The following is a 51,495-nucleotide window of genomic DNA, read 5'->3' as shown; positions in this document are numbered from 1 at the left end:
ATATGAAAAGCATGAATTGATGTATGATGCATATATATATGTGAATTGGTGCTGTGGACGCACAGGTAGGTATCAGGTGAGTTTTATATTATTCATGTGCATTGTTGATGTGTATATTGTGGATAGCTCATAACCTGCAATCATGGTGTTAGTGCTTATATTATTCACCACACCGCACGCTCGTCTTGGATCCAAGTAGGTGGATGTCGTACAGACCAAGTGAGGGTTCCGACATGCTAGTCGTATAGATTACTAGATGTGATTCCGACTAGTGGGTGACCTTAGATTATGTGCACAGATGATTGATGAGAGAAGCACTAGAGCGTATTATTACATCATCCATGTCGTACAGACTACTTCAGGTAGTTCCGACTTATCTGCAGTGTAGTGCCGTACAGGTCATCGAGGTGACTCCGGTTGGATTGGATGTTGAGCTATGGAATTAACCGTACAGGACCAACTGCAGGGTCTCCGGTTAATTCAACTTTTCACCTGTTACATTGATGCATCATTTATTTTGTTTTCGAAATTAAAACATGGCATACTTTCGGGTTTTAACGAAAAATTGATGATTCGGGATTTATGAAAAGTATTATGTTATTATACTATTTTCTGGGAAAAGTATACAGGTTTTACAGTGAGGGGTTAGAATTATTTTTGGCGAAATGTTTTTGAAAAGCTTGGTTTTACTGACCCACTCAATTTTGTTTTTCGCCCCTCCAGGTTCTTGATAGCAGAGTTTTGGTGGCCACGAGGAATCCAACGGTATTCTGACAGAATTCACAAAAGTAGGACTCACCCTCGAGGGTTTCCATTTTAATAATTGTATTTTAAAAGCTTCCGAACTGTGTAAATGGTTACGTCACTCTCATGTGACGGCCAGCATGCCCTCCTTCGGGACGGGGTGTGTCATAAAGTACGTCAAAAATGGTTGAGAAATGAATAAGAATAGTGAGTTTGAAATTTTTCCAGAAATCCGGAAAAAAATCGAAGAATCGGAGAAGGAGACAGAATATTCCGTCAGAGTCGATGGAATATTTCTGATGGTGTCAAGTAACGTCGTTAACTTCTGTTAGCTTTTAACGGAATATTCCTGACGGCGTTAGGCTAACTGACGGCACTGGCCTAAGTGTGGGGGCGTGTGAGATGTCCAAAAATTATTTTAAAATTTTGGGGATGTTCGTGACGTCGAGTAGATCATGATGGTATATTTAAACCCTAGGTTTAAGCAAACTATGGGGGTTTTATTTAGGTTTCCATATATGTGCTTTAATTAATTCTGTTTTAGTTATTTGACATATAGGGGAAACGTATCCCGAGGACGTTCGAGGCCAAGCTAGGCTCGAGGGTTACGACCTAGCGACGAACTTGTGAGTGGACAGTTTATTTTTTTTTATCTATACGTATTTATAGTTTCCAAAATTGCATAAATACATCACTTTGCATATATATTGCCAAATAATTGATAACTGCGATATAATTGTAATAAATGCTGCTATATGGTTGAGATATTACTGTCATGGCATTCATACATATTTGTACATGCTCATCTTGCTGCACCTGGTGTTAGTACTCGCCCCAGGGCCAAGGCCAATCCTGTCGGGTAGATTGCATTAGGTAATCCGACTTATATGTGACATGCTTCTGCACCAGCCTTCACATGATCGTAGTACTAGAGCATATTGATTTCACCCAGTCCTGTTCGTGTCAGAAATTATCTGTTCAAACTCGTGTGTCAGCTTAAATGGATGAGCACTTAGCTATACTTGATTATCACTTGATTATATTATTGTGGCATTTGATACATCATGACTTGGCATATTTTTTATTTTTATACTATTAATGTTGTTGATTTATTGTTTACATACTTACGTAGTATGTTTTAAGAAAACTATACTTGTTTTACGGCGAGGGGTTAGTATATTCGAAAATAAAGGATTTTGTATAAGCATTGTTCTGCTGACCCACTCAACTTTATTTTTCATCCGTCCAGGACCTAGATAGCTGTACTCTTTGTGGCACTCGAGGAATCTCGGCAATTCTGACATTCTCTTCTGTTAGACGTGCGAACTTATCACTGTTATGTAATAAGTGTACTTAGCTGCTTTGACAACTCTTTTGTAGTCTCACTGTCTATTACGCTCTGAATAATTGTAGTGGGTTCTTCCCACGATCGCGCACTCTTTCACTATTTAGTATAATTAGTTCTAATTAGTTTTTAAATTTACTCACTTTTTACATCACTTACCTTTATGGTTACCTCACCTCACGGTGATGCCCAGTATGCTTCAACCTTCCCAGGTGGTGTGTCATGGTAACTACATTATTGATTTTTTTTTTTTTTTTTTACATTTGGATGACTCAACTGTTTCCTAATCGAATGATTTTTTGAAGGGATAATCTTCGAATGAAGATTAAGAGACTAATGGCACGTTTACGTACCTGTAATCGGAATCAATTTACATAATTGGATTTCGATTACGGGATACACCTTTGTTTACGTAATCTTAGGGAATCAAAATACATGTGGGGTCCACACACATTAAGGAATCCAACTCCTAATTTTGGAGGAATTGGACTCCCTACATAAGGGAGGTATTTCAATTCCTTGTGACTTGAGGAATCTGGAATGGAGTTTATTTACCAATTATGCCCTCACTTGTTTCTTATTATCCCAACATTACCCTTCATTTGACACTCATTATGCCATCTTTTAATAAATAAATAAAACCTATTTATATATTTTTATATAGATGAATTTTATTATATAAATTTAATTCAATTAATTAGTATGAAAATAATTTATTTATGTAAGGGCAATTTAGTAATCAACCTAGTTTTTATTCCGATTGAAATGAATTAGTAAACAACTTATATAAATTCAACATCATTCCTACCATCTTTTAATAAATAAATAAAACTTATTTATATATTTTTATATAGATGAATTTTATTATATAAATTTAATTAAATTAATTAGTATGGAAATAATTTATTTATGTAAGGGCAATATAGTAATCAACCGAGTTTTCATTCCGATTGAAGTGAATTAGTAAACAACTTATATGGATTCAACATCATTCCTACTCCAATTGCAAACAGTTTTAGTAAACAACTTCAACATGAATCTGATTCTGATTCCACCTCATTTCAATTCCTCCTCAATCCAATTCCTCTCAATTTGATTACGGATTAATAAACGTGCCCTAAGTGGTTCTAATTGTTAAAAATTTACAAGGAAGATACGTTATTTGAATGTTGGGGAATGAGCTCATCCTAAAGGAAATGCAAGTATTACCCTTATTATAATAAAAAGAATGTTTGAAGAGTGGATAGCAAGTATCACCCTTATTATAATTCAAATGTCCTAAATTTGATGAGTTGAGTTTTAACATACCCCAGTAAAATCTCTTTCTACAAATGACCCCCATGCGGGCCCATGAGCATAACCTTCTTCACATATTCAACCACCATATATGGACCCCTAGGCCCCCATTTGGGCCCCTAAGCAATACATACATAAGTAAAACGTTCCAAGGTGATTCCCTATATCATTTACAAAATATTTTAAAAGACGCAACTTGTGTTTTTACGTCAAAACACTTTAATGTACATCATTTATGTAAATTACTCGAAAAATATGCGTGTTTTACATTACCATTCTATGAACTCACATGCAGTAGCATCCACATAACATTTCATATGTATATTTTATTTCTTTTACGTTCCTACTCAAATCGGCGCGAGCTAACACTAGGTTTAGAAAAATAATAAATTTTCGAGAGAGAATTTTGGGGGAATGATTAAATTGATGAAAGAACAGAAAAAAGATGATGTACTCTCGAATTTGATCATGGCTCATACCATTTGACTACAAGGAAATTTGAATTCACCAAGTGAAACCTAAAGAAAAAAGGAGAAAGAAGGATGGTAAATTCTGTCTCCTCCTCCCCTCTTAACGACTTTGTCTTGAGATCTCTTTTTTTGCAACATACCTAAAGATAAACAATTAAACAAATAAATAAATAATTCAGCCTCTGAAGACATGACGCGTGTATCAATGAGTTTTGAGATGGATTTGCCCCCACCTTATGCCAAAGTTTGAAAAGACACTAAGCGTTAGTGGGCAGCAGGCTAAAGCCTAGCACCTAGGCAGGAGCCAGGCGGATTTAAGTAAATTTATGATATACCATATAACTAAGTGCCTTTTTATACATAAAAAATACAAAATTGTATTTAGATAGATAAATTACAAAATAAAATGACATACAGATAATAAAGTATTAGAACATATTGAAAACATGGGAAACAAGCATATAATGAATTTCATCCAAGTATTCAACAAATCTCTTACATTTTATTAAAAAAAATGCAAAAATGGTAATCAATTTTTCTGTCCAATTGAGAATCGCGACCTAGGTAGGTGCCTAGGCGGGTCTAGACGGGCTAAATGGATGCCTAAGCAAGTCTAGGCGCCCTTTATTAATCTTCAAATGCCTAAGAATTAATCGGAACGGTAACCAACATCCTACACGGCGCTAGGCAGAGATTTTTTAGAACAGTCCCTTATACCCAAACGAAGTGTTAAGATTCGCTTAAATAAACTAACTAGTTTTTTGTCAAATGATATGTCTTTTCAATTTTAAAACAATTCTACGTTTGAATCTCCCTTACCCCACTAATAAAACAATATTAGAAAAAATCTAAATGTGAGATGAGCATAACAACCAATTGGTTTTGCCGACTACAACCATGTACATGAAGGCCCCAATCTAGCAAGGGTTGGTCCTTTACTCACAACATAACAAGGCACAAATTCTTAAAATAGCATAATAAAGGCCCAATCTAGCATTTGACAATCAAGATAGTTCTGGCGGAAAATACATCAATCGATGAAAAAACCTTAACAGCTTCAAAAGCTTTTATTCTGTTGAATGAAAACCTCAAACTTACTACTACAAGGCAGGGCCGTTACTTACACAAACATATTCTTTACGAACCAGCGAGCAGAGTCCAACTACTAACCTGAGAGCGGCCAAAAGTTTTCCCTTTGAAGTGATATAAATAAGCAATAAAAGAATATTAGACCGCACGGTCACTTCTTAGTCTGCTCTGGATTGGCCTGATCGAGAAGACAAGATGATGCCAACAATGAGGCCGTAAAGGGCCAGTGCTTCAGCAAAAATGAGAATGAGGATCATCCCAACAAAGAGTTTTGGCTGCTGTGCATTAGCTCTACAAAACAAGCTCAGTTAATCCAGAGGTGCACAACTTAATTAAAATTAGGTTGAGACTACTACGTAGAGACTATAGAGGATAATAAATCTCAAATAAAAAAGAGCATTTAAAGTAAGGAATATCGATCAAGCGCTACAACCAAATATCTTTCAATAACCAATTAAAACTCTAGTTGTTCTGCTCTTTTGCTCTCAAGTGACAAAAAGTAGCTTCACAGATCCATGAAAACTTAAGGGCTAAGGGCCATCGTTTCATCTTTACTCCTTTTGACCCACACTGCCAAATTATAGTAAAACGCTATACCATTTGTCTACCAAATTATACTAGTTATAAACTTCAAATTTAACCACTGTTGGTACTTTCTGAGTATTGTGATTTGTGACGCATACATATGAGAATTAGAATCATATTCAGGGCCATACAGATTACAATTACACCAAAAGTCCATATTACTTGTAAAGAGAACTTTAATATTAATTCTCAAGTAATTCCAAGCCCTAAATTAGAACCACTCCAATAGTTGTTCTTGAGAATGATATTTTCGTCTTACGTGTCAAACATACATTGACATTTGGATCATATTCTGCGAGACACGTTTTACTACAGTTCAGATACTACTCTGGCCTTGGACTTCTTTACACATTGCCAGGAACAGTTAAGATACTTATACTTTTGGGAATAGGAGTGATATGGGCTAATGGGGGGAATTATACCTTTAAATTTTTAGGTATGGGATAAACATCCCCTGACAATGATACCTAGTTAAATTGGGAATAGAGCAATATCATCAAAATGTGGCCCACTTATTTATTCATTCCTTGTGTTAGTAAACGGTGGATTTTCCAGAAATGGAAATGATACCCAACCTTGCATTCTCATTCCTTGTAAGTAAACATGACATCAATTTATTAGCCCTAGCATAGTTTACAATGTTTTCACTATCCATTTCCATACCACGATTTATCATTAATTTTAGTTCTAGTCTGTCGTGGCTTTAAGTTACTAACTTACTATCCTTGTCTTGGACTCCAACTTCCCATATTAAAATGAACTCAGGGGTTTAATATCCTTCCTTGGATATTCCAATTTACAATGACTATACTAATCCGCTATCAGGCCAATCTCTTTATCTTTAAATCTAGTCTTGGAAAAAAAATTTGCTTTGCATATCAATTCTGAAATTAAACAAGAGGCTAAGTAATTTGGTTCATTGTGACAGTCGGTAACAAAAAGCTCACCAACAAACTCTACTACTCGGAAATTTCTGTAAGAGACAAATAAAAGAAAGGAAAACAAGAAAGACCAGTATTGCTATTTGTGAAGTTAGTTCTACTCTGTTCACTGCTCAAAAAGCATGTTTAAGGACAAATATGGCTACCGTAATTATTCTCTGCCTAATACTCGAAAAGAAAAAGAACGGGGTACTGATTTGAACAGCATCTACTTCAATGAAATTTATTTTTATCATAGACATTAAAACATATAAAACAAACCAGAAAACAACAAGAACCAATTATGGAAACGCATATGCACTTAGATCAGAACTTATACCTTACACCAGCGTCGCCAACAATACCAATTGCCATTCCAGCAGAGAGCCCAGCGAGACCGCAAGCAAGACCAGATGAGAGATGTGCATAACCATCAAAGAGGTAATATGACTTGGCCTTAGGGTTAATCCCGGTACTGATGATAACAGCAATAATAAGGCCATAAATACCCAGAACTCCAGCCATAACAACCGGAACAATGGATTTCATCACCAGCTCAGGCCTCATCACTCCCATAGATGCCACACCAACACCACTCTTTGCTGTGCCATAGGCAGCTCCCATACCTAAAATACAAATCCCCTACGAGGTCGCCGTCATATCAAGTACACTAAACCTCCATTCGGGGTTCTAAAATTTTGGGTAATAAATGCAAGTATGTAGTATAAACCAAGCCAAACAGATCAATCAGTCTCTTTTGAGTGATGGGGTTTGAGATCCATGTTAACAAACTCCAACAACATATCATCAGACCATAAGTGAATAATAATAGTCAAATTTAGCTCCTTTCAAGCAAAAGTTTTGTACTTTCAGGGTCCCAAATGATAATTAACCAAAAATTAACCATCAAAACTGTAACTTCACCTAATTACCTAATTGCTTGTTATTAGAGCAACCAATTTCAATTGACAACCGAATGGAACAGATGATCAAATCCAAAGTAGATCTAAACTTTCTCGGGAACCAAACACATTGCAAAAAGAAAAACGCAGAGAAAAAGCGAGATTGGAGTTAAGAGTTTGGATACATGAGAAAACGAGGGCAGCAGCAGCGCCGAGGAAGCCGAAGAACGGCGCCGTTTCATCGCCACTGAATGTTGAAGACATTGCGAAGCGTGGATTTGGGATCTCTGATCTCTCTCTCCCTCGCTCAGTGATTGGTGTGTCTGCTGCTGAACCAAGCGAAAGTCGTCGACGGGAATCGCTAAACTGCTATCATTTGTAATCTCCCTCATTAGTTGCAAGCTGGATGGGCCGGGTATTGCCCGAATCCGACTTGTTTGTAAGTTTCCCAAGGACCCAACCCAATTTCTTTTGGACTTTTTAGGACCCAAGGACATGGACGAAACGTAGTTCTGGGTACCAAGACTGAAATCAAACGATTACAAATCAAACTAGTTGAATCGTGTACGGTACGAGCGGGTCACATTGTAATACGAAGAGTGACATCTAACTACGTGGACGATGACATAACAAGTGAATATCAATACAGTATTAACAACATTATATTGACATATTTGTACTAAATATGGACGTGTTGATCCTAAAAACTACCACGCCTACATGACATGCAGACCGAGTAATTAATAAGCTAATTACGTCATTCGGTTGTGTGCAGGGCGTGCCAACTCGTTGGCCAAGCTCGGCTGGGAGTGAAATGTGTTGATGTTGCGTTGAGCGCGTTGCTGACTTCTTGATCTTGCGACTGCGGTCGAGGAAGGAACACGTCTCAGCCCTTAGGTTCTAGAGTCTGAGGACAAGGTTGCTAGTTTTGCGAAGTTCAATATCATATTCGACTTTTAATGTGCCGAATGTAGTAACCTGTAATACCTCACTTCGTCGAGAAGGCTAATGAGATGACTTCTGCCAATAAGGATTCGAAAATCCTTCTCGACCGAGACTTGGATAGATAACCAGTCAGTCTTGACGCAGTATTGTTTATCCAAACTGAAGGTGCTCCGCGATCGGCTAATTCTACGGCAACAGTTTATCCAAATTGAAGATGTCACCGGTTGCCTTCACAGTGTTGTTTATCCAAACTGAAGATGTGTTGGCGGAAAAAGAAAATAAAAATCTGAAGGTTGTTGAGAAGTTTCGCGTAGAGCGAGAGTTTGCGCAGAGCAGTTTGTGTGTTAAATTGGAGGAGGCCTTTATGTTGCCACTACCTCTGTACTTATAGTTCATCAGTAGCCTTGCCGTCGTAAATTCCAAGATAATATGAACATTATCTTTCAAGTACGTATATTCCTGCTTGGCACGACTTGATGATTTTGTAGAGTCCAATCGGGATTCTATTACTTCCCGAGTCTGATAAAGGTATGATAGAATTATAGTTGCACTAAAAGTTGTCAACTATCCCATTGACTCACACTTTGTACATTGCCTGCATGGAATCCCATACTGATTCATCAAATGCAATATCCGATCTGCCATGTGCTAAAAATGGGATTGCATGGATAGAATTGCATGGAATTATCCAAATACCAAGACCTCATCAGCTTGAATCATTGGCTAAAGATAAAGCCCAGGTAAAAAAAAAATCCAAATGTTGCTAGTAAACGAATTGCTGCTTGCAACCTCATTTTTTTAGCGTATGAAAGTGGCAAGGTAATTTAGAAAGTTATTAAGAGATAATTATTATGATTAAAAATTATCTTAACATCTCACATACCCAACGGTCTAGTAATCTGCTTACGCAACAGGCTCAACTCCTCGGACCGATAGTGTAAAATTAGGTCTAAACAGGACGCCAATCAACAGTCTGCCAAATATTGATGACATATCAACAAATACTTAGTTGGTATAGATAACAAAAAGTCATAATTGTGTTGATTTGATAAAGCTTGCATGATGCAAAAGTTGTTGAGTCTCCCAGAAACCCTAGATCAGTAAACCCACAGCCGCTAGCCTCTTGCTTCGGCTTGGGGTCAACAGCGATCCAATTGTCGACCTCGTCCCCTCCAACACATTGTGCCAACACCTCTGTATGTTCCCTACCCTGGGCCCTGCATTCCTTCCCAACCCCCACCCCCCTAGCGCTTCTTTTTTCTCCATTTCCCCATTTCCCTTACCACACTCTGCTTCAACCCTACCCCGTGTCCTTTTGCCTCTTTTCTCCTAGCCTCGTCTATCTTCGCTCTCCCTTTCCCCTAGCCCCCATGTCTTGCCTCGTCTTTCTCCCACTCCCTTTCTTTTACATGCATCTCTTCCTCCTCTTCACCGTCCCATTTCCTACCTTTTTTTGTAGGCAATCCACAACCACTATTTGATGAAGCCTGTTTTTTTTCTTTTATCTCTCTCCATCTTTATGGAGTGTGGCCCTCCCAAATCCTCTCTCTCGAAGTGGAAGCAGACGGTGGTGAGTCCCAATCCCCGAATTTCGGTGGTGGTGGGCCTGAGCTCGGTCTCAGATTAAGTGCTTCGTCCCAATCCTTTTGATTTTTTGCTCACCTCTTGGAGAATTTCAGCTCGTTGCACCATATTTAAATTAGTCCTAGGTTTATCTCTAATCCCTAACCCAAACAACTACTTAGATCTCATTCATTTTGCATCACACGAAAGCTCTCATTTACCCTCCCACTCCTCTGCCTTCAAATCCTTCAATTTCCTACTAAACGCTTGCTTTCGATTGAGAAGCCTCTATTGGCCACTATTTTTGCTACCCACCTCGAGAGTGAGTCGTCGCTCACTCAAATGAAGGTGTTCAAAACGATTTGCAGTTGGTTGGGTCTCCGGGCCGTCTTCTTTTACAGTTCTATTGGTGTTCTGTCTTCTTGCTTTGTTGGCATCAAAAGTCTTCCCTTGCTGGTCTTCGAGTGGTGGATATGGTTGTTGGTTGTGTCTGCTTATATCTTTTGCTGAGCTTTATATAGAGGCAAATTTATGTATTATTTGTAAATCTTTGTTGTTGTTAAGTTAGAGATTAAATTTGTTCATTTGGGACTGATTTCATATGTGGTCTTGTTTTATGGCCTTAGTGTTTTGTTTATGTTGACCGCGTATTCGCTAAACCCAACGACGAATTGGTAAGATACATGGTGATTGTTGCACTAACTACTTGCGTCAACAATCAAGTCTTGGATCATCATATACTTTGCTTAGGATGTTTTGTCCACTTGGGCTACTAGCAGCATTTCTTTAGTTCATCGATTGTAACATTTTCTTCTATGAATGAAGCTTATTTTGACAAGAAAAAACTAAATATGGATGACATTAACCACATCTGTGTATGATCGCTATCTTTGTGATAATAACTACCACATAACCAATCATCACAACCCTATCAGATTTGCAGTGCACCATTTCCACTGTCATGTTGATAACCATTGAAACCATTGTCGTCCTAATTTTTAGTTCTTAGAGTAGTAATATTGCTTGTAATAATAAAATAAATAATAAATAAATTACAATAACTACTCATTCAAATTGGCCATAATTACCTACTAACAAGCCTAGGATATCTAATTTACCTACTATAACAATCCTAGTATATGTATAATTTAGAGTAATTATAGCTAACTGCATTTTACACCATTCAGGTTTGAGGTGGTTTCTAAAATGGGTCATGAGGTTCTAATTTTTTTTTTCACATTGCACCTAGAAGTTATAAGTCCATATTGTATGAGTAAATTATAGGTATAATTAGCAAGGGTGCCCGCGCGATGCTGGAAGTTTTAAAATCGTGTAAAACATGTAGAAAGTCCTTAATATATATACTACATATATGTGTGTGATAGGAAATACTATTTAAATACATGTGAAAATATATTTACAACCCTAGTAAATACATGTGGAAATATATTTACAACCTTATTTACAAAAAGGAACAAAATAGGTGTCTAAGGGTGGAATGAACTGCCTATTGTCAAAAATATTCCAACAACCTTATACAAGAGATTGGTTAACCAATCAACTTTTCAAAGATAGGTCTGAATACAAAAGCATGTTGATGCGAAAATTAACTTAACACACAAATTAAACCCTCTTGTATCAATTGTAGTAAAGAATGTAAGTAGGGATCGTTCTGGACCGGGGATTAGGAGGGCTTGCTAATAACCTCTAAATTGACTTAAAAACATATAAACAAAGTTAAAAACACTAAACTAGACTCAAAGAACTCAAAACAACTAATTAGATTCAAACTAGACACTAAGAATGACTTTGGACGAAAATTGGTTTTAACTTAACTCAAAACACTTAAAAACACAACTAGGACATATTCTAACTAATTAGACACTCTAAAGTAAAGGGGGATTTGATTTTGGATGAATTTAAGTAAAAACAAGTAACTAAAGACTTAAAACAGATTTTGGACGAATTTGGTGATTTGAATGGATGATGGGCTAGCTAGAAGGTCTTTCTCCACACATGACACACTTGCATATAAAACGATTTCCAGTTGCTTTTCAATAAACCATGAACCTCAACACCCCAGATTAATTAGGTATGCTTAAATTAATCCTCAGATTTTCCTAATTTCATTGAATTGGATGATTGCATACAACAACCCAAAGCATTCCCCACAAGTTCCCTACATGAATTGCATAATAGAGATACAAGCAAGAATCATTAAGTTCTATGAAAATCATAAGTATTGACGAAACACTTGTAACTATGAATTGCATGAAACTTATGCCAAGAATTTACTTAACACGGTTGTGACGAACAACCTTTACTACTTGTGAATATAAGTTCATAACGATTAGGTGAAACTCCCTTATATCCTATCATCATATTTATGCATGGAAATTAAGCGTGCACTCTCAACCAACATACACAAATCAATTTTAATTCAAATGGATAAGTAAATTGAATTCACAACTTATGAATCACAACTGAAAGTAATCAAATCATATTGCAAGCATGAACATGGTTTAGAATTCCCCCCTAGCTAAGGGGGGTTTAGTTCATCATACTTACAAAGCAAAGATAAACAAATTTAGACATTGAAAACAAAAGAAAGAAAACACCTAAAAACGCTCCAACAATCCAACTTAAATGGCAAGCACGTCCAAGGGTCCTCCTTCTTCTCTTTGTTGCGGCACAAGGTGTGGTTTGATGGATGAGTGGTAAATTATGGTGGTGGATGGATATAAGTGAGTTATGGTGAAGGGTGGATGGGTGGATTGTGTTCTCTTTGGTTTTCTTCTCCCTTGTTATGGTGAAGGGTGGATGTATTTATAGGCTTGGGAGAGGAGTGTATGGAGTTGTAATGAGTGGATGTAATGGGTGTAGTGGATGAGTGTTTGGTAATAAGTGGATGTAATGGGTGTAGTGGATGGATGTTTGGAGTTGTAGGTCAACACACTTGCACACACACATGCTGATTTCTAGCCTTCAAATCTTCAAAAACGTCCATCCTCATGTCTCCATGCTTGCACTATCCAATCTTGGCTAAAAAATGCTCTAAAATGCTCCAAAATGAACTTTCTAGCCAACTTTGTTATTATGACCTACAAACACACGAAAATAGCTTAAAATACATAAATAACTAAGAAATAACAACACAAATGCACAAGAACAAGCTAATTAAGTCGCATAAATATGCTCTTATCAAATTCCCCCACACTTAGCTTTTGCTAGTCCTCGAGCAAAACAAAAGAAACAAAACGAAACAAAACAAACAAAACATAACCTAACCTTCCAACATTTGCCTCAGAGATTTTCAATGAAACATGACATGCCAAAGATCACCACTTACATAGAATTAAGCATTCTTTACCCTCGAGCATACTTAATCATAGTCACCATTCACTAGCTCACATTTAATCAATTAAAACAACATTTTGAATATAGTAACATGCCTTAGAGAATTTCCTCAATTCCTTACTAGATACACTCTTATTTTCACACAAGAATTTCTGACTACACTCTCTATACTAGGTATATGTGAGAAGATTGATGTAAACATGAAAACTAGTACTCACATATGTTTTTCAACAAAGAAGCAATTTCTGGAATTATTAATTCATGTATACATATGATCTCATGAATGAAATGCTACTACTTAGATGCGAGAACCAGTGACACCATATGCTCATATCAATTTCAAACTCCATAAATTGAAACACACAACACTCAAGATTGAAGTTAAGAGTTGTAACATGGCTTGGGGGTAATGGCTAACAAAGAAAGGATATGAATAACAAACGTTCTTAAAGCGATAGCAAGCAAAGTAATGGAATCGACACTTGGAATTTACTTTAGAATGTAAAAATCAACATTTAAACACAAAGGGAAGATTCATGCAACACTTAGGGTCAAATTCAATGCTTTGGACCCTTTCTTCAACAAACAACACTTTAGAGCTCTTTCTCATAAATTTTTCAACTCTTTTCACAACTTTTCTTCTTTTCATTCTATTTTCCACGAATTTTTCTTTTTCTTTTCCTTTTCTACCCGTGCCTTATGAAGGACTTTGGCACACACACACACACAAGAATCACTTCCCCCACACTTGTTTTTCTGCAAGAGTTCAACAAAAGGAATTCCTTCTAAATTATGCTTTACTATGCTTCAAGAACAAGGGTATGGATGGTCCTAATCTAGGCTAGGTGAGGATAGTGTGGGTAACAAAGAACATAGGCAACACAAGGCTCAACGGGGTTAAACTTAAACACATAATGAACAGGATAGACTTTTTGGCTCTTGGCTCACTAAACAACTTCATCTTGAATATGTGTTATGCAAATCAATAACATGCTTTGAATGAAATACGCATGAGTTCTAGCATTTGGAACTAAATGATGAAACGCCTTCTAAGTAGCAACCAAGCAAAGAATAATGAGATCATGCAACGACTTTAGAAAACAAAACAAATTGCACAGATTAATAACTCTCCAAATAAACGTTTAGGCCCAAGTCTTTCAAGGATGTAACGTTAGTTTGAGTTCCTTCTTTCAAGCATAAATATATATATATATATATATATTAAATTAAATATTCAAAAATTGGTGACCATTGGATCGGCTTAAATATACATATCATTCAATTTCTTAACTGTTATATGTACAAAATAAATAAATTTAAATCTACTTAATAAATAAATATATATATACACACCATTGAACTTGATGAGATACGAATTCTACGAAACTAATTTTAACGATCCAACCATCATACTTGTTTGTATATGCTTCAAGATCGCATTAGCAAAATATCGCAAAAAAAACATTCAGAGATCAAGTAACGGGAAAAACTTTTCGACGGTTATCAACGAAAAATCACGATTTAACGGTTATTTTAACTCCGATTTTGCTGATTTTTTACAACTACACTCCTTGACCCTATATGAATACAATGCATGAACTCGATCTGCAATTTAAAATATTTACACTAGTGGATACCACAAAATCTTATGTTATACTTAATGAAAGTATGAATAAACTCTTAAGTGTTAGTGAATCTATTATTTTGATGGGATACGCATTCTACGAAACTAGTTTCAACAATCCAACCGTCAAAGATGTTTGTATATACTTCGAGATCGCATACGCCAAAAATTGCAAAAAACAAACATTCAAAGATCAAGTAATAGGACAAAACTTTTTGACGGTTATCAAAGAAAAATCACGATTTAACGGTTATTTTAACTTCGATTTTGATATTTTTTACAGATACACTCCTTGACCCTATATGAATACAATGAATGAATTCAATCTTCAATTTAAAATATTTACACTACTGGATACCACAAAATCTTATGTTATACTTAATGAAAGTATAAATAAACTCTAAGTGTTAGTGAATCTATCGTTTTGATGTGATACGCATTCTACGAAACTAATTTCAACGATCCAACCGTCAAACTTGTTTGTATATGCTTCAAGATCGCATACACCAAAAATCGCCAAAAACAAACATTCAGAGATCAAGTAACGGGACAAAACTTTTCGACGGTTATCAACGAAAAATCACGATTTAACAGTTATTTTAACTCCGATTTTGATGATTTTTTACAGCTACACTCCTTGACCCTATATGAATAGAATGAATGAATTCGATCTTCAATTTAAAATATTTACACTAGTGGATACCACACAATCTTATGTCATGATGATCGATGAAAATTGAGGATTTTGTAAAAGGAATAACATGCAAGCTTTGAGTTCCATTGGCAAGGTTTAAACTTTTGAGAAAGGAATCACAACCTTGAAACACAAAAACTCTTTCATTTTGCATATCCTTGCACATTTAATATTTTGTAATAGACTAGTAGTGTATGTATATTTGTTTATTAGGCTCTTATTTTCGAGTGTAGATGTAGTACTTAAACGACAAATGTGTTTTAATGTTTTGAAGTAATATTTATGTGGCAATGTGTGGTATGTGCAAATTTAAGAAAAAAAATATTCTTTTCTTAACGGGTCGGGTCAATTTACCCGTTGGGTAAAGTGACCGGACCTATTAAGGACTCGTTAAGATAATGGGTGTGACACGACACAACCCATAAGATAACAGGTGCTACACGAACACGACAGACATGACCCTTTTGCCAGACCTAATTGAAGCACACCATTTTTAGGGTTTCTGGCGGGTTTGAGGGAAATTGGAGCTTTTCGTAGCCAAATTGGCCCTAGTCACATGTATGAAACTTGCTCCACTCATCAATATCTTCATTCTGGTGAAATTTGGTAATTTTTAGAGTTAGGTGAAATTTTCTGGCGAGTAGGGGCGGCTGGCCGCCGAGTGTGGCAGCGCGTGGGCCGAGACCCCACTTGCCCTTCCTAGGCTAATTTGGATACCCTGATTCTATATGTGATGTATGATTGATGAAATATCATCATTTGAACATAGTTTTGTTAAAGACTGTCACTTGGTCATTATATGGATTGACGATTCGACCGTTGGATCGACATGAAAATTTAATACGTAATAGTACGTAATATTTGAAGACATTAGGAACTAACAGATTGGGAATCCAACGTACAAATCTTCCTGAATTGAATTTCTAAATTTGTAAAACTTAACGTTTACTGCACTTAATTTTAGCGATTGGCGGAGATCCGACCGTTGGATTGTTCGAAAACTTTAGGATATTGTCCTAGTAGATTATTAAGACTCTTGGGAAGTTACAGATCAGAAATCTAATTGCGGATCTTCCGGATTAGATTACTAGGGTTGTGGATCCTACCCTCGATCTTGATCGACAATTGACTTTTTAGTCAACTAGTCCGAGTTATTCTAGCGTGTCGTTTATCTTAGAGTGTTGTTGAGAACTCATGGAGCTTAGTGGGCTCATCATGTTGACGTGTGTCTCGATTTATGTACTAGTGACTATAATATATGTGATTTTTATTGAATTGTTATTTTTATACTTAGCCATTGTTCTATGTTTCTTAATTGTGATTTAACTGTGGATTGGAACATTTATGAAATGTGATTTGACGTGCATTTTTGAACTGTGGTTTGTGTTGTATGATTGGCATGATGTGATGAAATGTGACGACTAGTAGTGGACCGTTAACCATTGTCATGGGGTTTGTTGCTTCGACACTTGTTTCACATCTTGTTTCCTTATTTCACTTCTTGTTTTGTTTAGCCCTTCTAAATTAAGTATTTGGTTCATGTATTGTTTCTTCAAGTGTTGTTATATTTCTTGGACTTCCGCTCGGTTCCGTTGAGTGATCTGGAACTGGGTTCCACTAGGGTTCCGTTGAGTGGTCCGATTCCCTGCTCCGTCTGGATTCCATTGAGTGGTCTGGAATCCCTCGTACTCCGTTGAGTGGTCCGTTATCTATTGTACTTCGCGATTCCGTTGAGTGGTCCGGAATTGTATCCACTCGGATTCCGTTGAGAGGTCTGGAATCCCTTCTACTCTGCGATTTCGTTGAGTGGTCCGAAATTGTATCCTAGTTTGGATTCTGTTGAGTGGTCTGGAATCCCGTTTGGTATTTTGGTTGTGTTGAGTGGTCCGGAATCCGATGTTGATGGATTTTGTTGAGTGGTCCGAAATCGCATCACTTGACTCGTTGGTTCCTTGGATTTCATTTGAGATAGCTTCAGAGATGTAGGCTTCGGCCAAACCGTGTCGCTCTAGCCCTGCATTTCGATGTATTGTATGTTTTATTGGTTGCTGTGATTATTGAATGGTGTTGGAAAGCATATGTGTGTGTGAATGACAAGATGACTAGATAATATTATTGTGCTTCATCGAATGTACCTTGAGATGTTGCATGCCTGAATCGTGGTACTATGTTGAGACATAGTGGTTTATGTGATGAATGTTCGAATGTAGTGAATGAAAAACTACAAATAGCTTGATCCCTGTTTAGGGTACGTAGGCAGTCTAACAAGGAGGTTAGATGCAGCCATAATGTATACAAAAAATTACTACGCAATTGGATCGTGAAAGTGTGTACCGTATGGTATGATAGAAGTACGGGTATTTGGTGATGTCAATCGTCGATCCTAAACGTATGTCGAGTTCGAGGCATGACACTATAAATACCCTAACTTGGGTATTTACCTAAGGGATCTCTCTCTAATCATCTCTATTATGATCCCCACTACATACATATTTTCTATCAAACACCCACCCATCTCTATTATGATCCCCACTACATACATATTTTCTATCAAACACCCACCCACCCCCCCCCCCCCCGCGCCCCCAATCAACCCCATTCACCCCTCGCCGGAGTTCATGGGTGATTCCGTTCAACTATTGTCTCCATCCATTGATGTACGCAAATTTGGTTCAAATAGTTGATGCTTTCATTAAGTGAAGAATCATATTTCACCAACCAATGATGTCTACCGTGAGCAACAACAAAAGCTAGGCAATAACCACCATTGCTTTATGATTGGTTGAAGGATCACGAAGCTCATACAATGGTAGGAACCTGTCCGATGATGATGCTGCTGTAGAAAATCCCATAAACTATAAGCGTCCTAGGGCGACATGCACATACCTCTATAGATAAAGATTTCATCATTTATCTTTTACAATTATGTTTCTTATTTATTCTTTATTATATTCTTGCTGGCAACAATAGTGGTGGGTAACTACGACGGTGGTGTAAGGTTAGTGTTTCTAGTGATAGGTGGTGACGGTAACTTTATTCTCCAAGAGATAAGATGTGTGTCGAAGGATAAATATGTCATTTTTAAAAACTAATGAGAGAATTACAGGAATTGGAAACATACGCTAAAGATCAACTTCGCTTTTTATTAAAGCGACTTTTAAAAGCAACATATAATCTACTTTTAAAAGTTGTTGTCTAGAGGCAATTGATTTTAAAAGGAGCAGGATATTTATTTTTATCAATTTTTTAACCGCTTAACTAAAAAAAACAATTTTTGTTGGAAAAAAATATTAAATGAGGCCTATGTAGATTTGTCTGGCTTCCGCTTCTCAAATAAATGTGCATCTCAGCATACAGGTTTGTTTCACTTTCTTGTTTTATTCCTAACCCTTTGGTGTTTTTCAACTTGTTTTATAGGTTTAGACCTTTTAGGTTTGGCATTAGAGGGGTCATGTTTATGTTCCGCTCGTTTTATTGTGTATTTTTTATTTAGAAGGGTAAGATTTATGTCCATCTCTTTTTATGTATATTTTCTTGTCTTTTTGTTGTTATATGAGGGATAAAATTTAAGTCCATTCAGACTAAGTGTAATTTATTTTTTGACTTCACTGTCGAATTTTCTTAAAAAAAACAAAATCGCACAACTTAAACAACCATCATCCTTACTAACAACAATATGAAACCCACAAAATTAAACTTAAAAGCATGACATCACACCATCGGGTTCTAGGATCTTTAATATATTGGGTATTTTATTTTTATTTGTTTGCTTTCGTCACAAGTATGTTTGGTGCAGCTTTATGTAAATATGGGTTACGTGTGGATAGGCCTGGCAAACGGGTCGTGTCAGTCGTGTTCGTGTCGTTTTCGTGTAACACCTGTTATCTTAACGGGTCGTGTCGTGTCACACCCATTATCTTAACGGGTCCTTAACAGGTCGTGTCACTTTACCCAACGGGTAAAGTGACCCGACCCGTTATGACCCGTTATGACCCGTTATGACCCGTTAAGAAAAATATATTTTTTTTCTTAAATTTGCACATACCACACATTGCCACATAAATATTACTTCAAAACATTAAAACACATTTGTCGTTTAAGTACTATATCTACACTCGAAAATAAGAGCCTAATAAAAAAATAATACATACACTACTAATCTATTACAAATTTAAATGTGCAAGGATATGCAAAATGAAACAGTTTTTGTTTTCAATGTTGTAAAATCTTTCTCAAAAGTTTAAACCTCAATTTACAAAATCCTCGATTTACATCGATCATCATGAAATTGCATTGGAACTTTGGCTTGATCTATTGCCTTCAAGAGTTATGTTGATGATGTTTTCAGTAAGGTTTTCCACGTCATAACTATCTTCTGCATAAACTAAGCATAGAAAAACCAAACATTAAAAATCATTCAAATTATGAGAAGTTTACCAAAATAATTATGAAAAAAAATAAAACAATAGTACTATACCATACTTTTATTAAGTATAAACATAAGATTTTGTGGTATCCACTAGTGTAAATATTTTAAATTGAAGATCAAATTCAATCATTGTATTCATATAAGGTCAAGGAGTGTAGTTGTAAAAAATCATCAAAATCGGAGTTAAATTAACCGTTAAATCGTGATTTTTCGTTTATAACCGTCGAAAAGTTTTGTCCCTTTACGTGCTCTTTGAATGTTTGTTTTTTGCAATTTTTGGCGTATGCGATCTCGAAGTATATACAAACATGTTTGACGGTTGGATCATTGAAACTAGTTTCGTAGAATGAGTATCCCATCAAAACAATAGATTCATTAATACTTAAGAGTTTATTCATACTTTTATTAAGTATAACATAAGATTTTGTGGTATCCACTAGTGTAAATATTTTAAATTGAAGATCGAATTCAATCATTGTATTCATATAGGGTCAAGGAGTGTAGTTGTAAAAAATCATCAAAATCGGAGTTAAAATGACCGTTAAATCGTGATTTTTCGTTTATAACCGTCGAAAAGTTTTGTCCCGTTATTTGATCTCTGAATGTTTGTTTTTTGCAATTTTTGGCGTATGCAATCTCGAAATATATATAAACATGTTTGACGGTTGGATCATTGAAACTAGTTTCGTAGAATGAGTATCCCATCAAAACAATAGATTCACTAATACTTAATAGTTTATTCATACTTTTATTAAGTATAGTATAAGATTTTGTGGTATCCACTAGTGTAAATATTTTAAATTGAAGATCGAATTCAATCATTGTATTCATATAGGGTCAAGGAGTGTGGTTGTAAAAAAACATCAAAATCGGAGTTCAAATGACCGTTAAATCGTGATTTTTCGTTTATAACCGTCGAAAAGTTTTGTCCCGTTACTTGATCTCTGAATGTTTGTTTCTTGTAATTTTTGACGTATGCGATCTTGAAGTATATACAAACATGTTTGACGGTTGGATCTTTGAAACTAGTTTCATAGAATGAGTATCCCATCAAAATAATAGATTCACTAATACGTAATAGTTTATTCATACTTTTATTAAGTATAATATAAGATTTTGTGGTTTCCACTAGTGTAAATATTTTAAATTGAAGATCGAATTCAATCATTGTATTCATATAAGGTCAAGGAGTGTAGCTGCAAAAAATCATCAAAATCAGAGTTAAAATGACCGTTAAATCGTGATTTTTCTTTTTATAACCGTCGAAAAGTTTTGTCCCGTTAATTGATCTCTGAATATTTGTTTTTTGTAATTTTTGACGTATGCAATCTCGAAGTATATACAAACATGTTTGACGGTTAGATCTTTGAAACTAGTTTCGTAGAATGAGTATCCCATCAAAACAATAGATTCACTAATACTTAAGAGTTTATTCATACTTTTACTAAGTATAACATAAGATTTTGTGGTATCCACTAGTGTAAATATTTTAAATTGAAGATCGAATTCAATCATTGTATTCATATAAGGTCAAGGAGTGTAGTTGTAAAAAATCATCAAAATCGGAGTTAAATTAACCGTTAAATAGTGATTTTTCGTTTATAACCGTCGAAAAGTTTTGTCCCTTTACGTGCTCTTTGAATGTTTGTTTTTTGCAATTTTTGGCGTATTCGATCTCGAAGTATATATAAACATGTTTGACGGTTGGATCATTGAAACTAGTTTCGTAGAATGAGTATCCCATCAAAACAATAGATTCACTAATACTTAATAGTTTATTCATAATTTTATTAAGTATAATATAAGATTTTGTGGTATCCACTAGTGTAAATATTTTAAATTGAAGATCGAATTCAATCATTGTATTCATATAAGGTCAAGGAGTGTAGCTGCAAAAAATCATCAAAATCAGAGTTAAAATGACCGTTAAATCGTGATTTTTCTTTTTATAACCGTCGAAAAGTTTTGTCCCGTTAATTTATCTCTGAATGTTTGTTTTTTGTAATTTTTGACGTATGCGATCTCGAAGTATATACAAATATGTTTGACGGTTGGATCTTTGAAACTAGTTTCGTAGAATGAGTATCCCATCAAAACAATAGATTCACTAATACTTAATAGTTTATTCATACTTTTATTAAGTATAACATAAGATTTTGTGGTATCCACTAGTGTAAATATTTTAAATTGAAGATCGAATTCATTACTTGTATTCATATAGGGTCAAAGAGTGTAGTTGTAAAAAATCATCAAAATCGGAGTTAAAATAACCGTTAAATCGTGGTTTTTCGTTTATAACCGTTGAAAACTTTTGTCCCATTACTTGATCTCTGAATGTTTGTTTTTTTTCAATTTTTGGCATATGCGATCTCGAAGTGTATACAAACATGTTTGACGGTTGGATCATTGAAACTAGTTTTGTAGAATGAGCATCCCATCAAAACAATAGATTCACTAATACTTAAGAGTTTATTCATACTTTTATTAAGTATAACATAAGATTTTGTGGTATCCACTAGTGTAAATATTTTAAATTGAAGATCGAATTCAATCATTGTATTCATATAGGGTCAAGGAGTGTGGTTGTAAAAAATCATCAAAATCGGAGTTAAAATGACCGTTAAATCGTGATTTTCGTTTATAACCGTAAAAAAGTTTTGTCCCGTTACTTGCTCTCTGAATGTTTGTTTTTTGCAATTTTTGGCGTATGCGATCTCGAAGTATATACAAACATGTTTGACGGTTGGATCGTTGAAATTAGTTTCGTATAATTCGTATCCCATAAAGTTCAATGGTGTGTGTGTGTGTATATATACATTTATTTATTAAGTAGATTTAAATCTATTTATTTTGTATGTATAATTATTATAGTTTTTAGGGGTATAAAATTTAATATATATATATATATATAATTATTATAGTTAATATTTTGGGTATAATTATTATAGTATATATAATTATTATAATTATTATAGTTAATTTAATATATATATATATATAATTATTATAGTTTTTAGGGGTATAAAATTGTTAAATTAATATATATATATAATTATTATAGTATTTTTTTAGGATTATAAATTATTAAATTAATATTCTGCTTATCGTGTATCGTGTTACCCACGTGTATACCCGAACAAACCCGTTATCTTAACAGGTGCTTATCGGGTTACCCGATAACGACCCGTTTCGTTATCGTGTCGACCCGAACACCTGTTAATTTCGTGTCGTGTCGTGTCGGGTTATCGGGTCGTGTCAGGAATTGCCAGGCCTACGTGTGGATGATTGGCGATAGTTTATAAATGGCTCAGAATTGTTTTTTCATGTTCTGTTGTTTCTATAATTTCATAGAGAATCAACAAGAATTGGGTGCCCATTTTTTCTTTTTTACTGCAACAATGTCATGGGGCAATTCAAATCCAAAACCTCCATTTTTCAAAAGATTCAATACGGAATCTCAGGTACATAGATACAAGCTCGTAACCTTGCGGTCTGTTGCAAATATTTTTGAAAGTTATCTCAAGTTTAATAGCTTGGCCCCGGACCTGCTGTATCCTCTCTCCAGGATAACTCGTGACACGCCCTCTTTAAAACATCCTTCAAACTGTTAACAGAAATGAAGAGTTGCAGAAAGAGAATGTACCGAAGAAGAAGAGAGAAAAGGGAATAAGAGAGAGAGACAGTAATTGGTTACATTGATACTGAATTGATTTTTACAACTCTGAGAATACAATTTATATAGACCTCATGACTAGCTTGCAGCCTAAGCTATTTAACTAACTAATTTGATAACAACCTAACTAACTATTGCTGAGCTGGAATGATATATTCAACATCCCCCCTCAATCTCAACTGGGATGTCCAGTTTGAGATTGTACGAGTGCTTGAGAAATGCAGAATAATGAAATCCTTCTTGGTGTACAATCACAAAAATCAAGAACCACAACCCTCTTCGGCAATCGGCCTTCAATGAAGAAAGGGAACAAGAACTGCACTCCGGCAATCGGCCTTAATGGAGTTGCACACAATAACAACAAACAAAACTTTTCAAGAACGTTACTCCGGCTATCGGCCTTTAAGGAGTAACACACAATATCTGAGACAGAACTTTTCACTCCGGCTATCGGCCTTGTGGAGGAAACAAGCTTTATACTCCGGCAATCGGCCTTGAAGGAGCACAAGATACAATATCACAGAAAACCCAATAACAGACAACCTTTTAGACAACATAAAATCCCTGCAATCGGCCTTAGGAAAATACAATCAACAATTCTCAGGACCTCCTGTCCCTACAAGCCTTTCCAATTCCAGCGATTTAGTAAGACAATTCTTTCGAGACTTGACTTGATCTTCATTGTTAAAGATATCAAAATGTACAGTTAGGATAAGACTATAGCGAGTCATATCATAAAGGTTCATGCGTCTGCTGGTGCAGCACTGGGTGACGGTAGAGTAGTTTCTAAAGAAGAGAACTGGCTGAAGAGGTACATACAATATTGTCGAACTGAATGTCACCCCCGCTTATCAGAAACTGCATCGAGAGAGGAGCAGCTGACTGAGGAGCATGTTCGTGAAGCAATAAGACTGGGGATGTTGAATATATCATTCCAGCTCAGCAATAGTTAGTTAGGTTGTTATCAAATTAGTTAGTTAAATAGCTTAGGCTGCAAGCTAGTCATGAGGTCTATATAAATTGTATTCTCAGAGTTGTAAAAATCAATTCAGTATCAATGTAACCAATTACTGTCTCTCTCTCTTCTGCCAGTCTCGAACCCAGGACCAGCTGGTTTGTGAGTGTAGCACAATGATACCATGTTAACAGAAATGAAGAGTTGCAGAAAGAGAATGTACCGAAGAAGAAGAGAGAAAAGGGAATAAGAGAGAGAGACAGTAATTGGTTACATTGATACTGAATTGATTTTTACAACTCTGAGAATACAATTTATATAGACCTCATGACTAGCTTGCAGCCTAAGCTATTTAACTAACTAATTTGATAACAACCTAACTAACTATTGCTGAGCTGGAATGATATATTCAACACAAACTATTGGAATTTATTAGGTTTATTTAGGAAATTAATTAGAGATTTGATTTGATTTTGTAGTAGGGTATTTTTGGCATTTATGCATTAGGGTTTCTTAGGTTTATTGCTCCATAAATAGAGCTTGTAATTTAGTTTGAGAATCAAGTTAGCTATAATGTAGTCTCTTAGGGTTTTGTAGCCATTTCGGCATTCTCGTTCTTTTAATAATATTCTTATTATTTGTTAGTCTTGTTCGTTGCGCACTCTGATATTCAACTTGGTATCATAGCAGGTTTGATCTTTCGGGATTTAATTTGCCCTTGACTCATATCAATTTGTTTGTCTTGCTCGTCGTTCGTTTTAGATTGTTAGTTGGTATTTTCCTGTTCTGCAAATTCTTAGTCACCACCTTCATCAACACCGCACCGTCTCATCAGCACCCTATCTGTTTTCTACACCCGTCCGCAATCGTATCCGCACCAACTCGTTCTGCAATGTGCAATGGAATTGATTGCTACATTGTTTTACGTGATCAGGAGAAGACCCCAGGTAAAAAGAAAAGAAAAGAAAAGCAAAGGAAAAAAAAGTAAAAAAAAAAAAAAAAAAAAGAGGAAAAGTAAATTCGTTGACCTGGGATGAGGATTGTTTTGTTGGGTCATTTGTTGCGTACACAAGAGTTCTGTTGGATCAATCATCACTCGAGTGCTTGGACTGGTGATCACTCGAGTGACGTTGTGGACAAAGTAAATTGGATTTTTTGTTTGTTTGTTTGGAAGTTGGAATTTGTACTAGCATGGAAATTTTGCACTGGCATGGAAATTTTGCACTGGCACTGGCATTGGAATCTTGCATTGGCATTGGCACTGGCACTGGAATTTGGGATCTTGCACTTGCACCGATGGAATTTCGTATTGGAATTGGCATCGAAAGATAGTATAACGGAGCTTGCATCCACATCACTTTGGCAAACCCATGTCGTGTACCGCCATGAGTTTGACAGGGGATGTTGGAATTTATTAGGTTTATTTAGGAAATTAATTAGAGATTTGATTTGATTTTGTAGTAGGGTATTTTGGCATTTACGCATTAGGGTTTCTTAGGTTTATTGCTCTATAAATAGAGCTTGTAATTTAGTTTGAGAATCAAGTTAGCCACAATGTAGTTTCTTAGGGTTTTGTAGCCGTTTCGGCATTCTCGTTCTTTTAATAATATTCTTATTATTTGTTAGTTTTGTTCGTTGTGCACTTTGATATTCAACTACATATTGTATAGAGAAAATGGGGAAAATGAAATATTAGAAAGACACAAGCACCTGGATATCCTACATGACAGCCACAAATGCGAGCATTTCTCTCAGTCACCATGCTTAGCAATCCATTGTTAGCATGCTCCACTTTTAAATGCACTCACCCAACTAATTACAAGAGGTTTTGTAGTGGAAAGCAAGTGAAGTTTCAGAACTCCCGATTCGAGCTCGAACTTTCAACAATTTATCTTTTGGAGTCACCAATTCTGATTTGGCATATGATTTGACTTATCAGTCAAAAGTATGATGCCATCTCATGTGGTACGAACTGTTAGTCCATCAATATGTGGTAGGATATCTGGTCGCCGTACCCAGTGCACAAGGCTCCCGCTTTACGCAGGGTCTGGGAGAGGTGAATGTCGGCTAGCCTTACCCTCATTTATGGAGAGGCTGCTCCCAAATATGTGGTAGGATATATTCATACAAAAACACTCACCCGCCTTGTTACGTGTAAGATTTTCCAAACCAACACAACTTGTTCACGTTCGTGTTAGAGTCACAAATATAAAAAGTAGACCTATAATTATTCAATGATTTGCTCATACAATATATTAAGAAATGGAAATAATAATTTTCTCCAAATAAGACTAGATAGTGGATTTGTCAAAATTATGTTACTTGTGTTTGACGCTAATCTCGCTTGAATATCATTCGTGTTAGCGGTTCATTACGTATGTACGTATTCATTTTGGCGGTTCATATCGTGTTCGTGTTCATGGTAAATAACTATCAATTAACCCTAATCCATCGGCTAGCTAGCTTCCTGTCGACCTCGAGTCGTGTTAAAAGTTTCCACTGACCATCCTAATACGAATGAGAATAATGTTTAGTATATTCTTGAAAACTTGTGGCTTCCAGCTGAATAAATATAAACCTCAAAAGATGTTGATAAAATATCACCGGTAGATATTGTCGCTTCTTAATAGTCGAGGCTTTCAGACCAATGAAACAGTACAGCTTTTTTCTTCTTACGTTTAGATTTTCTTGCCTTTCCATCATTCATGCACGTAACTAGTTTCGTTGTTACGTACAGCCTCTTCTATCAATTGACCACTGCCCAGTGCACATGCCCTGCCCATCGGAAAAACAAAGACCCCCCATGCCAGCTGATTGGTTGATGGTATAACGATGGCCCTACTAGGTCAAATCCTAGACCAGTAAGAGCACGCCACGTACAAATGGCCTAATGGTTAGTTGAAAGAGGACAAGATGCTAATCAAAATAAATCAGAGAGGAAAGGATAAACGATAGAAGGTTGTCAAAAGTTGGGCATCTTAGCCAGCATTTTTGGAGTGTTTTTTCAGACTAATTACTATATATATATTGTGACTAATGGTGCATGCAACTAGGACGAAGGCCAAACAAGCAACAAGAGGATGATCATGATCAGCTGGATTTTCACCTGACACCTGTATACTCCAATCCCCTCACGTCTGCAATCCTGCTAGCTAGCGGGAGAGAGGTATGGACAATTTTTGAAGGGGTGGCTCAAGTGTACTTGACTTTTATGGTTTAGGGATTAGTATTTGTGTGGTCAGAAAGAACCATAGGTTGAAACCCTTTGTCTTGTCTCATGTCTCTGTGTGGCACTGTATGAATCAGTCCATCGATGGGTGTGGTGTTGATATGGAGGGGCGGCATTGAGGCGTTTCTTTTCCTACAGTCAGTTATAATCGTTTGAGTCAGTTAAATACGTACAACTTACATGACTCTACACAGCATAAAATCGTTTGTGCGCATGATTGCAAATATGTGTTATGTCTTTCAATGCATTATATATATCTGTCACAGTATAAAGAGTATATACATAATTATGATATTCATATATACCGAGGCAGAATTTTAATTTTTTGTAGCCGGTTATATACGACTATGTGTTATGTCTCTAATCATACAACTTATATATGATGAGAGATAAATACAAGACTAATAAGATTTAAAGAGTTGCTTCATAAAAGAACTTTACCTAAAGAGTCAGTCTTCTTACAAATTGAGATTAGCATTGCTCACTTACCTTATCTATCTTTTTGCCTTAACCATCTTATTTTCTGCTGAGGTAAAAGATGAACGCCTTTAGACAAATGAAGGAAAAGATAGAGAGAGAAAATATTAATGTACCGAGAAAAAAACAATGGGGAAAGAAAGGGAGGTAATGAGAGTGATGGGTGAGGGCCAAACGAAATAATTAATGTGTGGAATGACGGGTACCCAAAAATGACTGGCAACAAAAAAAAAAAGAATAACCTAAACAAAAATTTAAAAGCAATTTCGAAATAGGATTAACTATCAAATTGTTATTTCGCATTCTCTTTTTGTATCCTTTTTATTGATTTTAATTAAACAAACAAAAACGAATGGGTGTATTCAGTACAGATTTTGAAGGATTACAACCTATAAAGTTTGATGGAGCTTTAACATAAATGTTTTCTTGGTCATGAAGGGTGGAGTTTTGTACACATGCTTTTAATTTTATTCTCAACTCAGATATCAAATTCAATTGTGAATGATCATGAATCATTGTTCATCAAGTGATCAAGAGAACGAGCTTAGAGTTTTAAGGCTCGTTTGGGAAATGCTTGTGTATAATCGAAACCACTTTTAGAGAAAATGGTTTGGGTTCCAAAAGCACTTGAAGTCCTTGCAAGAAGCATCAATTATGTACTTCTTGCATGAAGCCTTTAAGTGCCTTTTTCGGATTAACTTGCATTTTTACTAAGATTGATTTCAAAAACATTTTTTTCAAAGCGCTTTCAGTCAATTAAAAGCACTTCCCAAATGAGCATGAATTTGGAGTGAATTCCCTCGAAATCTTAGAGGGAGGGCTCGATTTGTGGAATACTTAAAAATATTATATCAAATACCTCCAAATCCACTTAAACCCTCACTTTTTAAAAGGGGTGTGCTATCCATACATCCCCTTTTTACTTTTCACACCACACCTTGTTAATTTCTGTCATTTGATTTTTTATTTTAATTCATTCAATTCGACGGCTGCAAATTAAGAAGGTGTGCGGATAACACATCCCTTTTAAAATTCTTTGAAATCAAATCCTTTTGAATGCGGCTGAACCTTTAAAAACTCCTTAATTGAATACACTCCAATTTTGTAAGAGTTTTATATACTCTGTTGAAATCCTAACTCAGAATCCTTTGAAGTTGTAATTAGAATCTTTAAAAATACTAATTGAATGCATTCATATTTTTGTGCGCTTTTACAAACTTAGTTTTTAAAATCCTAATTAAATGTACCAAGAAATCTATAGACTTTTAATAAGCTCTCTTTTTAAAATCCCTTAAAACAAATCCTAATCGATCATGCACGTGGATTTTTAAAATTTTGTTTAAAATTCTAATTGAATATATTCAGATTTTTATGAAATGTTCTCTTGAATTCTACTTGAATATCACTAGATTTGTATAAATAAAAATAAATAAAAACCTAATTCAATAGTTTTTCTATTATTAGAAGTAATATTACTATTTTAGGTTATTCTAATTAAATATCTTCTTATTACAAGCGATATTATTAAAATTTCTCAAAATTCTAATTAAATAAATTTTGTTATCAGACAGACCCTATCAGATACTGCAACGTCACCGGACAAAATTATATGGCACATCACGTTCATTCCATTATTATGTGGAGCCTCCAAGAGCCATAAAGCTTTTTACTTTTCTTTTTCGTTCCAAATATATTCCTTATCTCACGCCCATGCAGCTATATAAAGGCATGAGCGGCACCAACCTAGTAGCATACTTCAAACTCATACACAAAGCCAGACGAGAGAAAAACAGAAACAGGCTGCAGCAGTCGCTGAGAGAGTTTGGAGAGTGAGAAAACATGTCCACCGTCACCCTGAGCAGTGGCTACGAGATGCCGGTCATCGGTCTCGGCCTTTGGCGTCTGGAGAAGGACGAGCTTAAAGAGGTCATCTTAAATGCTATTAAGATTGGCTATCGCCATTTTGACTGTGCTGGTATACCCTCCATCCCTCACCTCCTCGTTTTTTACATTATTCATGCATGTCTACATATTATTCTGCTTTATATTCAACCGCAAAGAAAGGGGATGTGTTTGTTAATCCTTGTTTTATTTTTCGCTTACTTCGTTCCGTATTTATCTTTTTTTAACACAATCGATATTAAAGAAGGGATAATCAAATATTAGACTTTGACTATTGAACAATAATGCTCCCTTGCTAGTATTAATCAATATTCTTACTCATAGCTGTCATATTATAGAACCATCGTTTTATGTCTACGTACACGGCTACGGATTGAGGTCATTGTCAGAAAAAACGACCCAACCTTTCAAGGGATTTCACTTTACCTAGCTGAAGTACTAAAGGGTTTAACTGGTTTTTTCCATTAGCAATTTGGTAAAGGAAATCACATGCATCATGCACAGAAGATTTTTCAGAAACAAGAAAAGAGTGTACACGCCATAAAGCAGCGGTGCTGCAATGTTAACGTAACTATTTTTGGTCACATGTAACTATCAAATAAAAAAATGGATGTAGTTTGTAAAGGAGTCAAAACCATGGGAACCCCGTTTGTTACTTTTATAGTTTAGTAAAATTAATTAATATATGTGTATTTATATATTCTGAGAAAAATATTACTATATGTCGCTAGCCACTGTATGCTTATGTTACTGCATCCATGCATTTGAGATTTTGATTTTCTTTTTCTCAATATTATTTGGTTGAAAAATTATGATAATTCGTTTGAGGTCATAAAATATTTTCAATACTTTATATCAATAAACATCTTGTGCTTTTAAACGAGGTCGATGAAGAGAAAGTTTTTAAGTGGTATTCTTTAATTGAGGAGGAAAAATTGTTTTCATTTAGCGTAGTTAAAAAGAAAATTATTTATATTGACCATGTTAGAAATGAACTTGACTTATGCAAACATATGAATTTTTATAAACAAAACAATCAAACAATAACACAGGTTTGGTTACTATGAGTTGTATAAATAAGTGATTAATCTTTTACTTCTTTTAGTTTAGGCCGAAAAGGGTATTATGGTTTTTTCCAAAAATGGCAGTTTGTCTTTTAGGACGCGATTAAGTGCACCTTCACTAAAGAAAATTTTTAATGTGTCGAGAACACAATTAGTACGCTATCTGTAATAATACAATTAGTTAAAAATTTAGAAAAAAATCGCTACTAATTAAATTAGGAAATTGTTATTATCACTAAAAAAATTTCATTCTACACTCATCATATATGTATTTTTTTCTAATTATAAAAAATTTATAATACCAAAAAATATTATTAAAGTGTTAATAATAATTTTCTTAAATTATTTCACTTATTGTATTCGACTATGTTCTCGAAACTCTGAAAATTTATACATCCGAGAGCACAACATGACGAACTAGGCTAAGGTACTGTTGTGTTCTGGTGGACAAGACAAATGAGTGGCATACCTTGGTTCCCTATGTTTTTGGACCAATCCCAAGTTTGCGTCTCACCTTGGGAAAAGGAATAACCATAATCCAGTCCCTTGTTTGCTTCTTACCTTGGGATGAGGAATAATCCAAGTTCCCACCCCATGGTTGCTTAATTTGCTTCTCACCTTGGGAAATAAAATAATAATAATACTAATAATAAACGCGAGAGAGTGGTCAGAAGAAGAGTGTCTTAATTATCAGGAACAATTAACTACTTGCAAAGTTGATTTTTAGAATAAAAACCATAGACATTTTGGTCTTCATGTTGTAAATTTAATTTCAGATTAGTTACTGTTGTATGCTTAATAATGGTAAATTATTTTGATATCGCAGCTCATTACAAGAGTGAAGCAGACGTTGGAGAAGCACTTGCAGAAGCATTTAAGACTGGACTTGTTAAGAGGGAAGAACTTTTCATTACCACCAAGGTCGGTTTAATTTATTTACCCTTTTTTATTTTTTAATTTTGCTACTTTTATAAAATAAAATTGGTGTGACAAATTTAGGCTACGCCACAAAACGGACCGGTGATGACCAAGTATTAAGTCATCATTTATAAGAGTCAAATCTAATACTCTTACTCATGAATGAACAAAAATATATCAAGATTGCAACGCAAACAACAAAGTATTAGAGTTTATCTCACATTTTCCAAAGAGACTAAAATATAATTTTGTTGTTCTTATATTGCAGATTTGGAATTCAGACCATGGGCATGTTGTGGAAGCCTGTAAGAACAGCCTCGAGAAGCTTCAGATAGATTATCTGGATCTCTACCTGGTTCACTACCCAATGCCCACAAAGCACAATGGTACCTCTCTCTCTCTCTCTCTCTCTCTCTGGTTAGATTATTGTGTCACTCAACGCTGTAACGTTACATAATTATAAATAGTTAATTTACAATGAATTGGTATTTATTTTGCTTTGCTGTATGGTCACAGCAATTGGTAAAACTGCCAGTCTTTTGGGCGAGGATAAGGTGTTGGACATCGATGTGACAATTTCCCTTCAACAAACCTGGGAGGGCATGGAAAAGACCGTCTCTTTGGGCTTAGTTCGCAGCATTGGTCTCAGGTACATCCCATAAGCATTTATGCTAGACTTTCATCTCTGTATCCAAACTCAATTATCTAGAATTGACCAGTGAATGTCACTAAACCAAATAATCATCGGCTTCCGTTTTGCAGCAACTATGACCTCTTTCTAACTAGAGATTGCTTGGCTTACTCCAAAATAAAGCCTGCTGTGAGCCAATTTGAAACCCACCCCTATTTCCAGCGCGACTCTCTCGTCAAATTCTGTATGAAACACGGCGTTCTTCCCACAGCTCACACCCCTCTCGGAGGTGCTGCTGCCAACAAGGATATGTTTGGTTCTGTTTCACCTTTGGACGATCCAGTTCTCAATGTAAGTCTTCTCTCTTTTAGCACACACACCATATGGAATACAACTAGATCGTAGCGCTAGTAAAAATACAACCATACTAATGATTCACAAACGTATGCTCACTCAAGCGTTTCATTTACAGGATGTGGCTAAGAAATACGGAAAGAGCGTGGCACAAATCTGTCTGAGGTGGGGAATTCAGAGGAAAACAGCAGTGATTCCAAAATCATCGAAAATTCAGCGATTGAAAGAGAATTTGGAGGTTCTTGAATTCCAGCTGAGCGATGAAGACATGCAGCTCATCTACAGTATCGACAGGAAGTATCGTACCAGTCTACCTTCCAAGACTTGGGGCTTAGACGTGTATGCATAAGCGTGCCATTCAAAAACCTTCGACTTGCTGCCTCCGCAACTTCTTCCAAGGCTGTTCAACGGAAGCGAAATGGAAACTATCGTGAATCTTACTTACAATAAACTGAGCTTCATATAATTTTCCGAAGCTCATCTATCTGCTAGTTTGAAAACTTCATTATTCGCCCTTTGCATTAGGCCTTGCAAAGGAAAATATAATAAACGGCCCTTGTATTTTTTTTGGTACTTAATAAATGAGTTATTAAAGAAAATCATGTATAGTTTGGTGTAACAAATTACATATTTGCACAAATTATTTGTTGCTTACTTGTTCATTTGAATTGAATCCTGCGGAGTCGAATAGCTTTACACTCAATTACCTTTGCCAGTCGAGTAGCTTTTGTAGTTTGTGCTCAGTATACAAATGGAATGATGGCGCGTCGTTTCCTGGGATAACTTTCAAATTTCCGGAGGTACCACCTATGTGTTTCTGCTGCTGCCAATACCAAGTTTGTCACCTGAAAGACACCAAATAAGAGAGTAAAGCACACGGAGGAGAAACAAGTTTACTTTCCAAGACATCAGTCTATGTGCACTCTTTATGTGTACGTATATTTTCAGCACATCAGAAATCATACCACAAATCCAAAAAGTAACCAGATTGTGAGATCTGTTCCTCCACTAGCGACCACAAGGCCAGCATATATAACCTTCATCGTCATAAAAATAGCAATTCAACATATAAATCAAAGACTCGGAAAGAGTTTGGAGTTTATTCGTCACAATAGAATTCTCTTTAAGCAGGCAGTCAAGGGAATCGTGAGACTTACTATCTCAGCCAGATAGTGTGGAGATGAAACAATTTCAAACCAGTCACCGTGAGGAATCACATATTCATCATTTTGTTCACTGTTTTCTCGCAACGAGCCCTGTTATAAGATTTCACATGTCAGGATCAGTATAAAAGTAAAATCAAGGAAGATCAAGATAAGAAACACAATATTAACATTCCCTTAATTCAGCGGTATGAAATGAAACAGTAACTATCAATGAATTTCTTGGCGGCATCTCACCGATATCACCATTCCATTTTGTTTTATATATTGCTTTAAACCACGTAAAATGCATGCTTTTTTTTTTTTTTTTGTGACGATCAAAAGATTCAGGATCAAGCAGAGGTTTCTTTTGTTAGGGAGGGGAGGGGGGGGGGAGGAAGGAGATGTGTGTGTGTGTGTGTGTGTGACACTGAGACATACAAGAATTGCATGACATTGGCGCTGATGGATCCAACCCCAAAAAAATATAGCTGCACCAATCCACTGGAGCCAACCAAGCTTCAAAAGAGAATTCACGAGTTGCAACCAATCAAATTCCACTTCTCGCATGCTACTCTTTCCTTTGACAATGAACTCAGCCACTCCATTTATCGAAAATTTATAAATGTCCGCAATATTATTGCAGCAAAGTGACAGCGGTGCTGCTGTGTAGAAGCTAATGTAAAAAAAGAACCGTAATCAGTAAAACAGCTTCTATTACGTTTGATGAAGAAAACGTCAAAATACATGGGGAAACTGACAGTTACATATAATAGTCAGGGTTAACATTTCTCATTCCATAGCACAGAAGGTTAGTCGGTTATGACTTCCACTAAATATATGGGTCTAGGTAGTAAGCTTTGCATTACTGAAGCAATATCGATTATTTAGAAGAGCGCATATCTTGGAAGAAAGAACAAAGTCATAGACGTTTTAACTAGGCTTAACCTATTGGAAACTGTATTTGCAGTTATAGAAGACTATGAATTGCAACCAGCTTTCTTATGCTACACCAAGGCTTAAGCCTAGTTAAAGAACAAAGCAATATCGATAATAAGATGCATGCTCCATATAAATGTATATATATGCATTCTGAAATAACTTACAAGAGGCCAGTCAGATATCCGAAAATGTGCATCCGAGCGGAGGAGCTATAGTTGAACACATATATTGTCTCAAAGAGGCGTCTCAAGACTTGAACCTCCATCAATACAAGCAGAAGGACCGAATGCCAAACGCTGTATTTATAACTGATAGGAATCAAATGAGACTTGTGCCATGAAAAGATATGTGAACCTCCAGTGTAGGGGTTGGGGAGTGAAGGATGAAGCAACGAATCTGAAACCAATGGCACCGCTTTATACGCATACATCAAAGTTGCAACGAGCAATACGGTTGTCCATGCTACGGCTACCAAATAGAAATGGCAGAAGAACTTTTGAGGAACTGTGAACTTCTACAATTTGAGAAAAGAAAACAAATTTCAGATTTACTAAAATGGAAAAATAAAAAATAAAAAACTGATCATGTGGTGAACAGTGATGAAATCAATTGGCTATATGGAGAGTAGCCAAGACCATATAAGTATATAGAAAACCTTGTCCTAATTGGCTATATGGGGTATTATAAGCACATAGAAAACTTTGTTCCTCACCAATGTGGAATAATCCCACACCAATGTGGAACAACTCTCAACACGCCCACACGTATGGCGAATTTTCAAGCCTACACATGGACAACAACTGAGTGATGTGGAGTCCATATGACCGTTTGGCTTCACACGATGATAACCCGCTCTGATACTATGATGAAATTGGGATTCTACTGTAAAATCAATTAGCTATATAGAAAGTAACTCAAGACCATATAAGCTCATAACAAACATTGTCGTAGGACAACTCTCAACAAACAGAACTATATAGAGGAATTCATAACGACTTGTAACTTGGTTGGTTAAGAGCATTAACTCTTGCACGAGGTCCACAAAAAATAAACTAAAAAATTTGCATTCTCAAAAACCCGTGACAATTGAACAGATAAACCCTTGTTTCCCATTTTCTTCATCTTTCTCACCAACCAAACAGACCATAAACCAAAATAGACCCATCAAATTCGCGCCAAAAACTCAAATCCGTTACCTGGGAGGACGACTGCATGGTCTTCCCTCTCTTGGCAAACCCCAGTACAGCCCCACGAAACGAGCTCAGCCAAGAAAAAGGCAGAGCGGCTATGAGTATAGGCAGAGTCGCAGCAATCCATGCTGTTCTAAGCAACCCAACAACACCAACCTCCATTTGAGCGAATACCCAGATCAGAAAAGAGCTTAACGAATTGGGAAAGGCTAGAAACTGTGAAATTTAAGCACTTCCTCAGTTGGGTCTCTGCGCCATTTTTGCAGATAAAAGGCGCATGCAAATGCAAAAGGAGAAACAAGAAGACACAGGAAATCTGGAGACAATTTATTGTAGAAATGAATGCAATGACGGGGGAGTGGGCAGAGCAGATACTTATGGGATACCAGGCGTGCCGTGAGGTTTTGGCATACAACAACAACAGGGGAATGCCGGAGGCACACGGGGACTGCTGCAGCCGTGGGATGACATTCAACGGTTAGGATTCAAACCAAACCTATAACCTGTCGGCATGTCTTAGACGAGTAGACAGACTATTATGCCCCCCATTTGAGCTCATTTTGAGCCCCATTTACACCTCCGCTGCTTGCTTTAATTGCCTTCAACCGATTCCCGCTGGCTGCTGTGCCGATCATTGATTCATGTATGTATGTACGTATGTATGTATGTATGTATGTATGTATGTATCCATCGTAGCGCCGTTAATTGGGGTAATTTTGGTAGGGTTAGGATTGTCTCCCCACATATTAGCATCTACATACCTCCCTTCCTCCTACACTTCCTTATTTGTTGTCTTCTCTATACAAAAAATTTAAAACAAGAGGTTGATGTAACTTAATGGTAACCGTTCAAATAAGAGAGAAGAAAAGAGGAGAGAATCTTATTCCGTTTTCGTACGCATGTAAACGTTAACAATTTGGCAAGTGAAGTCTCGGTGCATTGCCTGATCAATGATCATCACCTTTATTCTCCGGCAGATTCATATAGCATAATGACGCTTTTAAACTTAACACTTAAGAAATATACCAAATTCCAAAATTCCCTGTTCAGAAATTGCTAGTTGGATGTTTCAGTTTTAAGTGACGTTTGTGATTGATTCTTATCAGTGGACTTTTGGCTTTCTGCTTTGCTTTTTAGTAATCTTAGCTTTAGCAAGACTGGTGAGAAAGATAAGTTGTTATAGCTTCTTGTCCTTGACGGTGTTCATCCTCCTTGTAGGTTCCAATTTCACATTGATGTTATATATATATATATAAACCGTTAGATTTAGCTTTAATGGAATTCTGTAGTTGAGATTATGTGACCTGTGATTTAATCTCAACCACAGAATTTCATTAAAACCAAATTTAATGGTCAGAAGGGATTCCCATTTTTTTTGAAAAATGGAGATCCTTTCCCTTAGAGGACCTGTATACACACACACACACACATATATATATATATATATATATATATGTAAATTATTGAAGCATGAGCATTGTTGCAGATTCCATCACTGCAGCAATGGAGTTCTTGTTGTTCTGGTTTTGAAATTCAAGTAGAATAGGCTTATGCAATAGTCGGGAAATTCATAAAAATAACCAAAATTTGGACTCATATAGAATTGTAGCCATCTTTTTAAGTTTATAATAATTATAACGAAAAGTTAATATAAAAGTACTAATATACCTTTAAAATTATCAGTTCAAAATGAATAAATCGAAAGTTGATACGAAGTCGCCACTTGCAATTATCATCCACACATCCAACTTTCAACGATCCTTGATCGATCTATTCATATTAAACTCATCATTCTTCCACATTGCAATCATTTTACTTTTGGTTATATTTATTATAAACTTTAAAGATGAATTTACTTTTGGTTATATTTATTATAAACTTTAAAGATGAATATAATTGTCTATGGGATTCAAATTTTGATTATTTTTCCAAATTTTCCGAAATAGTTTACTAAGATTAAAACATTTGAAGGGTGTTTATTGTCCCAGTTGTCAAAATCACTTTGATATAAGTAAGTGTGTGTGTGTCATGCACATGATCATAGTCACACTACAAGTGTGAGGCACCAACGGCTATATTCCCTCTCTCTCATTGAGTGTGTGATGTAACCAAATACAGATGGAAATCTAAGGAGCAACATACTCCATTTTGCTTCTCCTTTGTTCTCAACAACTTTCTTCTTCTTTGATTTGATTTGTGAAACTCTGTAAAGCAGCAATCAAATGCTCTCAAACACTAACATGGCCTCGGAGCTTGGTTTGATTTGAGTTCTTTTGGTTTTCAACAAAGAACTTAGGTGAATCGAAGAACAAAATGGCAGGATTTGGAGTTGAGCTTCAAGGCTCCGATCTTCACTAGAGTCAATTATGACTTCTGATGCATTAGGATGAAGACTACTTTCAAATCCCTCACTCCGTGGAAATTTGCAGAGGAAGGAATCAAGCTCCAGAGGAGACTGATGAAGACACTGAGAATAACATATCGTGATTCAAGATCTCATTGCAAAAGATGCAAAAACACTGAGGTTGATTCCAAGGTGTTGTGTCCGATTAAAATTTTCTTAGGATTGCAAATCAGGAGACAACAAAGGAAGCATGGAATGTCTTGAAGCAGGAGTACGAGGGTGGCTCATTGGTCATGGCTGTGAAACTTCAAGGTATTCACCATGAATTTGAATATGCCAGAAAGAGAAATGGTGAAACATGTTTGGTGAAGATCTATCTAATAAGAGAATTAAGTATGAATTGTCAAAAGAGTTCTAAGGTATATTCAAGGTACCTTAGCTATTGGAAAAGAGTTTGTTGCCCACCCCAACAACGATAACTCAAGTGTTTGGACAGATGACCGTTAGAGTGATATTGCCAGAGATGTCGTTTACATGGTAATAAGTTGGATCGTCTGTTTGTTTGCTGCTGCAGTTTAGATTTGGAAATCTCGTTTGTTAGTGACCGAGGCCATTTACATGTTTAGTTTCTTAGGCCCACCATCTGCCTGTTCGAATGAATCTGCCTGCTTGAATCTGCATTAAGGTATGTGCGCCTAACAAAATCTGCCTTCCTGAATCTATATGTCATATGAATCCAGATCCCGCTACCATATATTTGAAATAAACTTGTCTGCCTGCCAATTTGCTTAACTAAGTTTGCATCCTCATCATGTTAACAAATTCATGTCATGTACTGACATGAGTTTGACGACGGGGTGTTGGAAAATATTAATATAAGGTTATTTTATTGTTTGAGTTTTAGGTCCAACCTGTTAGAATTAGGTTTTCGTTTAGAGATTAGGTTTTAGTTTATTATAAATAGGATGCTTGTTATTCACTTGAAAACAAGTTAGTCACAAAGTAACCGTCAGTTTGTAGCTGTCCCAACATTCTTATTTCTCTATTTTTTCGTTAATAAAACCCCTAATTACATAGTTTGTTTGTTCTTTGTTTTTCAACTAGTCACAAACCAAGCCTCATGCTTGCCTTCTTTCTACTATTTGAAACCTCAACCACCATAATAGAAACTCATCCATCACCAAACCAATGGAAATCCTCTCTTAAACCCAAACACAATGAAGGTCAAGGAAGACTCATGCATTCTCATTTGCTAAATTTATGGGTCGTTAAGTCCCACACTTCCTGCCTCCCACCAAACTCCACTGTTACGAATTACCTTCTTTATTCAGCATTAAGCCACAAACCACCAAACCATGCATTTAGTACCTGCAAAGAAAAACACAAAGAAGAAGTACCCTAGTATTCGCTTCTCATTTGAATGGCCTTGATCTCGCTAATTCAAAAATGGGGGACACAGACTTCGTTCACCGTTGACCATGGCCTGACACTCAACAAGCCCAATTAAGCCTTCCAACAAAAAAAGGGCTACAACAACCTTGAATTTTAGTTTAACACAACTTACCCCTTAAATTTATTTTTTTTTACATCCCTTTTATGTCTATCTAAGAAAAAAAAATCTTGGATATGAACAATTTGTCTGTCTAAGAAACACACAAGGACGACTTTACGTCCAAATCTTGCACGATCAGTGGCGAAGCTACAAAGGAACAAAGAGGGGCGTCCGCCACTCTCCTCGTCGGAAATCAAGTGCTAGTTCCGTCCATCTAGTCTCGTCGGAAACCTACAATCTGGGTTTGCTCTAGTTTTGCACAGCGGAGCTACGCGCATGTTTAATCTTTTTTGAAAAATTTAGGCCAAAACGAAGTCGTCTTGGTCCTGATAAAAAAAAATTAAAAAGTTCGTAAGTGGGACAACATTGTTTAGGCCCGTGGGTTCCTCATTTCCAAATCCAATCAAAGCAGAACAACTGTGTTCCACCTATTTCCAAAACCGTGTTCTTTGTCTTTTTATTAGGTGAAGGTTCGATATTGGCTTGTTCTTAGAGCCTTCCACTTAAAACCCTTTGCTTCATAATAAGCCTGCAAAAACTCTGATAGGTTTTTGATGTTTTTCAATTTCCCTGATGGGTTTTTGAGGGTTTTCAATTTTGTTTCTGATCTGTTCTTGTTAGTATGCTTTAATTTTTTTTTATGGGTTTCTTCTGAATTTGTCTGTGAGATTAAATCTTTAAATTTCATCACTTTGTGTGTTGAATCTCTAAGTTTTAGAGGGGTTTTCAAGTTTCTAAGTTTAGAATTGTTATGAATCGTCCAATTTGTTAAATACTAGTTTTATTGTTTGGCTTCCCTTGTCAAATCTTGTATCTAGTACTAGACATGCTCATAGTTTAGAATTAGGGTACAATGCTGATCTAGGATTTTTGCTAGAATTAAATCGTCAAGGCACCAACCATCTTCACTACAAAAGGTTTGAATCATGCATTTGCATATGCATGTTAAGCTTATTTTTTCTAGAATCCTTATGTCTAATGTAGTTGTCTAATCAGAATTTTTGTTTGTTTTCTAGTTATCTAGGCACACAAAATAAGACAACCCACATGGGTCATCTGACACATTTTCTCGTGTGTGAATCTCTCACCCTTGATCTGGGAAGACCTTTTTGACTCATGACATGTCTCCTTGTTCCCCTTGTCTGAACATCCATCTCTTCCATTACAAGGTTTCATTTGTTCCTTGGTTAGGATTTTCACATTTTCAAGAAAATAGTGTATTTAGCCTAGAGCTACCTCTTAAGCTTCCAAACCAAAACTCTAGCCACAAAACCTCTCATGCACAAATACCCAATCACTGCATATTAAGGTTGCATTGTATTCATGGTTTTGCATTAAGTTCTTAGTCTAATCTTCAAAGTTTCATATCTTTCTTAGACTAAGCATTTGGATTCATGTTAGGTTCTTCTTTAACTATTTGACTGGAAAACCTGACTAGTTGTTGAATCTTCATTTCATGAGCACATCATATCATTTCATTGATTGTGTTGATCTCGGTGCCACAAGGTGATGAGCTCAAGAGAAGTTGTCACTTCGTGAAGACCGAAGGAGTCTGTGGAGCCAAAAATAATCACAATGTGGCATGTGGATCTTTGGATAAAAAGGACAAGAATACCCTTGAGGCACATCGGGATTCCTACGAGCGAGCAGCAGGCAATCATCCCTCAACCAAGTCAAAAGTGTCCAAAATAGGTAACAATTCAAAACCTATTTCATCCATCATCATCAAGTCCTTTCCACAAGGTAACTCCAAATCTTTCCCTTTTTATTATACTAATTAGCTAATCAATTAGGCAATTATTCTATTAATTGGCTAATTAATTAGTTAATTATTCAATTATGCCCAATTAAACACAAATCAAGAACCTAGTCCACAAAGAGAGCCCAGTGATCGGTCCTCTCTCACCCAAAGAGGTTGACCACACCTTATAAAAGCCCTCTCATTCTCTCCAAAACCCAATTCCAATTCTCTTGCTAAATTCTCAAAATTCTTCAAACAATTTTCCCTCAAAATTCTAACTTTGGCATCGGAGGTTCTTCGGCCAAAGCCACCCCAATTCATTGTGGGTGCGTAAGGCTCTTAGCCTTGACCCAAGGTCCACCGATCAATGCAAGCCCTTTTTAAGGCCATCAAGAGGGCACAGTGAGACAAATGGGATGAAGAGTACAAAAGAGCCTTCCAAGACCTGAAGAAGTATCTCACATCAGCTCCCTTACTTTCCAAGCCGGAAGTAGCGAATGACTTATACATCTATTTGGCTATCTCAGAAGTAGCAGTGAACTCTACCCTCATACGAGAAAAGATGGGGGCCCAAATGTCGGTATTCTACACTTCTAAAGTTCTTCTCGATGCAGAAACTAGATACCCGAAGATTGAAAAATTGATTTTGGCGCTAGTTGTTGCAGCTTGGAAGCTCAGACCATACTTACAAGCTTATACAGTTATCGCCATGACTCAATATCCTCTATGATCAATCCTACATAGTCCGGATGCTTCTCAACGAGTGATGAAGTAGGCATTGGAACTTGGCCAATATGGTTTAGTTTTTCGACCTTGCACGGCGATAAAAGCTCAAGCCTTGGCGGACTTTATAACATAATTCACGCCTATCCTAGGCGACGCAACAGAGCAACCCAATAACACCTCGAAAGTAGCCAAGCATACCTTAGCTACGCCTACTTCCCTCAACGAAGACTTCTAGCATTTGCATGTCGATGGCACATCCAACTACAAAGGCTCAAGAGCAGGCATAGTCCTTATCACCCCAGAATGTTCAATGCTCGAGCAGGTGATCATTATAGGCTTTAAAGCATCCAACAACAAAGTAGAGTACGAGGCTCTACTAGCAGGCCTCCGAATGGCAAAAAACTTGGCGGTGAAGAAGCTTGCAATTTATTCCGATTCCCAGCTAATCAGTAGCCAGACTACTGGGGAATAAACTGCAAAACATCCAAGGATGGCGTAATACCTAGAGAAGGTACGCGAGCAGCTTGAGCAGATAATGCCCACGCAGATGCACTAGCCGGCTTAGGCTCTACTCTCGACCACCAACTCAAACGCTCGATTCCGGTGGAGTATTTAGACAAGTCAAGTATAGAGGCGGAGCCGGCAGTTGAGGTGTCACAGGTTAGTATAACTCCAAACTGGTAAAGTTATATTACAGACTACCTGGTCAACGGCACACTCCCCATGAAAAGGATGGAATCTAGAAAGCTCCAAATAAAGGCAGCACATTACTACATGTGGAATGGCATTCTCATCTGAAGATCCTACACCGGACTACAACTCCGCTGCCTAGCGCCTCTCGATGACTTGAAGGTTCTAAGTTCAATACACGAAGGCATTTGTGGAAACTCATCTACAAGTGTAGCTCGCTGGCAGGCAGTGTTGGTACCGGCTTATAGTGTTGGCAGCGGTCGCACTTTTGTACTAACTCCTTAGCATCTTGGTGCATGGTAAGCTGGTACCAACACTGTCTACCAGCGAGCTACACCTGCAAATGAGTCCTTAGTCATTCATGCAATGGGCAATCAACCTGGTATGACCTATGCCGTTTGTTATTGAGGGCAGAAGCATAATGATCGTGGCAACCGACAATTTCACCAAATGGGTAGAAGCAGAACCCATGACGACCACATCTCAGGCGGACATAGAGTGCTTCATATGGAGGAACATCATTTACCGATTTGGCATCCTTCAGTCCATCATCACCGATAACAGCCAGCAATTCGTGGGCAAAGATTTGGCAAAGTTCTTTCAAAAGTGTGGCATCAAGCAACACATGTCCACGCCGAGATATCCTCAAGGCAATGGGCAGGCCGAAACATCCAACAAGATGATCCTCGACTACCTCAAGAAGTCCCTCATCGAAAAAAAGGGAAAATGGCCAAACAAACTCCCCGAATGTCTATGGGCATATCGCACCACCAAAAGATGAGCAACTGGTGAGACTCATTTCTCTTTGGTATTTGGTTCAGAAACGATCATTCCTCCCAACATCATTGTGCCAAACATCAGTACTCTACTGCCAATCATTGAGTAGAACAGTAAGAAGATGGCTACAAGTTTAGATCTGGCAAAGGAGAAGCGTGAGCAAACCATCACTCACATCGCAGCCTACCAATAACAACTCAATTCCAGCTATAATAAAAGGGACAAGATCTGGCAGTTCCAACCCAAAGATTTAGTCCTAAGAAAAGTCTTCATCACTGCCTGCAGAAAAGGCTCAAAGAAGATAGATCCTATATGGGAAGATTTGTACAAGATTAGCATAGTAGGTGGTAAAGGTAGTTACACCCTTGCCACCATGAACGATAAAGAGATCGAGAAGCAATGGAACGTCTACAACTTGAGGAAGTACCATGTGTGACCTCCTACCATATCAAGACCCGAAGACTCAAACAGCTCAATGGGCACCAACTCGTAAGCCGATGACTATCCAGTTGTTATAAAGTCTTTTATAGCTAAGTTATTTGTTCATTTCACTCGTTTCTCAAAAGAATTCAAAAGTAATTTACAACTTGGCTCGACTTCATGTCTACAACAACTTATATCCCCTGCACTTCAAGAGAAGATTGCACACTTCTTATGGACTCATCGTAGGGTTGCACCCCCCTAAGGGACTAACCATGCTTTCCAATGCGAGAGGGTAAACTAATTCCCCGACACCCATATGGGTCTGCTCTCCAAAGTTGGATGATAAACTCTACACTCTGAATATCCAGACGTGAATGAGTCATGATGCCCTAGTATAATTAAATGCACGATGGCTTGGCCAAGATTCCTAGAAGTAGCCATGATGGTCATTTTTAAGGCTTAGCTAACTGAAGGATTTTGGGTCTCTTGGCCTAATCCGCGGAGAACCGGGCCTTAGAGGGGCACATTACGCAGTACGCCCTACGGATGGCTACCCTAGAAACCTAAAGTTGCTACCGAGTGCACTAAGCTAACCTACGATTTTTGGAAAATTGCCTACCACTTGTCATTCGAGCAGTAAAGTTGCGCTAAACTTATACAACTGCACATTCTTGTGAAATGTTAAACAAGCTAGCGTGCATATATGAAGCCTTATCCACTGCCAACATGCTACGTTATTTATATGCTTCACCACTACCAAGCGCGGAACAACCTACACCAAGTCCTAAAGTGTTGTGGTACTTGTTACGCAACCTACGAAATTGGAGAAAGCTAAGGTTAACAACCTAGTGGTTACACAAACTGTCTGCTTCTGTAAGTAAAGCATCTGGCTGCCAACCCTATGGCTAACAACTTTGCAAAGTTCTACACCAACACTTACGGCTACGCAGGCCTATTTGCTTATAGAAAAGCATCACGCCCGCCACTGGCCTATAAAGTCTAAAAGTTAGGGCATGAATAAAAGAAGTGAAGATGGAGAAAAATGAATTAAGCAAGTTTATTAAATTTTCTAACAAAATTGATAAAGACCGAAGCAGTTCAAGCAAAAGCAACAAAGAAAACAAAGAAAATCCTAAAGGCTACCTAGAAGACTACTTTTCAGCAGCTTGAACATTCCACGACTACTCTGTCGCCACACCTTCAACAGCCGCGACGCCTTCAGTAACAGCACCATCAGGTGTTTCGCTCCCAGCTGCCCCAACCTGGGCACCAACCTCTCTGACTACTTCACCAATAGAAGACTCAAAAGTAAATGCGAGCAAGTCTTCCGGAGAAATAGAAAATGTCTCAAAGTCTTTGCTAGAAAACTCAAAGTCGGACAGCCGCCCAAAAAGATGATCTACATAACCCAACTTGTAGAAGTCGGCTTGATTCTGAGTAAGCGAAGCCTCTAACCCAGCCTTCTCACCTTTTAACTGCTCATTCTCCTTGAGTAGACAAGCACGAACCCGCTGCAGCTCCTCCATTACTTTTTTCAGATTGTCGTTGATCTTTAAGGCACGTTGGATTTCCAACACTTGAGGCTCAAGCCTATCAATAACCTTTTTGAAGTGGATCACTTGGTTATAAGCAGTGATCAATTCTTCATCCTTTACATAAGCAGCGGAGTGGAATTCAAAAATGGCATGCTCAAGATCTTGAATCTGAGGTATGTAACACTTGATCTCATTCTTTGCACTTTCATACTTTACTTGGATCGCGTCAAACCTAGTCTTCAAATCCACGATCTCTTGGCAAACAATCTCAAGCTGCAGAGAAGTGAGGGTAGAGATATTAGACCCCTTCAAAGCAGCAAGCTCATATTCCAATTTCTTGACTTTTTTTGCCGATAAGTAAGCTTTAGCTGCCACAGTTCTTGCCACCTCCTTAGCAACCTTGGTTTCCTCTTGATCAAGAAACATAGACTCAGCTGCTAGACTTGCCGTTTTCTGCATCATGGTCAGCAGAGCAGTCATTCTACACCCGGTCGTATGCTTCGCAAATGAACTTGGATCAACAACCCCTTTGACACCATCAACAAACTTGGCATATAAATCTATGTCCTCAAGCAGATCTAGTTTCAAAATTGCATAAATCTCAGCAACTTCCCTAGAAACAAACTTAGTGAATATCTCACGACTACCAACACGAGCAGTCTGATTCTTCTCAGCAAATGAGCCAGTCTCGGCAGTAGAAGAAACGGGTTTTGGCACCACTTTAGCAAATAGGAGCACCTTATCACTCATCATAGCAGCAAGCATCTCTAAAGGTGAACCAAACTTAGCCCCAGACGAACGCTTTGGCATACACTTCTGCACCGAAGGCACGGAGGAACTTCTACACTGGGTAATCCTATCAACAATCGAACTAGTAGCCTTCAGAATGGCAGGCGCCACCAGCACAAATCTAGCAGCCTCATCTTTCTCGCTCTTGGAGGAAGTCAAGTCAATCATAAACTTGGGAGCATCCGGTGAACCCTTGCGAGCAGCCGAATAAGTCTTTGGCTTCTTCTCAGCAAGCGTCTCTTAAATAGCCGGTGAACCTTCGCGAGCAGTAGAGAAAATCTTCAGCTTTTTCTCAGCAGGCATTTCTTGAGCAGAAGGGGAAGACCTTTTTGTCTCACATTCATTTGTAACAAGCTTTACCACAGTGATAGAACGAGCCAATGCCTCAACCTTAATTCGTTTTATCTCCTCTCTCGGGGGTAGCCCACCTTTTTTCCTACGAAGATGACTAAGCAGCCAACGTCATTCACGATACTCGGAGGGGATACCTAAAGCAACATGCACTTTCTTCATGTCCGGATAAGTCCTAGGAGTTGAACCAAACTCCGAATCTACAAAAGTAACGAGAGACAATCAGAAAATTAAAGAGCAACTTAGCACAAATACAAAGCAGTCGAAAAATTAAGTAGCTCGCTTACCGGATATGAAAATCGTTGGAACATGCAACTCGGAGGAAGAATCTAACTCACATCCTGCACTTATCTCCAAAGTTGATAGGAACATATTTATGCGACTGAGTTAGCTTGTTCTCATGCATTTATGTTCTTACTTCTTAGTTAATTATGTTTTTAAGCTATTTTCATGTGTTTGTAGGTCCATAGGCTTTATAAAGCAATAAGATGCATTTTGGTGCATTTTGGAATAGTTTTGGGCTTGGAATGAATATCACATGCATGGAGCAAGGTGGATGGACGAAATTGAAGACTAAAGAGGCTAGGAATGTGTTAAAGAGAAAGAAGAATTAATGTAAAAAGGACAAAGAGCTCAGCCACAAAGGGGTGTCACTCCACCATTCACCTTTCCATCATTGTCGTGCACCACCATTGTACTCCCTTTGGATTCCTATGTCGTGCATCATCATCCATGTTCCCTCCATTGACTCATTTGTTGCATCATTCCACTTCCTTTCCTTTGTCTACCATGTGCACAATATCCTTTCACCTCCTTGCACTCATTGATTCACCACTTACTCACATTTCCACCCATGCCATGCATAATCACCCTTGTCCCTTTCATTATTTCAGATTTCATGCATCATTACATTGAATCATTACACTCAATTGCTACACCATTCCTTGTTCCCACCATCATTTCAGATTTCATGCATCATTGCACTCAATTGCTACACCACTTCATGTTCCCCTCCATTGCCATACACTTCCTCTATAAAAGGAAGTGTGTGTAACATAAATTGAGTTCATACTTTGTTAGATCATTCACTCTCATTTCAATACAACCTTCATACAAACACATCCATTCATCTTCACATCCATTCCTCCATACAAACAAACCTTCAAACACTCACCAACACCTTGTGCCGTAGCAAAGGAAGGGAAGAAAAATGCTTGGACGTGCTTGCTGTCCAACTTGGATCGTTGGAGCGTTTAGGTGTTTTCTTTTTTTTCTTTCTAATGTTTAAATTCATTTCCTTTCGTTTTGTTGTAAATATGAGTGGCCAAACCCCTCTTGGCTAGGGGTGATTTCAAAGCCATGATTATGTGTGCAATATAATTTGATAAATTCCAGTTATGAACTCTTGAATCGTGAATGCAATTGCCTTAACTATTTGATTGATAACTTATTTGTATTTGTTAATTAAGGGTCGACACTTAATTGGCATGCATAAATCCGTTGCTAGAATATAAGGTAGTTTCACATAATCGTTACAAACTTATATTCACATGTAGTGAAGGTCGCTTATAAACGATCGCGTTAAGTTCAATTCCTAGCATGAGTGACATGATGTCATAGTTGCAAGTGCTTTGTCAATGCTTATGATTTTCATTAAACGTAATGATCTTTGATTGTATCTCTATTATGATGTCATGTAGGGAACTTTAGAAGAATGTTTTGGGTTGTCGAATGATGTCATCCAATCTAATAAAACAAGGAAAATCTGAGAGTTAACTAGTGATGTCACGGTTAATTTGGAGCATTGTCGTTCATAATTCAATGAAGTAGTAACTGGAAATCGAGTTGTTTGCATACATATCATGTGTGGAGAAAAAGCCTCTAGCTATCCTATCCATCATCTTATTTCTCAAATTTGTTTTACAATTTGTCTAGTTTTTCACACTTGTTTGTTTGTTTCAACTTTGTCCAAAACTCAATCCCCCTTTACTTTAGTGTGTTTAATTAGTTAGAATATGTTTTAATTTGTGTTTTTAAATGTTTTGATTCAAGTAAAAGTCAATTTTCATCCAAAGTCATTCCTAGTGTCTAGTTTAAGTTTATTTAGTTGTTTTAAGCTGTTTTGAATATTTTAAGTTTGCTTTGAGTCTTGTTAAGTATTTTTAAGTTTAGTTTTATGTTTTTGAGTCAGCTTAGAGATTATTAGCAAGCCCTCCTAATCCTCGGTCCAGAATGATCCCTACTTACATTATTTACTACAATTGATAAAAAAGGGTTAAATTTGTGTGTTAAGATAATTTTCGCATCAAAAGTCTCCTTGGCCCAGTCATGATCTCCCTTGCTCGAGTTATCAAAAAGCCTATGGCGAGATTGCAGCTGCCCAACTCCCTCAACGTGACCTAGGTCAAATCTAAGTCAAAGAATTGACTTAAATTGTGGAATCCCACCATCACACGGACCGCATTCGGAGAACATTGAGTGATGGCACATCTCATGGAGCAAAGCACTACTAGGAAAAAGCACGGCATAGGAAAGGTTAACCCTAACACAAAGTAGTAGGGGTGGAACTTGATGGCTCTCCGAGCCCCGTCACATGGTTCACGACTGCTACCATCCTTAACCCGCTTCACACGCACTCACGACGGAATGGCATGCCAATAAGCTTCGAGGAAATCTCTAAACAAGTCATTGGAACTAATCTTGAAGTGAGCAGCCTTGAAGTAACCAACCTTGCTCAAAGACCCACTTTGATGGTACAACGGCGATACACCATCATCATTCTTGTGGTTTGAAGAAGACATACTCGAAAGAATTCTACAAAGATGCAAGGAAGATTTATTAAGACGGATGCTTAAAAAAATGAGGAGAAGGCTCAGCACAAGCAGGCCACACGGCCCAAACAAAAAAAAATGCTTAACAGGCCTCTCAGCCTCTTTTTATTTTCTCCTTCAGGCATCGGCCCAAGCCCAGCCTTTTAAAAAAAATGAAGTTAAAGGCCCAAACCGCAAGAGACCAGCATCTTCGCCAGCCCTCACGGCCTAGCCTGTTTTCCCTCGCCCGTAAGCCTCACGGCTCGACTCCAACTTGGCCCACACCAAGTCCAAACCACCAAGCCACCCACGACAGCCCTAGTGCCGTGACTTCACCAAGATTTTTTCACGTCACCTCGACCCCCGTCGAGCCAATTTCAAGCCCTGAGGCTCCCAAGAAAATTGAGAAGACAAGAAAAATTAATTTTTTCTTACCTTGGAGCGGCGTGAAGACGAAGCAAGCAACAAAAGACGATCCTTTGCACGGGCAAGATGTAGAAGATTGCTAGAGAAAGGGGAACAAATATCCTCCAAGCTTTCTCTCTCTTGTAGGGTATAATAAATTGCTCTCCAAAGTTGATTTAATAATCCACTTAAGGTGGACTTAAATAGGCTTTGAGAGAAATTTATTTCCCTTTCCTAGAATGATCTAATTTCTTATTAAAGAGGGAATCTACATCAAAATAGGAAGCAATCCTAAGTTTCCTAAAAGCAAAAAAATCTCTACACCTGTTGCCCTTTTTTGCGAGCAGCCCAACAGGTGTGGGGGCATTTGTGGAGCCAAAAATAATCACACTGTAACACGTGGATCTTTGGATGAAAATGACAAGAATACCCTTGAGGCAAATCGAGATTCCTACGCACGAGCAGCAAACAATCATCCCTTAACCAAGTCAAAAGTGTCCAAAATAGATAACAATTCAAAATCTATTTCATCCATCCTCATCAAATCCTTTCTACAAGGTAACTCCAAAATCTTTCCCTTTTTATTATACTAATTAGCTAATCAATTAGGCAATTATTCCATTAATTGGCTAATTAATTAGTTAATTGTTCATTTATGCCCAATTAAACACAAATCAAGAACCTAGTCCACAAAGAGAGACAAGTGGCTGATCCTCTCTCACCCAAGAAGGTCAGCCACACCTTTATAAAAGCCTCTCATTCTCTCCAAAACCCAATTTCAATTCTCTTGCTAAATTCTCAAAATTCTCCAAACAATTTTCCCTCAAAATTCTAACTTTGGCATTAGAAGTTCTTCGGCCAAAACCCCCCTATTCATCATGGGCGTGTGAGGCTCTTGACCTCGACCTAAGG

At 37.1% G+C, this 51,495-nt stretch overlaps 3 protein-coding genes and 2 long non-coding RNA genes across 7 annotated transcripts; 2 read left to right on the top strand and 3 right to left on the bottom strand.

The window, feature by feature from the left end:
* Positions 1-4,802: 4,802 nt before the first annotated feature.
* LOC126584949 (V-type proton ATPase 16 kDa proteolipid subunit) lies at positions 4,803-7,723 on the bottom strand. The gene is made up of 3 exons (XM_050249325.1): positions 7,537-7,723; positions 6,790-7,075; positions 4,803-5,235 (listed from the first exon to the last, which is right to left on the bottom strand). Exons 1-3 carry the CDS (start codon positions 7,613-7,615, stop codon positions 5,103-5,105), a joined length of 498 nt encoding a protein of 165 aa, XP_050105282.1. The 5' UTR covers positions 7,616-7,723; the 3' UTR covers positions 4,803-5,102.
* A 22,314-nt stretch (positions 7,724-30,037) lies between these two features.
* Positions 30,038-33,765, top strand: LOC126584944 (NADP-dependent D-sorbitol-6-phosphate dehydrogenase). Its single transcript, XM_050249323.1, has 6 exons — positions 30,038-30,272; positions 32,090-32,184; positions 32,450-32,567; positions 32,698-32,830; positions 32,944-33,163; positions 33,285-33,765. The coding sequence occupies exons 1-6, from the start codon at positions 30,137-30,139 to the stop codon at positions 33,513-33,515; spliced, it is 933 nt and encodes a 310-aa protein (XP_050105280.1). The 5' UTR covers positions 30,038-30,136; the 3' UTR covers positions 33,516-33,765.
* LOC126584947 (uncharacterized) lies at positions 31,345-32,083 on the bottom strand. Its single transcript, XR_007610201.1, has 2 exons — positions 31,908-32,083; positions 31,345-31,824 (listed from the first exon to the last, which is right to left on the bottom strand). It is a non-coding gene; the product is annotated as an uncharacterized LOC126584947 (long non-coding RNA).
* LOC126584942 (polyprenol reductase 2-like) lies at positions 33,215-37,041 on the bottom strand. Of its 2 annotated transcripts, none has more exons than XR_007610200.1 (7): positions 36,447-37,041; positions 35,415-35,764; positions 34,750-34,984; positions 34,324-34,422; positions 34,132-34,203; positions 33,822-34,011; positions 33,215-33,566 (listed from the first exon to the last, which is right to left on the bottom strand). XR_007610200.1 is itself a non-coding variant. In XM_050249313.1 (7 exons), exons 1-6 carry the CDS (start codon positions 36,600-36,602, stop codon positions 33,907-33,909), a joined length of 1,017 nt encoding a protein of 338 aa, XP_050105270.1. In that variant the 5' UTR covers positions 36,603-37,038; the 3' UTR covers positions 33,215-33,566; positions 33,874-33,906. The 2 variants fall into 2 exon arrangements, 1 of the variants encoding a protein (XP_050105270.1); XM_050249313.1 differs by having other exon boundaries at positions 33,874-34,011; positions 36,447-37,038.
* A 1,395-nt stretch (positions 37,042-38,436) lies between these two features.
* LOC126584948 (uncharacterized) lies at positions 38,437-42,024 on the top strand. Of its 2 annotated transcripts, XR_007610203.1 has the most exons (3): positions 38,451-39,096; positions 39,359-39,469; positions 41,843-42,024. It is a non-coding gene; the product is annotated as an uncharacterized LOC126584948 (long non-coding RNA). The 2 variants fall into 2 exon arrangements; XR_007610202.1 differs by lacking the exon at positions 41,843-42,024 and having other exon boundaries at positions 38,437-39,096; positions 39,359-39,551.
* The last annotated feature ends 9,471 nt before the right edge of the window (positions 42,025-51,495 follow it).

The sequence above is a fragment of the Malus sylvestris genome, chromosome 10, assembly GCF_916048215.2.
Source record: "Malus sylvestris chromosome 10, drMalSylv7.2, whole genome shotgun sequence".
NCBI classification, from domain to species: Eukaryota; Viridiplantae; Streptophyta; class Magnoliopsida; order Rosales; family Rosaceae; genus Malus; species Malus sylvestris.
This window is presented reverse-complemented; position numbering and strand designations above follow the sequence as displayed.

Bases quoted from the DNA above. Each gene is read 5' to 3' on its own strand.
- LOC126584944 (XM_050249323.1), top strand. From the start codon at position 30,137: ATGTCCACCGTCACCCTGAGCAGTGGCTACGAGATGCCGGTCATCGGT. The intron at 30,273-32,089 runs GTATACCCTCCA...TTGATATCGCAG, and splicing joins TCGCCATTTTGACTGTGCTG to CTCATTACAAGAGTGAAGCA. The intron at 33,164-33,284 runs GTAAGTCTTCTC...TTTCATTTACAG, and splicing joins TGGACGATCCAGTTCTCAAT to GATGTGGCTAAGAAATACGG.
- LOC126584942 (XM_050249313.1), bottom strand. From the start codon at position 36,602: ATGGAGGTTGGTGTTGTTGGGTTGCTTAGAACAGCATGGATTGCTGCG. The intron at 35,765-36,446 runs GTAACGGATTTG...CTCAAATTGTAG, and splicing joins CCATGCAGTCGTCCTCCCAG to AAGTTCACAGTTCCTCAAAA. The intron at 34,012-34,131 runs GTATGATTTCTG...GGTGTCTTTCAG, and splicing joins GGTTACTTTTTGGATTTGTG to GTGACAAACTTGGTATTGGC.
- LOC126584949 (XM_050249325.1), bottom strand. From the start codon at position 7,615: ATGTCTTCAACATTCAGTGGCGATGAAACGGCGCCGTTCTTCGGCTTC. The intron at 7,076-7,536 runs GTATCCAAACTC...TTTGTATTTTAG, and splicing joins TGCTGCCCTCGTTTTCTCAT to GTATGGGAGCTGCCTATGGC. The intron at 5,236-6,789 runs GTATAAGTTCTG...CTTGTTTTGTAG, and splicing joins GTTGGCGACGCTGGTGTAAG to AGCTAATGCACAGCAGCCAA.